The sequence below is a fragment of the Ixodes scapularis genome, unplaced genomic scaffold (assembly GCF_016920785.2).
Source record: "Ixodes scapularis isolate PalLabHiFi unplaced genomic scaffold, ASM1692078v2 ptg000320l_1___fragment_2___debris__unscaffolded, whole genome shotgun sequence".
NCBI lineage: Eukaryota > Metazoa > Arthropoda > Arachnida > Ixodida > Ixodidae > Ixodes > Ixodes scapularis.
This window is the reverse complement of record NW_024609962.1, coordinates 47124-119212: the sequence shown is the minus strand read 5'-3', so window position 1 is coordinate 119212 and position 72089 is coordinate 47124. Positions and strand designations below refer to the sequence as shown.

Below are 72089 nucleotides of genomic sequence, written 5' to 3'. Positions count from 1 at the left end.
GAGGGGGGGGGGGGCGGCAGCGGCGCCTTTCACCAGTGAAGTTCAACACATATCCGAATGTGTCTGCGCGTGTAATATTGCACGGCTGGTACGTCATCAGCCGACGTGAACGTGACCTGCTGCTCTGGTGATCCGATACCCAGGAAGGAGGCCAGACGTGGCCTCGCTGTGCGGACCCAAAACTTCGTACACTTTCGACTCGTCTCGAGCGCGCTGTTTCTGGAAGAGCTCGCACCTGTGCCGGCCATCTCAGATCGCAATCCACGAGGTCTCCGTTTGAATGATGCTAGGCGAAACTTGAAGACTGCCATTCATGCGTTGGAGGCGGAGAGGCGGCAGGAAGGACCGTCACAACAGGGATGCCACCGTATCGATTTTTCAACCGAACAGAAGATAATACATGCGCTTCAGGATGCTTCAGGTGGTCCACTTTTCCCGAAAATTCCAAATGCAACTGCCTGCATGGTCTTCAACGAGGTCAGCTACAACGAAAGTATGTAGTGTCCTTTCATACAGCAGCGTGGGTAAAGTTTCATGTTCAAGGCAACACCTACAGATTGAAGAATACTATACTCCGCGACAACTTTTCTTGGCAATGCAGTGAAAGTACGTCCGCGTCCCCTCTCCCATTTCGAGTGTACGCAGGCTCTCATCCTCCCCCATTTCAGGGGGAGGAGGAGAGCCTGCGTACACTCAAAATGCGAGAGGGGACGCGGGACGTACCTTCCACTGCATTGCCAAGCAAAGTTGTCGCGGAGTATAGTTCATCCCACCGTGACTTCATGTGATCAGTGCTGACAGGGGCGCCCTTATTGGACAGGGAAGTGGTCATGTTTTGATGAAATTTATTTTAGAGGTCGAAGTTTTTTCGCATCACTGGTCAGTCAGACAGGATGCCAGGGAAGGGACCGCGGTCAATCTTTGATGGAACGTTTTCTAAACCCCTTTAGGACTCTTCGTTCGGAACCACCACCTTCAAGGCGAAGTGCCAAGCCTGCGGAAAAGTAATTTCGGGACAAAAAAAACAAAAAACTCCCACTTCAAATTTAAAGCCTCATCTCAGTTGGCGTCTCAAAGAAATTTGAAAAATGTATTGTATTATCAGTATTTATATTTCTGCCCTCCCTAAAATGTATTCTTGTATTTGTATTTGCAAAGACTTTTTGACTATTTTTAAAATGTATTTTCGATACGTATTACGATACATTTTTATGGATATATTTGAGACTTGAGTATCAGTATCTTAGCAACTATTTTCATCTATCCCAGTATTTGTATTTCCAAATACATTTCTGAATATTTCTGCCCAACCCTGCAACGTAATGCAGCTGTCAAGTGACACTTTTAACGTTTAGGAATTAGAGGACTGGAATGGAGCGACTCAGCCATTCCAGAAGTGGGAATGGGCCCAGTGTCTCCATTCTTAGGAGTTGAAAGGAATGGAATTATCGCAAACTCTAATTCCCCGGAATGGAATTGGAATTGAATGGGGGTGCCCATTCCGCAACACTGGTCAGAGTTGTGACATTAAGCAATACAAGCGTGACGTTGTGCATTGCTTAATGTCACAACTCAGACTACGTTTTTTGATCTAACATATGTTTTGGCTTCGCCATTGGCTGAGCTGCCTCCGTAAGTTGCGTTGACTGGCTCTCCGACTGCAATGCGGGGAAGTAGACGCACTGGCGTTTTTCAGAGTACATTTCCTAATTTATAAAAACTATCATTTCTGTTCATTATCAAATAGAATTAGATTATAGGCTTATGCCCTTGTGCCCGATTGAAATATTTCTTCCCTTGACGACTGTATAGGCGTGTAACAAGATCTTGAAGCATTAACTTGGTGTCAATCATGGCGCTTGACCACCAATCAGGATGAATTCAAAGTAATGTGATTCAACAATGTTAGGTTTTCATATTCTATTTTATCTGGTGACATTGAGTGACTGAACACATCTAAATGTTTAGGAGTGTACCTCTCCGAGGATTGATCATGGAAAAGTCACGTCAACTGCAACTTTTCTTAATCTAACAAAACATTCGGATTTTTAGAAGGCATATTTTTCCTGCGAATTCCTTGGTTAAACATTTTAGCTTATTTTACTCTAGTCAGAACTAAGCTGGAGTATACAGAACCCATTCTTTTAAAACCAACAGATTTCAATGCTCACTCCTCCCATTATGCATATTAGATGGTAATAGCCTGCCCTCAAGCTTGGTAACTGGCAGTATTTACAAATTTTTTTCACGCAATGTTTCTAAAATGTTCGAATAATGTTTACATAATGTTTCTATACGTTTTTTTTTTTCGTTTTGTTTTTATTATTGTTATTGTAGAATATCAAATTTCACGCCCTCTATTGTAATGCCTTTCTCAAAAAAAATTAAGGCGATAAAATTCAATGAAATGAAACGAAATAAAGTTGGGTACGTTACTGCTAACAACTTTCAAGACACTTTTGAAAGATGCACTTAAGGCCAACAAGATCTCTGCTCTTGGCATAAGTAGATGCTCGCCTTGAGCATGAAAAAGGTGACAACGGATTCAATCTTTGAAGCCATTAAGATTGACCTCAAGGCATCTTAAGCAACCGGCAACAAAGAACATGTCGGTGAGCAGGTGAAATTTTTGAAAATTTCTCGGCTGTCCAGAGAGTGGCGGACCGACTCCAACTATACACCTTTTTTGGTGGACCATTGCGATATTTTTTGCCGCATTCTCTCACTTTCAGCAGTTCGGTTCAATTAGGTGACCTTTGTTATAATTTTTTAGTTTCCAGCGTGAGGCTTAAATTTCCCCCGAATCTTGAACACGAAAAAGCGTTTGGGAACAAGCCGGTGCGGCCGAAAAACCTCGTAAGGCCTTCAAAAAACTTCTTTACGCGAAGCAGATCAGCCATGCTGGTTGCTGTAGACAGATCATACTTGTGGCGTCTGCGGCCTTAGCTCCGTGCTTACCACGCAGTGGCGGGGCCGATCTCTTGGGACTTGATTCCCCTGAGAGCACCGAAGAGGTGCAGGTGCTCCTGAAGGGTGAGGTTGTTCCAGAGGGCGTCGTGTTGGGGACAATAGCCCAGCATCTTGAACGCCTGGCACATGTTGGACGTGATCTCGAAACCGCCCACGGCCACCTGGGATACAAAGGGGATCAAGAAAATGGTAGTAATTTGCCAGAATAACGTGAGAATTCTAGGAATAAATGTAACCCCTGGAGCATTATCTGGTCATCAGACATTATAATGTGCCATACTGCTCATAGGTAAAGACCTCCACACCGCCGAAGAAGTCTTTTGTAGACTCTGTGTATTGTTGAGACTTGCCGTTGTGAACACGTGGAAAATTTTACGAAAGCGCAGTGTCGCAGGAAAAGGCGCAACTCGTCGAAAGCAAGGGTCTGGCGGCGTGTTTAAAGCTTCCTTGGCACGCCGAAGTGCCGTGTCTCTGTGCCTTCGCACGCTTGGATACCGACCAAGAATCGACGCCGTGTGGATGTGTTTTGCGAGTGCAATGTGCGTGAAGCCGTATCAAAAGGTACAACTCGTCGAAAACAAGTGTCGCCGGTGTCGCGGCGTGATCAAAGCTTCCTTGGCACGCCGAGTGATGCATCTTTGTGCCTTCGCACGCTTGGATACCGGTCAAGAATTGACGCCGCGCCAAAGTTCTGAACGTGTGTCGCGCGTAGAAGCCTTTAGATCATTTATATATATCGGCCACGGAGTTCTGGATCGTCCAGCTGTTCCGGTGAGTTGCTATCAATAAAAGGGGGAGATCTGTACGTGTTCTTATGTACTATATTAACCATGGCTATGTCCCAAATCTACTCTAATAGATTCCGTGGGAGCACGAATAGGGCAACGTTGTGGAGCCAGGGGGGTTTTCGAAAGCAAAAGTACAAGACGGCGAGAATGAAAATCTTTGAAGCGCGGCCGATATGGTCGTGTGCAATCTGTTGACCAATTACAATTAGGCGAGCCGCGCTCAAACGTCAAGTGCAATTAAGTAGGTTGATAATAAGCCAGCAATGATCAGTGATGAGGAGCTGTTGTGCACGGTATTGTGTAAATCGTCTAAGGACGAAAAAAAGACGTACCTTCCCCCCATCTTCCGTCGCTAGTAAACGCTGGATTAAGCTCGTTCCTAAACCGCGAGGGGAAAAGACGCTGATCCAGAGGCACGAACAGCTTCACGCACATTGCACTCGCTAAACACATACACACGGCGTCGGTTCTTGGTCGGTATCCAAGCGTACGAAGGCACAGAGACACGGCACTTCGGCGTGCCAAGGAAGCTTTGAACACGCCGCCAGCCCTTCCTTTCGACGCGTTGTGCCTTTTTCCTGCGACACTGCACTTTCGTAAAATTTTCCACGTGTTCACAACGGCAAGTCTGAACAATACACAGAGTCTACAAAAAACTTCTTCGGGGAATGACGACGAACGAGTAGAAAACGTGTCTACAGCACGCTGGAAAACCGCAGCAAAGGCTAGCAAAAACGGCAAATCGTATCCCAAGCGAGTGAAGTCCGGTGGCTTCACTTGCGCTGCAGCGAACAAGCGGGGAAGCGCGATCCAGCAATTGTCATAGAGATCAGTGGAAAGCTCTCTGCCTCTTTACTGCGATGTATATCCGCGGAACCGCAGCACGTCAGCTGAATCCACGTCGCCTATTCAGTGGCGGCTCCAAGGGGGGGTGGTGGGGGCGATCGGCCCCCCCCCCCCCCAAATGTCTCGCCAGGCAAGCCCCCCCCTCCCCCCCGGGGTTCTTAGTCAGCTCGAAGAAAAACCGTAAGCAATCGAAGCGAGGGCAAAAGATTAAAACAGCGGTGGGTGGACGCGCCTGCTGGGCGCTTCCAAAGTGGGGTTTATCTCCGTCAAGGCCACGGTACGTCTTCCCGACAGGGACGGCGCCAGGAGTTTCGAAGTGGAGATACAGTGGGGAGGCGCACCAAATATCAGGGTCCTCGACTGCAGGCACACTTCCAAACAAGGCCAGCACGTCGAGCACGGGGGGAAAATACCTTCAATATATCTAGTCTCCTTTCTCTCTCTCTCTCGCTCTGTATCCCTCTCTCTCTTTGGAGGTTGTCTGCAAAAAAATTGTGCCCTGAAAGCTCCCAAACGCAGACGCCAAGCAGCCTTCCTCAAGGGTACGATCCTATACACAGCGGATTATCCTTCCTCTCTAGCGGCTGCCTTTTCATCACTTTTCGTTTGATGGTTTCTTCGTGGTTCTGGGCTTGTCTTTTGGCATGTCTTTTTTGGCTTGCTTTGAGATGCTGTCGCCCACGGGCTCACTAAAGGTATCTTATTCGCACGGTGTGCTCATTGCCAAGGGAAGTGTGGAGGGGACGTACCAGGAGGAGGCGTTCCAGGGGGGGGGGGGGGGGGGGATACAGCTTGTACAACCAGGTGACAAATTGCTTTTCTTCGCAACTGAGAGAGGAAGCAAATGCTCTGGGTACAGTGTAGTCTGGGTCTGAGTTTCTCCTGAAGACGCTCCAGACTTCTTCACGACCTTGCTTAATCCTCGCCTCCATCCCTCACTGAGGATCAGTGCCGCAGCGCGGAATACAGAAAGAAGCCGACGAGCGCCAGAAGGGGGAGATGTTTCCTCTAATAGGCTTCATACTGCCTGCGGTACGACTTCTCGAGGCGGGAAGCTAATAAAAGAAAGATAAACGGTATGAGCACTCTAAAGTCTGGAGGCTGCTTACACGGGGTCCTCAAGCTGACGCCGTAGGCATTTATTTGTATACAATGCCGTTTCAACTTAGGGTGACGGGACATATTTTAAAAAAGGCACCCGCTACCCCTTGTCTCTCCTTGGCGCCGTCTTTACTTTTCGGGTTAAACGTGGCTTCTGTGGATTGACGGCAGAGCTTTCGCGTGGCTTTGCAGGAGTGAATATGTGTGTGTCGAACGGAACAGAGGGCAGGGCTTGCTGGTTTGCAACTGCGGCTTCGGATTCCCTACCTAGGGACTTGAGGAAAATGAGCAAACAAAATAGACAGTGCCTGTGCCAGTTCGAGTGAACACCGACTCCCAAACATCCACGGTGCAGTCATGATCGGCCTTTAGCCCAGTTGAGATTCGCCGACCGGACAACCACTCTGCCCCATCATATCTCTGCACCTGTCCTCTCGACCCTGACGAATGAGCTAACTATCCAGAAACAAGTAAGTGTTCCTTTCATACAGAAAATATCCAGACGAAGTGCAATTGAATATAATTTGGAAGGATCCATTGCTGGTTTAAGGTTTTGTCTAAGTTTAAAAGTTATAGTTGCCGAACTGCGACATGCTTTCAAAAATATTCAACAAATATTCGCTTTCGTTCTCTCGAGTATATCCAGAACACGTGAAAACACGAGTTTGGGTTGGCAATGCCGTATGTGCTGCGCTCTGGACATTCCCAATATACGGCGAACAACCGACGAACTTGCCTGGCAGCGTTCGTTTCGCTCGCTGCGTCAACAGTGTTTGACACCGCGAGCAGCGTCGAAGCCGCCGGGCTATTTTTGTCGCTTGTTTGCAACGTACTCGCTCCATTGAAGCAACCGGTGGCAATGAAAAGTATGTTTTAAAACCACGTTCTGCATTTTGGCACTGAATATAAAGTTCTAACTACTATGGCAAGCTTAATCTCAAAGAACAGCCGAGTTTTTAATTAAAACGGTTTTCGCACTGTCATTAGCTGCATGAGCTTCCTCCGTGTAGTTGGAAAAGTTTGGTTTTGCGTACATACTCTGCGGGTGTAACGAGAATATATAAATATTCAAGCAAAAGGAGCCCAAAAGTTGTAGCCCCGCCGGGGATATCTGAGCCATCAAGTTACAATGTCTGCAATTGTCACAGCCGCTATAGCACCAAACATTCATCCCCAGTAGTTAAACTTATTTTTCTATTTCTAGCGCGCTGCCACGCGAATGGAGTAATCCCGTTTCCTATGAACTACAAAATTCCTTGCGTTATGGTGTTCAGAAAGGATAGTGCCACCATAATTTTCTAGATACTTACCTCTAGCGTGGTCACCCGAAAGGTTTTAATTAAAAGAGTTCATCCCCGACAGGTAAACCGATACAAAAGCTATCAAGATCTATATTATGTTATCAGAGTTTAGTAAAAACGATAACTCCACAAAAAATATAAACACTCCCCCCCCCTCCCCCCGCCGTTTTACACCGAGGAACCGCCCCCCCCTTCCTAAAATGGAGGTCTGGATCCGCCCCTGCGCCTATTAGATAAGAGCCTACTTCAGCAGCACCGTGATCATAAACAATAAATATCCGGCGAATGTTTCCTAAAAGTTTTGTTAAACAATATTCAGATCCACATTTTGTAACATAATTAGAGATGTGACGAAGATTGCCGAATTTGATAAATGGATGGATGGATGGATGGATGAATCCGGCTGAGCCCTTTGGATCGGACGGTAGCTTACGCCGCCTAGCCATTTTGTGCTGAGAGCCAAGCGCCATCTATCATGTGGTAAACGAAGCAAGAGAAAGACCCTACTGCGCCTGCGCAGTAAACCGACGAGCGTCGTCTGCTGAGCGGGTTTGCTCCTGGCCGCGCTTTCTTCGCAGGGAAGACTTTCGTTTTCTGACTGTTCGAGTAGTGTTTACATTGTTTGTGATCGATCTCTCGTTGGCTAGCAGAAAGGCTGCAGTGTATTGAAGTGCCCGAATTATAGTTTCTGCAGTCCGGTGGTTAAAAAGAAACAGTTGCAGTTTTACCACTTGCCACTCGATGAACCACGTCGAAGCACTTGGTGCAGGCTCATCGGTTTGAGGGACCCCGGGTCTACGGTCATTCGTGTATGCTCGGAACATTTTAACGCCGAGCGTGATTACAGCCACATTCATAGTGTTCTCTGCGAATGCGGGCAGGTTCCAAAAGCCCTCCGCCTGAAACCTGATACGATTTCGGAGCTTCGGCTACCGTCGCCCCCCGAACAGGAGAGACTCGCCAAGCGTCAAAGGACCACGGTGAGTCACATCGCGAGCATCAAACAAATTTCACCATGTGGTGAATAACGAGTGCTTTAAGTGTAGACAACTCCACTGTTAACGAACAGTGCAATATGCATCCGCTAAATTACTGTCGAGTCATTCGGACCCGCAACCCCGGAACAGGCATACCGGCGTATGGGACTAGTCCCATGCTGTCGCCGTAGCGCAACATATCTAATTGAATTTCGCTCAGCTGCGATGTTTCCATAGCTATCACGGCGATGAGAGGCGCCAATTCCGAAATTACGTCGGTGACATCAGCGCCATCAGCGTAGTCAAAGCTACCGGCGCACCCCCAACTCGCCGCCGTTAACGCTCCCATTCTCCTACTGCCAGGGGCGGATCCAGACCTCCATTTTAGGGGGGGCGGTTCCTCGGTGTAAAACGGCGGGGGGGGGGGGGGGGGGGAGTGTTTATATTTTTTTGTGGAGTTATCGTTTTTACTAAACTCGGATAACATAATATAGATCTTGAGAGCTTTTGTATCGGTTTACCTGTCGGGGATGAACCCTTTGAATTAAAACCTTTTGGGTGACCACGCTAGAGGTAAGTATCTCGAAAATTGTGGTGACACTATCCTTTCTGAAACATGGGTTTCAGACCGACACTACGTGAGCAGTCGATTTAGGGCAGCTTAAAGACATTGCCTTGGCAGACATTCTGGTTGGAGCTAGTGCTCAACTGCTGCGGCAACGGGAAGAGCGGCTTAAATCAGCGGAGCGAGTACGTTGCAAACAAGCGACAAAAATGGCCCGGGTGTATCTCGAAACAACTCATTCTTATTTGAACCCTTCTCGTTTGAACCAATTTGCAAAACGCCCTTCTCGTTTTAACCTTTCGCGTTTCGACCCTTTCTTGTTTATACCCGTCTCATTTGAACCCATTCTCATTTGAACCCTTCTCGTCTGAACCCATTCGCAAAACACCCTTCGCGTTTTAACCTTTCGCGTTTCGACCCTTTCTCATTTGAACCCGTTGTCATTTGAACACCGTAGTGAGGTATAGAAAAAAGGAAAAACAGTTGAGGATGAAGGTTGAAGATGAAGCGAAGCGGCACCATCTCTTGCATAGCACATGAAACAATTTTCCCTATGCCTGCGCGCCACCCCGAGTTTGTTGACGTAGCTACGCGGTCACATGGTGACGTGGTTTCAAAAGTGCTAGCGCAGATTCAGTGCTTCATTTCTCTTCTGTCGCTGTATGTCATTAAGATGTCGTCGTTTGGAGCGGATGGATCATTGTGCTAGTCGTGTGTTGTTGCTTGTAATGGCCAATTCGGATGGTCATTTTCCCTGAAAAAAAGTTTTCCCACATCTTCGGCAAGGGCATTCGCGTGGTCAAAGGGTGGCGAGTGCAAGCTTTTCGGGTTGCGCTTCTCAGGCGTGTACCGGCAATTTACAAGCAGAAGGTTTCCCGAGCTCCAAGAAATCGGGCAGCTTGTCTGCCAGACTGTATCCGGTATCGTCACATCCGAATCGGGATGGGGAACCAAACGAAACAATGTTCGCTGAGGCGGCAAATAGCGAGTTCGAGTGGCAAACGAAGCCATCGAGAGAGGCACCCTTTTGTGCTCCGAGACAAGATAGCAAAAACAACGAAGAGAAAGATAATTTATGTTTCAAAGATAGTCAACATTTTTGCAAAAATTTATCCAGCCTGAGCAAGGTATGTTTGCTCTGAGACACGGGCTGCATCATACATCACTTTATTTTACAACTCTGTAATAACAAGGTATTACACCGCTGAAGAAAAAAAAGTATGCATAGTGGTGCAGTTTGAAACTTGAACACGCATTACAATTTCAAGGAGGGTGGGTGCAATGAGAAGACTGAGGATTATAAAAAGGTTATAGAAAGTTTTAGTAGATCGTTCCGATACCCCCGATAGCCCCGATAACGATACTATGCCTGCGCAAGGGAGGCGGTGGCGGAGTGTCGGGTATCGTTATCGGAGTCATGGGAACGATCTACAAAAATTCTCTACTAACAGTAAACAGAATATGGAAAGCGACGCTGGCAAGCCTGCGTGGCAACAGTTAATCAAAAATCCAAACGAAGTTTATTGAAATTTGACGCGCGTGCGGGCAGCACTACACTGATTTATACATCTGCCCTTTCATTGATTTTACATTTTAATATTCTGTCAGCTGTACGGACTGTGGTAATGCCAATATTTTGAAAAGTTTTGTGAAGCCGCTTCTGTTTACACACAGTCGTAATTTATGTTGTTGGCGTATGCAGCGTGCTCATGGTACCATAGAATGATCGAAGAAGTTAACAGAGCTCACTCGCCACCGAGTCAAATAAAAACGCCAGTTCATTGTGCTTTGCATTCGAGTGGAGACGTGATACGCCGCTGGCGCGTTTTTGGTCGCCGGTGCCACAGGCAAGGGCTCGAAGGCAATTAATTACCCGAATTCGCCATAAATACCGCAGAAAGATTGCGAGATCATGATGTTGGATTAATTTGGGTTCGAAATGAGAGAGGTTAAAATGAGAAAAGTCCTTCTAACAATGGTCAAAACCAGAAAGTATGTTTTGAGAAAATTGGAAATGAGAAAGGTTAAAATGAGAAAAGTCGTTTTGAGAAGGGTCAAAACCCGAAAGTTTGTTTTGAGAACGGTTTAAATGAGAAAGGGAGAAACGCGAAAGTTGTTTTGCGCTGGGTTGAAATGAGAAGGTAAAAACGAGAAGGTAGAAATGCGAACGGGTTCAAATGAGAACCACCCGCCCTGCAAGTTCGTTGGATGTTCGTCGTATATTTGGGATGTCCAAAGCGCAGCACATGCTGCATTGCCAACCCAAACTCGTGTTTTCACGTGTTCTGGATGCAACTTGAGAGAACGAAAGCATATAATTGTTGAATATTTTTGAAAGCATGTTGCAGTTCGGCAACTATAACTTTTGAACTTAGACAAGACCTTAAACCAGCAATGAATCCTTCCAAATTATATTCAATTGCACTTCGTCTGGATATTTTCTGTATCAAAGGAACACTTACTTGTTTCTGGGTAGTTAGCTCATTCGTCAATGTCGAGAGGACAGGTGCAGAGATATGATAGGGCAGAGCGGTTGTAAGGTCGGCGAATCTCAACTGGGCTAAAGGCCGATCACGACTGCAGCATGGATGTTTGGGAGTCGGTGTTCACTCGAACTGGCACAGGCACTGTCTATTTAATTTATGTATACTCGCATGTTTGAAATGGCTCGTTTTCCCCAAGTCCGTTCGACACACAGATATTCGCTCCTGCAAAGCCGCGCGAAAGCTCTGCCGTCAATCCACAGGAGCCGCGTTTAACTGGAAAAGACGGCGCCAAGGGGAGACAAGGGGTAGCGGGCGCCTTTCCTAAAATATGTCCCGCCACCCTAAGTTGAAGCGGCATTGTATACAAATAAATGCGTACGGCGTCGGCTTGAGGACTCCGTGTAAGCAGCCTCCAGCCTTTAGAGTGCTCGTACCGTTTATCTTTCTTTTATTAGCTTCCCGCCACGAGAAGTCGTACCGCAGGCATTATGAAGCCCATTACAGGAAACATCTCCCCCTTCTGGCACTCGTCGGTTTCTTTCTGTATTCCGCGCTGCGGCACTGATCCTCAGTGAGGGATGGAGGCGAGGATTAAGCAAGGTCGTGAAGAAGTCTGGAGCGTCTTCAGGAGAAGCCCAGACCCAGACTACACTGTACCCAGAGCATTTGCTTCCTCTCTCAGTTGAGAAGAAAAGCGATTGGTCACCTGGTTGTACAAGCTGCATCCCCCCCGCCCCCCCCCTTCCTGGAACGTCTCCTCCTGGTACGTCCCCTCCGCACTTCCCTTAGAAATGAGCACACAGTGCCAATAAGATACCTTTAGTGAGCCCGTGGGCGACAGCATCTCAAAGCAAGCCAAAAAAGACATGCCAAAAGACAAGCCCAGAACCACGAAGAAACCATCAAACGAAAAGGGATGAAAAGGCGGCCCCTGGAGAGGAAGGATAATCCGCTACCCTTGAGGAAGGCTGCTTGGCGTCTGCCTTTGGGAGCTTTCAGGGCACAAATTTTTCGCAGACAACCCCTAAAGAGAGAGAGAGGGAGACAAAGAGAGAGAGAGGGAAAGGTATTTTCCCCCCGTGCTCGACGTGCTGGCCTTGTTTGGAAGTGTGCCTGCAGTCGAGGACCCTGATATTTGGTGCGCCTCCCCACTGTCTCTCCGCTTCGAAACTCCTAGCGCCGTCCCTGTCGGGAAGACGTACCGTGACCTTGACGGAGATAAACCCCACTTTGGAAGCGCCCAGCAGGTAAGCCCACCCACCGCTGTTTTAATCTTTTGTTTCTCGCGTCGATTGCCTACGTTTTTTCTTCGAGCTGACGAAGAACCCCGGAGAAGGGGGGGGGGGGGGGGGGGGGTTGCCTGGCGAGGCGTTTGGGGAAGGGGGCGATCGCTCCCACCGCCCCCCCCCCCCCCCCTTGGATCCGCCACTGCCAACTGCCGAAACAACTTCCGGTTCCTGTGCCAGAGTACCGTCACAACCGTCAAAATTACGCCGCAGCTTGTTTTGCGGTCAGTTGGAGAGAAAGAAAAAGTCGATATTTCATTAAGTTTTTTGCGTAGAAGTTAATGAACCGAGACGAAAACGGATGCCTGTTCGGCATTCAGTGAACATTGAAGGTTTAATGTAAAAGTTATCTGGGCAAAAGTAGAAAGGTCATTTCATGGTCCCAGCTGTGGCGTAGCTCCGTGGTAACGCGCCCGCTTCACGTGCGACGGACCCAGGATCCAATCCTGAAAACACCGCGGCGGGCCATTTTTTTTGAGCATTTGGCGATATAGACGACGGACACCCTACGCCCTACTATGGCAACTACAAGGTGTCACAAAAGGAAATTTACACGGTCTTCTTTACCGCAAAAATAAACTAGGCATCGCCGAACGCTCATTCTCCGCCCAAAGGTAGAGCTAGAGGTTACAATCAGATGCCAAAGTTTCAGCCTGATCCGATAACTCAGTCAAAAGTTATGTGATTTTCTGAAAATTTTAATGGGAAAATGGCGGCCAAATGAGTTTTCAAACACATGGGGCTCTATGGCACCAGAAACCGAAAACGAGCAAAAATGGGCTCCATTTTCTCATTGAAATTTTCAGAAAATGACTTATAACTTTTGATTAAGTTATCGGATCGGGCTGAAACTTTTGCATCTGGTTGTGACCTCCAGCTCTACCTTTGGGCGGAGAATGCGCGTTCGGCGATGCCTAGTTCATTTTTGCGGTAAAAAAGACAGTGTATTTTTTTTTTTTTTGTGACACCCTGTGTTTGAGCTACAACGACAACGGACGTCATTTCGAGTGGTTTGAAGACCCGAGAGTAACTATCGCTGTAATACAGTATGCATTAAAGATATGATTGGCACGACGAAGTGAAAGTCATGCCCATTAGACCTGCACAGTTCGCGTTTTTTGTGGCACTTTTTTTTTAGTGCCTGTCATTCTTTTTATCCTCTGTAGATTGCAGTGATTGGCCCTCTGCTCGCTTTGAAAAGAGGGAGAGTTTGTTTTAACGGGAACTGTTTACTGATTCAAAGGTTATTATTAAAACTAAGTGACTTCACAATAAGGGTCAATATTACCTCTAAATACTTAATATGTAATTATAAAAACACGGAGTACTTTCACAGACAACCACACTATCATTTAACAATGACGAATGTTTATTTCCGGACGTTAAAAATTTGCGCGTTGACCAGAACGGGCGACGGCTGAATGAAAGGAGGTTACGAACGGGAGCGCTAATAAGGATTCAGTCACCGTATCGTGAGTGGCCATGTTTATGATTTTTCTGGCTCTGGCCTAAAAAATTCTCTAGCACGTCTTTTCAGGGCTAACGATGCATATGAGACGTTCTGTTTTGCTTTTTCGATGACGAATGTTTCAATGATTTCCCATCCGAATCACTGAGGATGTGTTTGTTCCCAGGACCTTGGTACAGTCAAGGTTTGGTTCTTCGCATGAGCAGCGATGAAATCTGTACGATGGTCGGCTTTTGATGTTGCCTCGTTTTGATGCGCTCATAGACGATCTTTTATGCAACAACCAGTTTGGCCAATGCATTCAGCTCCGTACTTGAGGAGCATCGAGAACACCTTCTCAGTCGCACATTCACTGAAGTGGGTGTGGTGTTTGTTATCGAAGGGCGGCTTGGCCTCCTTCGAGTTGGCTAAATGAAAGAGTGTGGTTGTCTGTGAAAGTCGTCCGTGTTTTATTCTTTCTAAATTAAGTATTCATGATCGCAACACGCTCGCCTTAACCAGTCCGCCTCTAAAGACCGCAAGCACGTCCGATCACGGCTGTTTCTGATGCACATCTGTTATTAACTTATCCAATTGATCAAGCACTTCAGCTGGAAATTTGCTGTACGCCATCGGAAGCCACTGATCCACTTGAACATAAGCCTTCGATGACCGCAAGCTTTGGAGCTCATTTTTAATTTCCGCAAATTGTAATAAAAACGCCTAAATTTAGAAACTACACGGCATGCAATTTTAGGGTGTACCTGTATATAAAATAACAAGGATAGAACTAAAAGGTATTCGCAACTTTCACGATCTATAGAGGGCGCGCTGAACCCTATAAAAATGCTGGTGTCATCTGGGTGACCGACGTTGGACAGCTGTACGCTGTTAGGTTAATGACGTGTTAGTAATTCTGCTTTGACTTTATACGAGTGATTGTAGAACATACATTATTTGTGTAAGTCAGAAAACCAAGAAACTAGACAGCGATATTGTCACACCGTAGAAACATCGTAAGTTGCGAATGGAAGTGCTTGTCCTCGCCATTTACGGAAGTCCAGTAGGTACGTAATCTTTCGGCTTGCAGTATCAGCAGTGTATTACAACGGACATCAGTGTCGTAAGAGTAAGTAGTACAGGGTCAACATGCACCGTCTCACCCTCCCGCAGGAAGGGCTCTCCTCCCCGACGATGACCTTCATGGTGGTCGTCTTGCCGGCCCCGTTGGGCCCCAGCAGGCCGAAGATGTCTCCCGTGTCGATAGCCAGGGACAGGTTGTGGATGGCGACTTTCACGCTGTGCCGGGGCCGGCACTGGCTCCCTCCTTCGTACACCTTGCGCAGCTCGTGCACGTACACCACGGGAGGCTGCGTTCATCGTTCATAAGCGTTCGCAGACTCTTCCAGCGATAGCCACTGAGGAACAACCTCTCCCGTACTCGGCACGCCAGATTAAGGCCCGCCGGACATCGTAATTCAATGTAACCAATGGATAAATAAGTTCACTTTACTTTGGAAATGCCAATCTTCCAAGAGAAGCACCTATACAAAAAGACAAAAAAAAAAAAAGTAACGCCAGATAGTTTTTTCCTCGTGATAGGATACATCGCACGTATCCTATCACGCGAGTCGAACGATAACGCCCCAAAACATTCATTGAAAACCCATATCATTGTAAAAATCTTTATTAAATCTGTATTGCTGACCTGAAACATGAATATATGATTTAACACTCGTCGGTACGCCTCAAAAATAAAAGAATCTTTTTTTGTACACCTGCTGGTAAGAAGAACGTATTTCACTTCCAACCGATTCACCCAGGCATGTAAGTGCCAACATGGTAGAGCTTTGATTGGGCAGAAGACGTCAGGAGCTCTGTGGTTAGTCAACCTCCTGGGCCCGTTTGCTCGAAGCGCTAACCGCGGCTAAAGTTAGCCGCAGTACCCAGGAGAGATATTGCGAAATCACTTGACTGGTTCGGTAGGGATGCGGGGAAACATGGCGGTACCCCGGTGAGTGAGCGCCGCTCGCTTTAGAACTAATATGTCGTTGTAGCTGCAATATCGGGCGCGTTAGTCAGCAACGAAAAGTGCATGAGGCTTTCGCTTTGCCTTATTTCACTTAAATCACAAAGCATAAGGAATGACCTCGCCGCATTTTTTAGATAGTCTTTCGATTCTGGACATTGCTAAGCCTAAATGAACGCGATAATTGTCGGCATGCATCGTCTGTGGAAAATGGATTGCCTTGACTCAATCGACCGGGTAGTTACACACGTTGCACGTGCTAGCGTCTGCAGTAGTAATTGTTCTAAAGCAAAAAGTCTAAAACAAAGTTTGCCTTGCACGCTCGTTCGTCAGAGCCTTATTATGATTATTTACTTCGACTCTTTTATAAGAGAAAGACCAGCGCGAGCGGACCATAGAATTACACCTCCACCGTTCTCCTCGATGCTTGGGTTTTGTGTGCTATCAATTCGTTCGCGCTAACGAACGAATTGTAGCTCGAGGAATAGCAAAGGTAAGACGTAAGGTGCGCGAAGTAACAGGGTACCGGTTGTCTCAGTTTAACATCGCAGTGCCGACGATGAGAAGACTGAATGACTGCTTTCGAAACGCAAGTTTCTTTACCTGAGGGGGGAAACCGACTTCGGAAATAAACACAGTTTGCGGAAAGCTCGTGTTACGCTTTTATTTGCTGCTGCTCTCGCCGCGTACAATAGACGTAGCGTCCTCGTTAAGCCTTACTGAGCTCGATTTGCTCAATTCGGGGCCGCCATAGTGAGAAGCAGGCGACGGAGGAACTTTGCTCCCCTGCTTTCAGGACGAAAGTCTCCTTTTCTGAAGGAACATGTATGTATCAAGAGCGTTCCTCTCTTTTGGGGAGGACTATAGTGACCTTTTTTTCTAAAAGTGCATTTTCCATAAGCTCGAAACTTTGCGAAATACTGTCTGCGGAGGATAATGTTATATTTGCTTTTGCGTGCACTTGCTTTGGCCATTCCCTTTGCAACTCTGTCCTTTATCAGTCATGCGCTCTAACATTTTGTTAGGCTGCCGCATATCATTGCGAGACTGTTTTATATATGCATACTACACATCGTTACAACTTGGATATCTACTTTTGCTTGAGTTGGGAACATCGCATTTCACCAGGAAACTTAACTGTTTACATGTTTTGCACGTGACGTCATCGCACTCTATACTGGTGGTCATTGCGATTTGTTCTTGCGGAGGAATAAAACCTGGTAATGCAAAATGCACGCTGGAGAAGGCATGCGTTCAGCAGCAAGGCCGCCGCAGTAGCAGCTAATGTAAGGTCAGTGCACGTCATGTATTTGAGATACACAAATTATTATTGCTTAGTGCAGCATCGTGAGGAACGGGACGAGCGTCTGCCACCACAAAACGCGCTTTCTGGCAAGAATGTTTTTGAAAACTAAGCAGTTTTGGAGGCCACGTTCTCCTGTCTTCGTGGTAAACGTGGGGCCGAGGAACCTCTACAACACTTCTGTTCTTGAAACTACCCCCTTCTCCTTTTCTTTTTTCGTTGCTCTGTCAGATAACACTTCTTATTCTTTATGGACTATTGACCCTCCTCCGTTTAGGGTATTGATTCGACAATTACATTTGTGTTACCTGTTGTCAGTGGTCCTTCATTGCCCTTGTTTTGCACCCAAAAACTGTGAAGTTTAAACGAAGTACCGAGATCGTGGAAGTTTGAGGACGAACGTGTTGACGACACTCTTGTGAGACGTCAGAGCGGCTGTCAACGTTCGGGTGTCCCTCTGAGCTAAAAAAGAAAAAACGCAGACAGAGTTGTGACAATAAGCAATGCAAGCGTGACGTTTTGCATTGCTTAATCTCCCAACTCAGACTGCGTTTTTTGATCTAAACATATGTTTCGGCATCGTCATTAGCTGAGCTGCCTCAATAAATTGCGCTGATTGGCTCTCCGAGTGTTGTGCGTGAAAGTAGATGCACAAACTTTTTTTTAGAGTGTATGACGATTTGATCAACACATAAAAATTAAACTGCCAATTTTTAATTCTCAAATGTTTAGCTTGTGATATTATTAAAAAATAGTTACCGTGAACCGTTTTGTATCGGTTAGCGGTATACTTTCTTCCGGTTTAGTTCCGGTTCCGTTCCAAGATGGCGGCGAAGATTTCGGTTCGGTTGAGTTCTGGTTCACCAAAGAATAATGTTTCGATTCCGGTTTTTGGTTCGGTTCAGTTGCGATTCGACACTCCGATTGCATGTGTCTTAAAAGGATGGTGTTTTCCCTTCAAGCTTTAAAAATCCTGCAACATAGATGGAACTGTCAACACCTAGGAACGTGTATTTCTATAAAAATATACATCAGGGTGAAATACTTACGATATATAAATTATTACATAGTTGAAGAACGACCAAGAAGGATGTTGGATGAAGAAGAGGAAAAGGAGGACTAGACCTACGAAGCTCGGAGGAACAACTCGGTTCTATTTCAACCATCTCGACTCGTCTATAAATAGCGCACCTTTTCATCGTGACTATATTACAGGTCTTTCAGCTCGGTTTTTTGTCGTTTTCACCCGCTACATTGCAGCTTTGTTTGAAAATCTACCAGAACAGGGCGCGATTGTGAAAGTTACCCAATGCCCGCTCACCTTGGGCATGAGGCTGACGTCCATGTCAGCGACACGGCGCCGCTCGTTTCTCACATCGTCGTCCTCCTTCTCGGGGAGGTCGGAGTTGGGCGTGATGTCGATGATGCGCCTCGTGATCCAGAAGGCGTCCGCGACCCGACCCCCGGCCTTGGCGATGTCGGCGATGCGCAGCAGGAAGTAGTGCAACGCGATGTGTAGCAGACACTGCACGAAGCGGTGAACAAGCGCAATTTAGGGAAGGCAACCACTTCACTCCCACCCCCTGGGGCCCAAGTTCAAACGCCGCAACTACTTTACTGCATGACTTGAAAAGCGTTAACCCAAGAGCTGACCTTCGTTACCGACCGGGCGGCATTTGCCCACATCGCATGGTGCCATTAAACATTACTCTTCCCGCTCGGATCCTGTGCTTGCGACTCAAGAAAAAAGCTACGGAGCTACATGGGCTCCAGTTTAGACAAACGCCTTTATTTAGACGCGCGCAAAAAAAAAAAAAAAAAAAAAAAAGCAAGACAAGTTGATCGCAAAACGCCCTGCAATCGTGTTGCTACGTGAACCGTTCTTCGTTTAGCGGTACTAACCTCCAGGCATTCCTTCTCGAACTAAGCCTCCAGTTGTCCAATTGACTTTCCCCGTCTGGACGGCCTGCGTCCACAGAGTGTGGGAAATGACGGGCTGCAGCCTGTCAGGTGTCAATTTTTCCCGCTAAATTTAGCGGGCAAACAAAATAATGTGTAGGTCACGTGACGTAAATTTTCCCGCTAAATATAGCGGGGAAACTTAATTTGAGTATAGGTCACGTATCATCATCACGACGTCCATTTTCCCGCTAAATCTAGTGGGTAAACTCAATTTGTGTACAGGTCATATGAAACGTAGTCATGTCACCTAATGTTTCCAACTAAATTTAGCGGGAAAAGTGAATTCGGGTTGAGGCCACGTGACGTTAATTTGCCGCCAAATTTAGCGGGTAAATTGAATTTCTGTGCAGGTCACGTGGTGTCAATTTACTCGCTAAATCTGGCGGCAAAACTGAATTTGAGTTTAGGTGGCGAGATTTCATGTCATGTGACGTCAATATTTCCGCTAAATTTAGCGGGGAAACTGAATTTGTGTATAGGTCGCGTGACATGAAGTCGTAAGACATCATTTTTCTCGCCAATTTGTTTTCGGTGGTGGAGGGGAGGGGTTGAACTGAAGTGGGGTTGAGGTCACGTAACGTCAGTTTTCCCGCTAAATCTAGCGGGGTAACTGAGGTCGTGGGGCGTGACGCCCTTCGATCTCAGTTTCCCCGCTAGATTTCCCCACTAGTTTCCCCACGGCTTCACAAAATCCGGAGCAACCAGGCAAATAACGTATCAGACTAAAAAAAAACTATCGCACATTACATTTGAAATTAAAGCCATCAATGTCCTCCTCAGCTGCAGATAATCATATTTTTTGTCTTGAGACATATGCCAGCACAGGGTAAGTTTCACGAAGAATGAGGAATCAAAATGCATTCGCATGCGCTTCTTATTGGCTATGCTCTTAGGAAAGGCGGACGTCATAAGCTCTGCAAATCTTGTGGAAAGAAAATGCGGCTCGCGTTTATAAATGGGTGAACCTACTCGCATATTTGATCAAACACGTCGCATTATGCTCGAGTATGACCTCCGAGAAACCTCAGATGGACAGCAGACGTATCAGTAACAGACATATACTTAGGGAAATGTTTTTTGGTTAAACTTCGGCTTCACCTGTACAGTTCGCAAAAAGTTTTATTTTTTTTAATGTTAGTAATAGTTTCAACTTCTTCCGTGATACGTCTCACTATTAATGTGATATAAATTTCAATCCGGCAATATTGAATAACATGGAAAGGACCGAGGGTCATACTGAGGTGGGAAATAACCAGCATTTGACTTCGTGCATCCAGCTTTCAAAAAATAACCGATCTTTTTTAATGGTCTTTTCCAAGCACAATAACTCGATTGATTCCCTGAGCGCGGCATCACGTGCTGCGTGTGCCCGATTTTAACTTTGGTACGCTCGCAACTCCACGTGCTGCACACACGACCGACATTCCCTTAGTAGCAAAAAGTCCTCTGTTTACATCCCGGCCGGTAACAGCCCGTGGTTATTACTCTTCTTGCGTTTGAAATACTTCTTACAGGTCAATAGTTGTCGGATTACAGTTGCCGAGGCAAAACTGTTCCACAAGAACTTTCCGACACAATCTAAGAACCCCTTCAGGACCCCTTTGACTTATGCAGCGGCCGTCTAGGACGGGGCCCCAATCCTCGTTCTGGCCGCTGGATCAGATTGCTAAGACAAGGCGACTGTCACAAACCATTAAACAAACGCGGAGCGCAAGTTCGTCTCCTTCTTGCACTGCGGTTGCGATGATGTCAAAATCCCCGAGCTCTTATTGGCTGATTCAAAAATATAGCGGGTAGACCTCGAGGCATCCAGCATTGAGGTCTACCCAGCATCCTTCCAATCAAAGCCAATCAGAACTTGGCATCGTTCTGACGTCATTGCAACCCCCGTGCAAGAAGCAGACGACTTGCTCTCCGAAATATTTCAGACGTGTCCAGCAGATACGCGCGAGACGGTATAAAGCGCGAAACACATGTACGACGAAACCGTCCGATCCGACGTCCGACCGCGCAATACGACGGTCGGAGGCGAGGGTTTTCAACGCTCTCCGATGCTACGAAAGCCCTCTCCCCCCAAGGTCATTCCGGCAGTCCGCACGTCGGATCGGACGGTTTCGTCGTACATGTGTTTCGCGCTTTACACGCACATGCGATAACGACTACTGCACACCTACCGCGATGTATGTGATGAGGATGTTGCTCTCCCACTCGAAGTACATCCAGCGGTTCGTCGGATATCCGTTGGACGCTTTCGTGTCGATGATGACCGACGTCTTGTTGCATGCAACAAGAAGTGAGATAAGTCAAACTCGACACATTCCTAACATTTAACCGAAGGCTTAAGGCCCGTTCACACTCTTGCAACCGAGTGCGACCGAGAGAGACCAAACCGGTTTTTAAGCCTCTTGCGATATCTTAGGACCAGCTCCGCTCAGTGCATCCGGTCCCAAGAAGTCTTTCTCGGTCGTACTCGGTTGCAAGAGTGTGAACGCGCCTTTACTTTAAACAATTATAGGAATATTTACGAAAGGCACACCGTAGTCACTGACGGCTTAAGAAACGCGGGGCGTTGCTCATCATGATCGCGCTTTCTGATTGGTTCTTTGGCTTTATCAATTTATGCCGCAATCCCATTTGCTGCGGAGCAATAATAGGATGGTAGGGACACGCCACGCTCTGCATTCGCGGTCAGTTACAGGGTGTCCCAAACAGACCATCCGCTGCAAAACAAGTCGGAAAATTCAGCGCCTACACATAGAAGGTTAGAACTTTCGCTCAATGTGCACTAAGCAGGTCAGTTTTACTGCGTGAATATTAAAAACGCAATTTTCTTTCGGAAAAAAGATGAGAACTAAAACTTTGTTAAGGTCAAGGGTGAGCGCGTTCACAGACGACCGAACTTGCAACGCTATTTACGTGTGGCACCATCTTCCGATGGGCACAGCGAGCAGACGACGCACTCCGTTGTCGGTGTTAGCTTTCTTTTGGCTCAGTAGAGTCTGATTAGTTTATCAGAAACGAGACAAACACCAAATATGCAAGTAGTGAATCTGAACGAAGAGAGGCGTGAATGCAACCTTGATTATATAGTAAAGGCCTCCGTGTGGGATGTAGAAGGGAACCAGTAAACAGAGTGCGGTGTGAAGGGCGGTGGCGCTCCGAGACGAACCCGTCCTGTCCAGGATGGTGACAGGGACGGCCGGGAACATGGAGCACTAGAAGAGAAACGGAACCGCAATGGGTGTGCTCATCTCGTGCGAAACGAGAAAACAACTCTAAACTCGAACTCGGTCCGCGGTCAGAGTAGCAAATTACTTTAGTGCGAGCTTGACACGTGGGAAAGCAAGTACAGGATGTGTCATCAACGACCGAATATATATTCGAACAAACCTAAACTATTGAGAAAACAAAAAATTTTTCTTTAGAATCGACTCGAGGCGACCGAATGCCTTCTTGCAAAATCATACTATGTAACACCGCGTCAAGCCGCGTGTCACTGACTAGCTCCAAGTCACGTTCACAATGGTCGGTCTTGAAAAGGGCACGGAAGTGGATTGCGTTTTTCACCTACGCAGAGTAGGCGCCCTAAACATCTAAAATTACGATCATCCGTAACTTTTTCTTTGCTAAAAAGCGACCACATCGCGACGCGCTTCTTTTCTGAGATGTGTCCCAGAAAAGGGGCTCCAGCCCCTTTTCCTGGGACAGCCTGGCTATAATCCAGAAAAAGGCACTACCGTATTTACTCGAGTAATAGCCGGACTGCTTATGAAGAAAACCTGAGGGTTCGCTTTTCCGCGGAGCACGAGGATTGCCAATCACCGCGATCGGCAGCATGATTCCAGCGGTTTACATGACAGAGATAACGTCTTGGCGCGGTGATACTGTCTGTCGAGATTGCATTTGATTGAAGAATCGTCTTCTCGATCTGGTTATTCGCTATGTTATTTATGCGAAACACAATGATTGGCTGTATAAGTGTTCTGCGGGAAAGTAGACGCAAGGGCATTGTTCATAAATAGTGCGGCTATTACTCGAGTAAATACGGTACAGTCAAACCATGCGAGATTTCAATTTGGAGTTTTCTATAATGCTTAGGGTGCTCAAGTTGAGTTTCCACCATAAACAAAACGATCTCAGAAGCCGCTTTTGCGCCCCTTCCGAGAGTCGCCAGATCGGTTACGGCATATCACAAATGATTTCCCTCCATCAATCGCCCGAGGATTGAGCATCTCTTCACTGATTCGTCGCGTATTTCTGTTTTTCTAATGATTCTCCGGTAACGTTTTCGTTTGCAGCCCTCAGTCGGCAGAATCGGCGTTTCAACAAACGACACGTTCAACTCCGACTCCATCGTGCAAACGAACACATAGCGACCGGCTGTGCTCGAATGAAAACAGTCAGTCCACCACTAACATCGGACGCTGTTTTCCTTTATCGAAATTTCCCTACGCTGTACGAATAGAAACAGCGGGAGAGGAGGAGAGCGCGCGGGACGCCAGAGTGCTGTCCCCGTGCGCTTTTGTCTCACGATCTCCCTCTGTCCGTATCTGTATTAGGCAGGAGATCAAACTACAGAGGGCGCTTTATAGAGATTGTTGTCCACACAGCCCGGTGTTTACTAACACAGGAAAACAAAGAAATTGAACATCGCCTAGCACGGTCTGGCCACGAGCGCTTCGCTTTGACCAGTGCTTCGGACGCCTTCGAATCGTTATCTTCGATTTCTCTGATCTACACTCTCAGAAAAAAAGGAGCCAAATGAGCAAAAAAGGGTTCTTTTCGCTAAACAAGAACCGATTTCGGGGAAGATCCTTTAGAAGCGTGCTTTCTCAACCAAAAGCACCCCTCGCAAAGTAAAAAAAGAAATGCAGAGCTAGTTTCCGGCCTGGAGAGAGCGAAAAGGGTTCTTGTTGCAGCCAGGAAAGAGATAAAGCGATCTTTGGAAAAAGGAGGTCACTTAAGTCTTCTACCGGATAGAGGGACACAATGACCAGGCTCGAAAGGCTTTGCACGCGAGAAATTGGGTGCGCCATTCTGTGGAAACAAAGCTGCCCGTGCGAGCTGTCAAGTCCTTGAAAGCTTAGAGAGGTGGAATGTCGTAGTTATTTACCAAGTCGCGTTGTGTTGTTTACCACACCGAGATAATCTTCGCCTCGGACCACAGATGAAACAGGCTTCGATGCCTTTGACTCCCGGGCCACCTGCTTCAGCGGTTTGAACACTGGCGTTCGTTTGCAAGCGTAACTGCTCGCCGTGTTTTATTTAGTAAGAAATGTTAGTATAAAGCTACTCTTAGGTACTCATTTGTATAAACCAAACGGGTCATTGAATTAAAGTTTATTTGAAGAAATCTGTACCTCCGGAAATCGATTGTGTAGTTTATTTCCCCCAACCCCCAAAAAATGCATACAAATTTTCAAAGGTGCAAAACTTCGATGAATGAGCAACACACACAAAAAAGTGCATGTTGCGATGAATGAGTGATACGGTGATTAAGCGGCGTCGTGTTTTTTTTGTAACAAAAGCTATTTTTTAACTTGCTTTCGTGTTTAAACAATATACGTATAACTGCGCGTGTGAATGAAAAAAAAAATAGAACAGAGGAACGTTTTTTGGTTTTTTTGTTTTAGTATAGAATGCAGTTGTCCTAGCTTGTGGTCATGAGTCATGACACCACCCGTCTCCCAATACGCGCCTCTGATTGTTTCGCGGCACGCGTCGAGCCGCAAAAATAGAGTTGGGACCCATCCGCGAGGGGCATCAAAAATCCTGCTGCGCGGAAGGTTCAAGTGATGTGTTGCAGTCATCTTTATCTTCAAAAATAAATCAGTCTGTAAATGGTGGTTTTTCGATTTCAAGGAGCAGTTATGTCTAGAAGGATACCCCGAAATAATCCCATAGGCATATTCTATAAGTGCGTTTTGAGTGAAGCAAAACTAAACTTCGATATGCTGTGCGTTCAAATTTATGTGCAGTGTAAGAAATGAGTGCTCCGTCCGCCGTTGAACCCCGCTCGCTACTTTGAGGTCGCCCACCAAGAGTTAGGAGAATGGGATGGCATGAGGAAAAAACAACAACACAGAAACGTGGTCGTTGCTGTTCTCGTAGTTTTCGCGAGCAATATGGCATGATAGGATGCAGAACAAATGGCCTCGGACGAAATGGTTCTGGACGAAACGGCCCCGGACAAAATGGTCCCAAGTGCAATCCCGGAGAGAATGGTCCCAAGTGATTTTTAGACACTCATCTTTTAATAAGGTGCTTCTCTGAAGTTCTGTTAAGTACATTCAATGCTCTTATAATGCAACTTTTGTAGAGACTATAAAAAAAAAGAAGCTCAATATAGACGCGACAATGTTGGAGAAACACACACACAGGGCAGGCACCTGTCTCGTGCGTGTTTTTCTTCGACTTTGTACCGTTTATTTTGCATTCTGTTTCATTATGCCGATCAACCAACTAGCCCAACAATCTATTTTACTGTTTGATACAACTCTTTCCGATCTCCCGCTCGAAGCTTTAAATTGATGCCGTACAGTTACATTTTGTGAACTTGATGTTTTACTTTAAAGGAGTTCCCTCTTCTAGCTCTGTTGAAAAGAGCTACAAGAAGACGTTTTGAGTGAAGCCAAACGTAGCACATATTTACAACTAGTTTCTTTGTGTAATGAAATGTTTATTTCACAAAAAAATGTATTGCATTATGCGATTATTTATCTTTTTATATGTTGGGATTGTACTAATTAAAGCTAATAAAAATAAGGAGCGAGAAAAAATACGAAAAAAATTTATTTGAACCATTTTGTCCGAGTTTTCTATTCGAAAAATTTTGTCCGGGGCCATTTTTCCGGTTTTTGGGCTGGTTCTATGTTTTCGATTCGCATTTCTAGTGTAAAAGGGATAAGCGCCGCCTTCACGCCCAGCATTTCCGTGACGTGGCGCTTAACTGAGCGAATATTTGTTCAGAAATGGCAATCGACGGTTCGGAGGTGGCTCCGATTGGAAGAAAAATTCTTTGTCAGCGACATCAATTCGCTCTCTCTGATTGATTTATTATCACTTCTCCTTCGAGTTCCAAAATAGGCTCGATTATCATTCAATCTTGTTTCCAAGCCCTCTATTTTGATAAATTCCTATAAAAAACACGTCACTGACCGGACACTGAATCATCGAATCTAGGTGCGTTGTCGTACTGCCGGCACAAAAGTCGCTCAGCCACCAAATAGGCCAACACGCGTTGCTCAACACAGTGTGTTGATTGTTTCCGTTGCCGGAAGGTGTCACGCCGAATCGAGAATTTCGCTCTTGTTTATTTTGTGTTTATTTTTGGCAAGAGAGTGAACTGCCAACAATTTTACCGGCGGCTGACGGACATGCTTGGTGACGTGATCGCCGTGTTTCCTGGCAGACAAGGACGGAAAAGCGATGACATCTGCATATTATCTTCGCCAGCGAACCATGGTTCAGGCAGCTCAACGGCACCCCAGAAGATAAGCCGTAATCTGTTCAAAAGCGACGTTTCGGGGGCTAATCTGCTCACCACTAGGCTGACAGTTCGTTGGGAACGTCATGCTCGTTTGACCAGTGAACCTTCTGCCTTGCACCATGTGATCACAACCGCAGAGAAAGGTGTCAGGTGATAAAAACCAGGCGACTAATTGGTCCGGCAAGCACGTAGCTTCCACCGCGCTGTCAGCTTAGCGGTGAACAGGAATGGGTCGCTGAAGGTCACTGGAGCCAACAGGATCTAGTTGTTGTTGTTTTGTCCGTTTTTTTTTATTTTTCCGTGTCTCCGGTTTACGATGGAAGTTCTTCACCAGCTCGCCTGTGCTTTTACCCTTTCTTCGGTAGGATCTAGTTTCGTTGCTCGAGGGAGTGCCACACTCGCTGGTACGAGTGGCGGATCGGAACAATGTTTGACCTCCTCTCCCTTTGGGTTTGAAGCTCTAGAAGGAAGTACCTTCCTCCCTTTCCTCTTAGCCATCACTTGCAACATGTCAGCGGACGTGAGCACATGGACGATTGGAGACGTCTGCTGGTGGCTTTTTGAAAACGAACTGCAATCGGCCTGTTCATCATTTCAAGGTAAAACTTCTTCTAATCAGGCAATATTTATAATTTATCTTGAAAATTGCTATAAGTACAGTAGTGCTCAAAATGGCCGGAAATTGTTTGATGCATAGGCAGAATAAGTAGGACAGGGGGCGGCTTCTTATTAATTAAGCTACTTGTCGTTTGAAATTTGTTTTTATGCTATTTTAACTTGGAGTTGTCCAAACAAGCACGTTGCAAAAAAAAAAAAACATTATTTTACAGTCTTGTATGTTGAACTACACAAGAAAAAAACTTGCTCCGAAGCGAACACTGATTTCATTACTACAATACTGACTATATATAATATGACAAAATGCTGAGTTCAAGCTTTCCGCCAGAAAGATCTCAAGAACAGAACTTCGAATTTACAGCGCGAATGAAATGAGCAATGATATCTCTTCGTAAATGTAACAACGTTTGTTACCGGGCTTTAATTAGCTAATGTATCCGTATTTATGGCCCCAATAAACGTGAGCGAATAGGTGCTGTAAACGTTTTTGTTTTTTGACCGGCCAGGGACTTGGCACTCTGAGAGCCAATCACTGCAATTTACGGCACCGGTCAACTAATGAGGATGCCGAACATTTGGTTAGACCCAAAGATGCTGTCTGCGACATCAGGGAATGCAAAACGTCCCGCTTGCTTTGCTTAATGTAACAGCGCAGATTGCATTTCTTGGTCTAAACGTATGTTCCGCGTCGTCATTCGCTGAGAGGACTTCGCAGGTTGCAACGATTGGCTCTCGGAGTGTTGTGCGGAAATCGACAGGCGCGAACTTTTTGTGCATTTTGTGTTTGCACAAATGTGGATGTATGTTTGATAAAAATAACTGTTATATTTGGTCCTATATTCAGTGCTGCAACTATTATGTAAATAGCTTACATGCGTAAACGGCGCATCAACGTAACAAATTGTTTTTGTTTTAGGGATTCGTTGATACTCACAAATGTGAAGACGCCGTGAGTGCTCGCCGTCATGTTTTGCTCATGAACGAAGAGATAACTAAAGCGCCACTGAACGTCGACTTGATACAAGACCGCATGATGCGGACGTTTCAGTCTTGCCAAGAATGGATCCTCAGCGATGCTGGAGCCCTCACAGTCCTTGAGGAATTTCCGGCAATGACGATAACCGGAATGGTAACTCAATATTATCTTCTTTATATTTAGTCTTAAAGTTTCGAGATTTTTACAGATCATCAGGACTTCAAAAGTTTCTTACTACCCGTTTTATCACCTGTGAATGAGATAAGGGCTTTTGATACGTGCTAAATTAAATAATTTTACCTCGTAATAAGGCTAGGCAATCAATTAGTTAACATTCCGATTAATTAACTATTGTTTTACTCTGAATCAAGTGAGTTTAACAGGCATATTGGTTGGATTTAGAGTTACGAAAAGTCTTATAAACAAAAAAGTAAAAAGAATATTCATTTAATTCTTTTTTTGTGTTTATAACACAATTGTCTCTCATGGCTACTTAAGTGTTTTATATGATTATTATCTAGAGTGGTTCTGAAGTTTAAATAATAACGTACAAATGTTTTATTTTAAATGTTTTCCATGCTTTTCTTGTGTATGAGCACAACGGCAAGTTGATATTTGAACTTGTTATTGTACAAATATGTACATATATTTTATTTTAAATGTTAGCCATGCCTTACTTCTGTATGAGGCACAATGACAAGTTGTTATGTACTAAGCCTTATAAGACGTAGTAAAAACTTGTCAAAGAAAAAATCGGTTGTTCTAGGCCTTTTCTGGACACAATATCTTTCCTCGAGATCAGCGCGACCTATAAATTGATTAACTAGTCAATATAAAAGAAAACGTAAATCGAAATTATTTTAATTGACGCCAAGCCCTACTCCACTATAGTGACAGTAAGTGGTCATTTAGTTAATATATATATATATATATATGTGTGTGTGTGTGTGTGTGTGTGTGTGTGTGTGTGTGTGTGTGTGTGTGTGTGTGTGTAAACAATCATTGTGTACAAATTCATAGCGCATAAATGTACTTTTGTAAACCAGCAACACTGTCCATTCGTTGTTTATTTTTCAGTTACTACAAGACGTTAAACTGCCGTTCGGCAAAGACATCCGGAGGACATGGGAGCCAAGATTGAGGCATTTACAGCTTCTACACAGGTGCTCCTCAAAGGAAAAGAACGTCACTCTGAACCTCGAAGAGCTGCTTGAAGGTATACTTTAGTTGGTGTTTTTGTAATCTAGCACAAGTTTCAGACTGCGACGACGCAGAGGTTTACCTTCGTCCACCATAAATATGCTGGGTTAACTTACTACATCATTACGAACTGATGACCGCTTATCGGGGCCATTCGTTTAAGACAGGGTTAACTTATACTCAGAAACAACTTCTGTGGCGTTTCTGAAGTGAAGAGTGCGTGTGCATAGCCTTGATTGCTTAAGATGCGCGGGCGTTTTTAACTTCGACTACACATTGCCAAAAAAGTTGCCCAAGTCACCCCCGAGTATAGTGCATTGTCACAGATGGTAATGCAAACTTGTCAGGGTTATATCTTCAATATACGAGCTAGTAATATAAAACATATCCTTGCTTTATTTTCTAAAAATAATATAGAGGAAATATAAGCGACTAAAGTCAATGACAGGTTAAGAAAAATCTAAAAGAAGAAAGCCGATGGACGCTTGAAATGGAGAGAAGGTTTCTCCTCTCCCCTACAAGCTTCTGTCCGCTTCCTCCTCTCCAGCTCGTAGATTTTTTCTTAACCTGTTACTGACTGTAGGGCAAGAAGGATTAAATATGGGTAGAACCAACGTTTCTAGAAACATGCTTAAAATTCCTGTGCATCTACTTCCCGCAGAACACTCGAGAAGCCAATCACACCAATCCACGAAGAGAGCTCGGCGAATAAAAAGGCCAAAGCATGTTTAGACATATGAATGAAGCGAGAGATGTCACTGAGCATGGCGGTTCACGTACTGACTTCATGCTCAGTGTCACGTTACAGACTTCATTTTTAAGTCAAACATATTTTCAGCTTCTCCATTGGCCGAGTTTTCTTCGTAGATTGCATTGATCGACCCCTCGAGTGGACGCACGGGCATTTTTAAAAGCAGAGAAAATTCGGTGGCACGTTGGGCATTGTTTTACGTGTGTACTGCACATATATTGTAATTCATTGACTTCCGATCTTCTTCCTTTACTACTTCTTGGATGGAAAGGGAACGCTTGATGCTGCGTACCATTTTTCGCTTTTACACATTGTTGTAGCGAAGGGGGCTTCGAAGAGGACGCTTCGTCATCCGCTGGTCGCGCTCTCTAGATCGCACTGATTGACCCACTAAATGTTTTGAAGGAAATGATATCTGCGGGTATGTTTTAGAGCGTAAGGCTAAACGAGAAATAAAATGATTAGTGAAACCTATACAATTATAATTGATCTGAAAGCGCGGCGAATGAGCAACTCGCAGCATAATAATACAGAGGAAAATACATGTGTTCATATTCTTGCTTTCTTGTTGTAGGAAGTCCGGACACTGATGCCACTCATCCATCTCCAGGAAAATGAATTTGACAACTTTTTGGACGGTGTCCTGACAGTGAGCGACATCAGAACGACAGTAGAAGCTGTGTGCACATTGCTGGCAGTGATACCCGTCTCGTCTTGAAACTGTTTCGAATTTTGTTAGCTTTTTTACTGCGAACAGAAGAATCAATTTTTGCTACTCCAATAAAGTATATGATTGGACATGATGTTTACTGTTCTGTCTGTCACCTAGTTAATTACGTACAGGAATGAAGTGTGTTGACTCTGGCCAGACTGATGTTTGTCAACCTGTCGAAAAGGCCCAGTGCTAGCGATTAATGAACAATCTAAAGACGCTTTGGTTGGTAGAAAAAAAATGCACCTTGTAAAGCAAGAAATACGAAATACGATTTACTAAAAACTAACTAGGAATGTAAAAAAAACTCATTTGTCATAAAAGAGGGTTAGAAGTACAAAATATGGTTTACTAAAATAACGCCAACATAATCTAAAGAACTCGGGATTTATTAAAAGAACCAAGGAGGGTTCCAAATAAAACATGAAATAGGGTTCATAAAGAAAAACCAAAGAAGGAACCGTAAAGAACCTCGAAATAAGGTTCATTAAGAGCACGAAAAAGGGTTCTGGAAAGAACCCAAATGGGGTTCAATAAGAAGAACCAATAAAGGATACGAAAAGAACCCTGAAATAGGGTTTATTTAGAGCACCAGAAACGGTTCTGGAAAGAACCTGAAATAGGGTTCATTAAGAGCACCAGAAACGGTTCTAGAAAGAACCCGAAATGGGGTTCATCAAGAGCACCAAAAAGGGTTCGGGAAAGAACCCGAAATAGGGTTGATTAGGAAGAACCAAAAAAAGATCCTAGAAGAACCCCTAAATAGGGTTCGTTAAATAGAACCCAGAAGCGTTCTGAAAAGAACCAAAAATAGGGTTCATTAAGAAGAACCAATAAACGATCCGAAAAGAACCCCGAAATAGGGTTCATTAGAAAGAACCCCTTTTGTGGGTTCTTTTCTGCACCTTTAAGGGTGCCGCCCATTGGACAAGCGAAAGAACCCTAAAAGGTGCTAGTTGGCACGCTTTTTTCTTAGAGTGTACAACAAAAAGAAAATTCGGTTTGTTGCCCACACGGCTGAGGCATGCTGCTAGAGGCGTGACTGTTCGATCTCCTCCCCAAGAGGGTCATCGTTTGGTGATGCGCGCTTTCCGAGGCCACATGTTCGTTTCCGTCCGCAATGCTCGAAGTCACCAAGACCGACAGATTGCCAGGGCCCTGGGTCCCCATACCAGCAAGCTGAGGAAGGGCAGCACTCCCTCGGCGGTCTCGTGCTTGTTGAAGAGGTGGGTGAGGACGTAGCAGACGAGCAGAGACGCCGGCACGTAGAGCAGGAACAGGATTACGATGGCCAGGACGGCCACGGGCTCGGTGAGGAAGCGCACGCCCATGACCACCAGGGCCACCACCGTGAGTATCATGGACAGCAGGTAGAGGATGGCGTGACTCAGCAGAACCGTGAACCAGTAGCCCGAGAAGAGCAGCCCGGACACGCGCAACTGGTTCTTCACCTTGTTCTAAGAGATCGAAGAGAACCGACAAACTATTTCACGTAGACCATTGTAACGTTTACGGCCAGATGCTGTTTTTTGAGGCGGTTTCGTGAATATTCCGGCCGGTTTTTGAGCTACCGATTCCGATCCAAGCTCCGTCGGTGTCATGTATCGATTATAAAAGAGTAAAGGCGCAGGAGAGTTGGCGTAGATAGATAATTTCCTTAAAACAGCTGAGACTAGATAAAGAAACTTGAACCAACCAAAGTAGAAGAAAGAATGTCATCCTTTACCTGTTTTTTCTAATTTGGTTGCTTCAAGTTTCTCCACCTACCTAGTCCCAGATGAATCTTCTCTTAGAAGCCAGTGCTATTCGCAGCATTCTACGTCACAATAAATAAATGTACGAAGTCGAGTTTTGAATTTTAGGCACTGTAATTCACAACAAAGGAGCGGTTAAAACCTCCACAAAGCTTACAAATTAAAGACACAAATTTGCGATGAGGTACGATAAGCAGTTAAACTTCCTTTTTATGTCAGAGTAAAAAGAAAAATTGTTGTTAGCCCCTGGGACGTTATATATTAACTGAACCAATGAACTTGGCAAATTATTCTGACTCTGCTCCTGTTGTGTGTTGTGCCAAATCAGGTTCCCTAAAGGTATCGATCGATAAGACATACACGGCGAGCAAGTGAGTACCCTCCTTCTGCTGCGGTAAAATGATGTCATGGAGCCGAGCTCTAAAAAAGTGAGCAGGCTGACCTTTTGTTCTTTAAAGATCTCAGACACGGTTGCTACAATGCATCTTGAAGGTTGTCGTGTAATGGCAACACACGATATCATTGGAGGGCGGACGTGTTATGTTGTCAGATGCAGCAATCGTGGCGGTTAGTCGCAGACCTTTCGGTAAAAACTATGAGCGAACGCAAGTGTCGCTGTCCTCGCGGCATCACAACTCCTGGTTACTGAAGTACACGTGGACTGTCAAGATGTGACAATTCTGCAGCAGAACAGGCGTCTGCCACAAACAGAATCTCTGCTGTGCCTCCACCAGGATCGCGGCAGGTCATAACATGACACAAGTGAGACATCGTCGGGAAGAAACTGAGGGACCACAAACGAGAAAGCTTTAAACAGACCAGGCGGAGTCGCGCTCCAGGCACTATAGGGAGGTTTCACGTGAAGTACATTCGAATCAGAATCACGTCGGACGACATATTGATGAACCTCCGTCCTATGTTTCAGTATGCGTTGAGGCAGTGTTTCACACCTTGCTCGAGTTCTGTTTTGTCATGATCGACGGCGCCTGCTAGAGCAGTAGGGGACATGAAACAGCGTCGGCTAGTACTCGAGTTTAGTAGATACCAGTATCTATGTCAATCCATCGGCGACCAAAGAGTTCCAGTAGATGCTGCCGAGGCGACATATGAAATGGGCATTTAAAAAAATCGAAGTGTGGATTTATGCGGGCCAAATACGTTCCCATCCGGGCCTACTGAGTTCTATCGTTCAGGGAGCGACTCCCCATGCTCGTGAATTTTAACGAGAGCAAAAGCGACGCCAATGACTATGCAAAAAAACACTCGAGAAAGGGGCGGACTCCGTTCGTCAACATAACGGAAGGCGGCTTAGCGGAAGTGAAAGAGCATTTGTGAAACCACTCTATACAATCTTAACCTTGTTCCCCAGAGGCTCCAGTTAAATTAAAAGTCCGCATATCTTTTCTGGGACAAGTAAAATGTTTATGTGAAGTGGAGATTGTAAGATGAACAGCAGTGCCCTTCGCTTCATTTTTTTTTTCTTTATCTCAAACACGTAGGTCCTCCTCGGGTTGTCGTTCCACTTAAATGCCATTCAACTTACCCGGCTGTACTTACTCGCCAATTTTCTCCATTTAAAAAGTCCAGAAAGTGCGTTCTTACATTTATTCCTTTGTATAAATAATTATCTGAAACTCTGTTCTGTATACGTAAACTAGGAAATATGAGGCCCACATTTTCTTCTAGTTCATCGAAACTTGTTTCGCAAAACAGTTCCAGATATAACCGGATCTAGGTGGAACGGTATTAACCCTTTGATGCACGGTGCATTTTATAATAACATTTCAACTTACAACTTTGCGCGTAACTCTTTTTAAATCGCGAAAATAAACTTTAAACATTTTTCAGTCAATTGATGACCTTTTTATGTTTAAATATGGTGGTACAATTGCGAAACCACTGTACCGCACCGGATAAAGGCTAGTTGCAAAAAATTTACATTTAAAAACTTACTTTTTTGTAGCGAAATAATTTACAAATGTCATATAATAACGTGATCTGACAGCACAAGTATATTTAAAGATTTAAAACAGAGCGGACTGCTGTCGATCGTGCGGAGCGAAATTTTCGTCGAAGTTTTCTGAGCTCTCCGATATTGAAAGTTCCGCACCACCTGCTTCTGTATATTTTTCTCATTACTGCTTGATTGCCCAGCCTCCTTGTCTCGGGGTATTTTTTCAACTACGATGTCAGAGGTTTTATGTAGCAAAAGAAGACTTTGATTGCATTTTCATCATATAGGCACAACTATCAAAGCTATGACAGCCACACAGTTTTGGTACAAAAAACTAGGTTTACCTTATGGGCAAGACATACAGGTGAGTCACCCGATTTTACGTGTTTATAGGTACTTTTTAAAATTATTCCGAATTTTGAAATTTATAGGCGCGATACAGTGGTTTCAATAATGCGCCACCCCAATTTTTCGCCAATCGACAGCTTATGAATGAAGATGGCCATAAATAAAAGTGCTTCACTTCCTCTTCGGAGCTTTTAGACAAATGTGCACATACATTTTTCTTTTTTATTTAGGAAACATGTTTTATAACGGCAAAGCGCTTATCATAACATGTTGAAAGCGCATGCTCAAAAGCCTACTTCCAGCGAACTAGAGTGTATCATTGGGGCAAAAACTTAATTATTCTGATTTTCGTCCAAGAGAGGGCGTTATCAATCTGCAAAGTGCGCTGGTTTCAGATTGATACCACAGTCCGTTGCACTCCTAGACCACATTGTTTTGGTGGTAACATTTTGACACAACCATACACCAAAGGGCTAAGAGTGTAGTTTTCCGAAGAGAAAGGCAGAAACTCGAAGAGACTGGCCTGCCTGTCCTCGACCACTTCGACGGTGATGAGGGACGGCATGTAGGCGATCACCACACTCATCATCATCGTCCAGGTGTAGAGTTGCGGGTCGAAAACCGTATCGACTCCCCTCTGGGGCCACGGGTAGGACGACAGCTGCACGCGGCGACGGCTCAGCGCGTCCGCCGACTTCTCGGAGACCGCGAACAGCGTGTTGAAGGTGAGCGACTGCAGGATGGGCAGCGTGTGCACGTACGAGTCGTTGATGAGCATCACCAGCGGGTTCAGGTACTGTGCACCGCCCACGCGGTCCGGAAAAAAAAAAGAAAACACAACACAGATGGTAAGTTGAATTTTCGTTGTGCTTCCTGGCATTATGATCACAATCGCGAGCCTGTAACTTTTTTTTTTTTTGACAGACTGTCATGAAAGGAGATAGCTGGAGCAACTAAGTACGCTGCGGTTAAGACCCAGTTCAGTAGCGCCACTCATGTTGCTGCGTAGAGCAGCGTTGCACCAGTTAACCACCGCAAGAAATTGGTCGCGGACAATCAATTACTCTTGTAATAGATTGTCCATACTACGGTTATCTATATACCTACAACTTGCCTTCATTTGTGTAGGATCTACAGTCATCCTAAGTTACCTTCCCATACGATGTCCCTAGCAGGCTGCTACATGGTCAGTGCACCTAGGACGCCGATAGAATGTGCGCGGCCAATTGCCTACACGGGGCTTCTATAGGACGAATGTTAGGAAGGCTATGCTCCTTCTTCACGCATGTTACCATAAAACGTAGCTAGAACTTAAATAGTTTCTTTTATTTTAAGGAATCACTGACTTTTCTCTTTTGCTGACCTGCCTAATAAGATCGTTTGGTCTCCTGCCTGTTAAGCCATCTTGCACCAGAGCAAAACATTGCCGCCTGAGGCGTCTGACAACACCTATACTGTAAACGACCCGATTCAAGTGGCACGTAAATGAGCGTCACGTGATGAAGACAGGCAAATTACAGACGTAAAACAAGCAGACAATGAGAAGAAAAATGGCGCTACTTTTCGTTTTCCAGTAAATCTAAAGACAACCAAATCCGCAAATGAGTGCTATCTCGCGGAGTTCTCGACTGATCCTGATGATTCTGCCAACGTTCGCAAGGTCATCAAATGAGTCTTAGCAGTAATTAAACGCGGCTTATGTTTCCGACCTTAGTTTCCAACATACGTTTCACCTTATGAAAAGAAAACGTTGAACTTCGGAACACCGTTCACTTTTTTTTTTTTTTAAGTCACAAACATGTTTGGTTCGCGGAAATGTGCAAGGTATGAGTAAAAGAATCAGTTGTTGTTTTTTATGACTGACACCGCTGCTGACTTATATTTTCTAATGAGTAATAGGCCCTTTTCAAAAGTCCATCAAGCAACATTGGCGGTTGCTATTTCTTAAGAACGAAGCGTCTGATTGGTTTCGAGTTTCGCCGAAAGTGAAGATGTTCTTTCTTGGAGATTGCGCCGGGACCCGACGACGGAGGCAGCTGATGGTCGCTGACGGAATAGTAAACCAGACAGGACTCCGCGGATAGAGAAAAAAAAGAACACGTCTATTTACAAGCAGAGTGTCGAACCGATATTTTTATCGGTTCGGTTCGGGTTCGGGTTCACGGCTTTCGGTTCAGTTCCGGTTCAGTTCCGGGGCGCAAAAAATAACGGTTCAAACCGGTTCGAACCGGTTCGAAACGGTTCGCACCGGTTTGAACCGCTAAATTGATCATATATTTTCCGCTTTGTTCGGTCATATGCACTATTTAGGCCGTGAAACTAACTGCTGTAAACGATCTGATTTTTGCAAGGACTTATTTTTGAGAATTTCGCGAATCGCCTACAATCCGCGAAAAATGGGTCCCGCGAAAAATTTCGGTAAAATGTAAACAGATTGAAATTTATATTGAGATTCCACCGCGTCAAGAAAATTACAACCCGCGAATTATTCCGAAACTTCAGCTTTGACCTAAATCGCGAAATATTGAGCCCACGAAAAAGAAGTCGTTTACAGTATATAGATTTCTTCTTTTTTTATCGTTTGTTTAATCCAGTTTTGTTTTCAGGTACAAAAATTATAAAATTCTATTATTTATACCTACACAACAAGAAAGGAAAATCTACATTAACATACAAAACGTCGTGTATATACGACTCAACATTCCTTCGTTTGCCAGAGTCACATACATTGTACCTGAATCGAAATGTTTTCGGAAGTGAAGTAGGTTGCCTGAAATACCCGTGATTGGTACAACTTTGTATCGCAGTATTAGATGTTGATTCGTGGTTTCGCCCTTGAACTAAGGAATTCATTACAGTGAATAAAATCATGAAATGGGCAGTTCGTCGCCATATACACCATAAAATGTGTTTTATGGAATACGTTTCACAATATATATATGATGACGAGACGACTGAACTCAAGGCAATATAATTTTCAAGATGTCACGAAAGTCACGGGACAAGTCCTTCCAGTCTATATTTTACAGAAACACTAAGCGACAATCGCAATGCTTGTTTTTCTAACTAGCATTGTTTGCTCTCAGCAGCATGATGCGGGCGACGAATCATGCGAAAAGGAGTGGCTGAAATTGTTCACTCTAACCTATGAGCACCTTCGTACTGAGATCGAATCTGGCCTAAAACAGTGCTTACCCATGTGAACATTTTCGTATATTGGATAAACTGACATAGCCTGGTTCTTGAGGTTTGCTCTTGACAAAATGCCGGTCAATTTAATTTGCAAATAAGCATCACCCTCGCTAATTGATGATTTTTGTTAAATACAACAAAGTGGAATTTCATGCTCTACTCAATTCGGAAGCTACTTAATTGGACACTTTCTGAGAGTTTAAGTGTGCAATCGTCATAGTTCCACCATTCGTTCCAGTAAAAAAAGGCGATAATAAAAACACATAAAAAACGCAATAATAAACTTCTATATATTTGAGAAGTTATATATGCGTGAGGAACACATATAGTTATTTAAATTAGCTTCGAAATAAAAAAAAAAAAACATTATTTAAAGCTTTTCTAAATCACCTATAACGTGTCCATTGAGGATAAAAGCGCCGGAAAAGATTTGCAGAACATCTTTCAGATAATTTAAAGGTTCATTTACTTATATATCTTTGAGGTGACGATCTTCTATTTATGATGCCAAATCTTCAGACAGGAATTAAGTATATTTTTATTATCATCGATAAATTGGACTTTATGAATTTCACATAACCGCCTGAGGCCGACACGGAAGGACGATACTCGAAAATACACCAGCTGTTGAGTCTTCGGAAACGTGCTTTTGTTAGCTGTTTTGCAGTGTAAAATTCTGGGTTGCAGGGTATGCAAAAAACACAGTGGTCACATGATATATCTGAAGGCAAATACACGAAATGTGCAGAAATAAGGAGATGACACGCAATTTTTTCTAAATAATCCCTTACACAACGCTTTACTGCAAAAATAGATGCATAGAAATGCATAAAATGATATTCCTAATTAAACATAGATTCCGCGCAGGGCAAACGAAGATTTTTAGAATCCTAATATAAATCACTTTTGGGCATCAGCTTGCCTCAGCTCGAAACGTCGCGAGATACTACCTCGGGAGGCTAATGTTATCTTAGGTTTTACGTACACTTGTTTTGGGACCTTACTTCACAACTCTGTTCTTTATCAGTCATGTGCTGCAACATTTCATTAGGCTGCCGTATATCATCGTTTGGGAGCTTTAATGGTGTGCATACATGTAAAATGGGTCGTGCAGCATTTTTTTTTACCTTAAGTTCAATAAATACCGCTAAGTTGTAATCCCTGAAGTTTATAACTTGAAAAAGCATCCATTAGTTTGCCCCTCCGCGAAATGGCAGACGCAGTCAAAAGAAAGAAATGAAACAGCTTTCCCTCCTCAACTCGCAATTAGAACTATCAGCCACGTGATCTGATCCTAATATATGCACCGTCAATGTTTATCATAGTCCTACGCAGGGTTGGCAAAGCAGAGAGCATGGGCTAATCTTCAGGTATAGTTTTAGTTCGGCTATAACGGGGCCCGAGCCCCACTAAAGCGACAAACAGAAACAAACGACAGCGGCTAGCCTTAAACCAGAGAATTTCGCGATTTCACAGGCTTTGTAGAATAAAGAAGGCTATGCCAAAACACGAGTATCCTTCGCACGATGGCACCATTTGCAGGCTTGTAAACACTCGTGCACACTTCGCGAGCACCGAACAACTTAAAGCCGTATAAAGGTACCATCGCGAACATGCTGCATGTGTCTACGGCTTGTCGCTTTCGTTTGTTTCTGTTTCTAGCTCTTGTGGGACTCGGGCCCATCATAATTTTTGAGTTGAACACGAGCCGTTACCCGAATGTTTGGCGATGCTGGTTGTCATGAACCAGGGCATTCGACTCGGGATCATGACAATCGAGTACATCATGGTGTCACGTGACTCTCAGTGCGAAGTTGTGATGTCATGTGACGTCACGGTATCAACAACGTTAATAGATCTAGTGACGTTCTCAATTTGAATCGACTTAACGCGGTGAGTCACGTGACGTCACGGGGTCATGTGATATGACATTACTTGACAGCATGTCTTAACATCATGACGTCACGTGACGATGTGACACATGGCTAGTCATAGTGCCAATAATAAAGCGCCGCAAAAAACCAGGATTTATTATACATGGCAATTCTGTATATGACGATTTGATCAATACGTAGAGGAATACACGAGCCAATTTTTTATTCTCAAATAATAAATTTGTAATACTAACAAAAAAAAAATACCGTGAACCGTTTTGAACCGGTTACCGTTGTATTTTTTTCCGGTTCAGTTCCGGTTCAGTTCCAAGATGGCGGCGAAGATTTCGGTTCGGTTCAGTTCCGGTTCGGCTAAAAATAACGGTTCTGTTCCGGTTTTCGGTTCGGTTCGGTTCCGGTTCGACACCCTGTTTACAAGCGAAGCTCATTTTCGAATGTCCCAAAAAGGTTACCGCACGTGCTGTCCTTGTCTTCTTCTCCTCTCAAAGCGTCCCCTGCCCCAGCTCGCACGAGCGTCGCCAGTTCACCCACACACAGGGGCGCACGTGCAAACGCCAACACGCAATGGAAAGAAAAAGAAGCTCGGTCCTGTTCCCGCGTCCACCCACGGTGATGGCGGGGCCGATTCTCACACCTCCCGACTAAGTATATTTTTTAGACCCGAAATGTCAAAAATAATATATATAACATCTAAACTCAAACGGGAACGCATATCAGTCACACCTTGCACAGAGTTTGTGACTCGACCCGCAAGAATCCAAACTATAAGAGAAATTTCCCCCAATATGCAAATCATATGCTAGTAAAGTGATTCTTACTGTGCCCGCCAAGGCTCCAAAGCAGCGACAAATCTCGCGCCGAGACTAGCGCAGCATCTAGCCTCCTAGCCTAGGCCTCTTTGCCGACAGGTTATTCAAGCCACCCAGATTTCGGCGGGGCTTGAATCGGACGGTGTGTAGCTGTTTCCGGAATTTCTCCGCGCAAGAGCGACGACAGTTTATACTCTGTCTTGATTTACGAATCAGGAAAGGGCCTCGCAGGTGGTCGCCGTTGTCGACGCCTTCTACACTCCCAGCTCTCTCATACGTGGCCGGCTGGCAGGTGGTCGAGTCTTCATCGGCGTCCTTAGCTATAATCTGGGACATCTTCATCTCGAAGACGGTGTCCTCGTCACTGTCCCCGCTTTCCCTGACACCTTCACCGGCCGGTGGTGACGTCAGCCACCCTAACAAGATGTCCGACTTCTTGTCGACACCCACTTCCTTGCCGTGGTCGTCATCAGCTTGCCAGAACGTCTGCCAACAAAGCAAAATATCCGGTTCTTTTTCGTCGTCCACGTTCACGTTCTCGTCATGGTCATCCTGCCGCCCAGGCGATAAGTTCGGTCCTTCGTCGTCCACGTTCTCGCCGTCGTCGTCCTCGGCTTGCCGGAACGCCTGCCGCCCAGACGATAAGTTCGGTCCTTCGTCGCCGTCCACGTTTTCGCCGTCGTCATCTTTGACTTGCCGGCATTTCCGCCTCCCAGAAGATACCCCCGGTTCTTCTTTGTAACCGGCGCCCACGTTCTCAACGTCGTCGTTATTGGCTTGTAGGAACTTGTGCAACCCAGGTAAGATGTCGGGACCGGCCAAGACGTTGTCGAAGTTCACACATGGGTCGTCCTCAGATCGCCGGGACGCCTGCCGCCCAGGCCAAGTGCACGGCCTTTCGTCGTCGACGTTCACCTGCTCGTCGTGGTCATCCTCGGCTCGCTGTGACGTCCTCCAGGCACGCGAGACGTTCAGCTCATTTCTGTCGTCAACGTCCGCCTGCACAGACACGCAGCAGCGATTGTTCTTCGACGACCGTTTCGTGTCGTCGGCTTGTAACAGAATCTGAGGCACCTCGCGGACCGATGGGTCCCACCTCTTCTGATCTTGGTTGTCCAAGTTGGTACCGTCGGTCTTGCCCACCTCGGTCGTCACCTTGTCGGGCTCACGACTGGAATCTTCCTCCACGGTGACATTCTTGGCGTCTACTCTTTTCTTGTGAAACAGAAGTTCTTCTGGTGTCTTCGTCCGGGGACATTCGCGGGAATAGTGCCCCAATTCCTTGCATTTAAAACACTTCACCCGATAATTTTCCGGTACGATGCCCTGCCTTGGGCTCTCGCGTTTTTCCTTGAGAGAAGTGGTGGTTTCAATAAAGGGCCTCCAGACCTCAGCTCGAGACAGTCCGAGCTCTAACAAGACCCGTTCTTTGACCGCACCATACCCACTTCTTTCACCCATGTTCAGCCTATTCACTAGTGCACGCATGCTCTCCGTGAAATAAGGTCGCACAAGATATCCTCTGAGCCGCTCAGGGACTTCATATCTCTCGAAGACGTTTTCTACGCCATCAAACCAGCTCGGCACTAATATGTCGGACGACGGCATGGGAGTCAGCACTCCCTTCATCAATCTCGAAAAGCGAAAAACTTCATCTCGGAGGTTGAACTCCATGCCGCCTCCACTGGCTCGCCTTCGGTTTTCTGAGCGTAGATGTTCTAGCTCTAGCTCGAGACGTAACAGCCGTTCTTTCTCCCTTATAAGTTCTATCTCCTTTTCAATTGAGCTGTATGATCGGACTCCTCCGTTCCCATCCCCTTGTGTCTGCGAGTTTGCCACTAATCCACTCAAAGGTGACAATTCACCTGGCCCGTCAACATCCCTATTCTGACCCCTATTCTGCTCTGGCGTTAGAACCGGCATCCGCCGCTCTGCGCTGTCTGTATCCATGGCGGGCACACGTCAAAGAATCACCTTACCGTAAGGTCAACGACTGCCGCTGGATCACAGACGCAGCCCGCTGCTCAGAATAGTCAGGCACGAAATGGTGTCCGAGCTGTAGACTCAAGCGTTCCTCGCTGGAGTGGGACGGCATCCGGCCAGAGGTAGCTCTGCCACCACGAAGTAGCTCGGTGGTCCAATCTTCAAGGAGCTCGGTGGTCCAGTCTTCTCTGTAGAAGGCTCCACCAGTGCCGCGTCAAGTCGCTGTCCGCCGATTCCGTTGTGAAGATCACGCCGCCGGGGTCCGCTGACGCAATCCTGTCGACTGCGCCAGTGAAGATGTTCTTTCTTGGAGATTGCGCCGGGACCCGACGACGGAGGCAGCTGATGGTCGCTGACGGAATAGTAAACCAGACAGGACTCCGCGGATAGAAAAAAAAAAAAGAACACGTCTATTTACAAGCGAAGCTCATTTTCGAATGTCCCAAAAAGGTTACCGCACGTGCTGTCCTTGTCTTCTTCTCCTCTCAAAGCGTCCCCTGCCCCAGCTCGCACGAGCGTCGCCAGTTCACCCACACACAGGGGCGCACGTGCAAACGCCAACACGCAATGGAAAGAAAAAGAAGCTCGGTCCTGTTCCCGCGTCCACCCACGGTGATGGCGGGGCCGATTCTCACACCGAACGCTTACGTAGTACTCGTTTTCGACACCAGCTGAGCCGACTTCACACCGAACATTGACGGTGCCCTCGTTTCCAATAGATGCTCAGAGCATAGAGTTATTATAATGTACGCTAGAGGTTCAAGTAGCACTAGTGTCTATGCGACTTCCGGGAGGCAAATTGAAGCAGACAGCAACCAGTCTACTTTTGTGGTGCTCCCGTGCATTCCTTTGGGGAAACGCGCGTGCCTTTTGTCTCTTCAACGGACATTAACTCAAATAACTGTCGTTATTTGGGTCGTACCGAATAGTATGTACCTTTATGAAGATTGGAAAGGTGTAATGGTTTAAGTAACTACACGTTTCTTTACCACTGGACGATGTCAAACTGCGCTATATTTCAGGTCCAAACCTCTGTTCCATGGCTGGTATGTAAAAACTAGCAGCGAGTCTAAGCAAAATAAAAATCGAAAGGAATGTGGCGTGTGTTCAAGATTCGCTAGCATTCCAGTGGTACTTATTTATTGTTAGTATGCCCGTCCTGACACTATATGAAAATGACTCCATCCTGCATCTTTACGAGCGGGACAAAAATACATTCGAAACGTAAAGAATGAAGTACGTGGGCCATGAAAGGTGTGCCTTTTTATTATTTCCTATGTCAGGTAGCTCTTATCAGGCACCTGTTTTCTGGCGTCTCCCTATTTTCAAAGATTTTGTGCCTGCGAGTGATGTTTTGGACGCGGAACAAGCAACTTCGCACATATTCATGAGCAGAAAGTATAAAGCAGAACTTATGTTTTTTTTTTGTTTTTTTTTTTTTATTTTGACCGTCTGCATGCACAAGGAGTTACTTATCCAGTTTTACTGCGTAGCTCTTGCCGTCTCTCTTGGTTTTCCACATGTCGTTCGTTCGTTTGGCACGTATAGACGCTTTGCAGCAGCTGTGCATGGGCGCCGCCATAACCGACCTTCAGTTTTTGTTTCCATTTATTTTGACCGATTCTCTCCATCATTACCATAGCAGGACAGGCTATTGTCATCTTAGATCCAACTGTGTCCTTCTCCCCAGAATTGGCCTTTCCGGAGGCTCGGCAAAGTCCGCTTCAGTGGCTTGGTTTCTCGGTATGAGAGGAGAAGGTCAGTAATGGCGGCTGTGATCTGGCGCGTGTGCAAAGCGTCTATATTCTCCATGCTGGAAAGCGCCGGCGCTGTGTTCGCGCTAACAGTGTCCCACTGTGCACATAAATGCATGTACGAAGCCGTTTTAGCATCATTTTTATGCCACAAATTTAAAGTAAAAATGCCATAATTGAATGATTGTTTCTTCTCCGAGACTGAGCAATGTTCAATGGACGTACGAATTATTCGTGATATTTGCTCTTCTAATTGAGAGCAAGGATAAAATGCACAAAATGTAAGGGCGCAAACGAGCTGGTGTACGTTGCACATGGTTGAAAAAACGCCGAGACTGCGGGTAAACGACACAACACTAAAAAGTCTCTTTTTAGTGTTGTGTCGTTTATCCGCAGTCTCGGGGTTTTTTCAACCATATAAAATGCACTCGCTTTTTTCCATAGAAATACATTACCGGAAGTAAATTTCCGACTGGTTTCTGTCTGCTTCGATTTGCCACAGCACACTAGCGCCAGATGAACCTCTAGCGTGCATTATAATAACTCTACGGCTCAGAGTATGTGACCAAAACAGTGGCGGACGGGCAATGGTGCGCAATTGTGTAAAGGTCTATTATGTAGATGAAACTAACCCCCCGTTCGCTCCCAATCTTTCAGAGAATCTAGAGGCATTGATTGCTGTCGGACCAAGCGTGTCCAAGAAATATCCAGACGCTACGAGATTGTCTACCTTGTTTTCGGCCACAAGGTTGTCTGGAATCTGCGCGTAGTAACTTCCAGGAGGAATATTTTCGAGAAGAGGGCTGCCATTGTTCCACCGTACGGTCATGTTGAGCGTTTCCATGGCCTTCTCATAGATTTCGATTAGACTATCTGGAAAGAAGAAGAAAACCCATCAGAGCTAATCAATCGATTTGTATGGCTTGTAGTGTCTCCGTATGCCACAAGCTTTGCTACGCAAGATAAGCTTGCATCGCTTCTGGCTTTGCCTTGGAGGAGGAGGGATACCATATTGATTTAAGATAACTATAACACAGCAATTTGTTTTTCAATTAAAGCTTCCTTCTTGAAGATGAGAAAAATATATTAAATCCTTACTATGTCTTTGTTATTTAAATTCCTAAAAATGCATCTCTAAAAAGCAGTGTTGGGAAGTACTTCAAGTTTGTTGTACTCGATGTACTACTTCCAGTAAGTTTAGAAAACTTGTCCTTTACTGGAAGAAGTACATTCTCTAAGCCCGTACTTGTACTTAAATCATTTTTTGTACGACTGCAGCAGTCGTACGAAAGTACGACTGCTGACTTTAAACGACATTTTCCAAGTTTGGTCATGCTACATTTGTATCACAATGATGCTTTCTCAACAATTATAAATGCCTTATAAGTTGATTGTAGTAAATAGTTCGTCGGCAAGAGTAAAACAACTACATTGTGGCCAGTTGACTTTATTCAATATTCAGCGCCATTTCAGAAGATAACTTACGCAACCCGATTACGCCAGGGATAATGCATACTAGATTTTAAAAAAAGAACACTGTATAGGGGAATGAAAGGTCATCATGAAATATTATGATAGAAAGTGATTGTAATTTACTTGGAATGTACATTGTATTCATAGTGCATTACTTGAAGTATATTGCGCCCTGTCTACTTACTATTTACTTGAAGTGCATAACCACTCATTTACTTTGTACTTCAAGTACTTTTATAAGTACTTTACCAAAAATTGCTAAAAAGTGATTCGTCTAAGACGTAAACGTTGTAGCCCACGTTACGTGTTGAAGCCCCAAATCAGCAACAGAAAAACTTTAGTGGTAGAATAGCAACAGTGAGAAGAAGTTTAGTCTGCACGGCACCAACATTATCTTTAGGAGAGAGGTCACTCAACAACTCAGTATTTACGAGGTCTAATCAAAAATTCCGAGACTGATTTTCTAGCGTAAAAAGAACAGGCAGCACAGTGAGGCGCGCGCAGCAGCCGACGGTAGGGACGCTCCTACGTCACTATGCCAAAGCGCGTCGCTCTGTGAAAATTCGGAATTGCGCTAGACGAGTTTATTTGACCACGTGCGCGAGCATAATGGTGATCTGTTCATAGACTGCAAACCAAAGTGAGAATTACGCCAAACTTGGCAAATTTAAAACAGAGACCATTTAAATGATTTAGAATGCCTATGTCAAAACGAAGTGAGGTGTGCGGGGCGTTTGGAGTGGCACTCGCGCACCAAAACTGGCAAAACGTCACTGAAGTCAAGGAGAGGTCGGATAAGGTTGCCCTACCGCGACCTTATCCGAGGCGCGGGTGCAACTTCAAACACGTCGCAAAATTCACTGCTTTTTGACCCAAGCCTGCTGAATCATTTCAAAGGTTTGTTTTATATTTGCCAAGTTTGATTCAGAATCGATGTTCACCCTCGCTCTGGCTTGCAGTCTATGGCAAATCGCCATTGTGTCCCTGCATGTGGTCAGAAAAACTCGCGTAACGCAGCTCCAAATGTTCACACAGCGACGCGCTTTGGTACAACGAGACACGAAGGCTCCTTCCTTCGACTGCTACGGCGGATAATTTTGCAGCCCCCTCTTTTTACGCTACAAAATCAGTCTCGGAACTTTTTGATCATACATGGTACATATTCCTTAGGCCCAAAGTAGCTCGTGTACACCTCGCGAGACAAATAGCGCGAATCTGATGTCGTAGTTTCTTCGCATTTCTTCGCGACAGGCATCAAAATGTACCTTGGGTTATCGCTCCGAATAAGCATTTTACTCCATCGCAGTAGCTATTAAAAAAGCTTTTTACATCTCAAAAAAAAAAGAAAAAAACGACGATTGCTTGTTTGCGTTAATATTGTCCCGCCATGTACTATCTTTCTTCACTAGGCAGCGTTGTCGGAGGTTTTGATTAAAGCGTTCTGAAAGGTTACTACCTTCCGAGCTCGGTACCCGATAGGCTTCGATAATTTTGCCGTCCGGATAGAATTCTGGGGTGAGCAGGCCAAGCTTGTTGACGGGAACTTCGCTCTTGGAGAGCAAGGAGTAGCTCAGTACCACCATGAAGACGGGCAGCACCACCAGGGGCACCACGTGCATCGGGGCGCGGAGGAAGAGCAGCATCCGAACCTGCACTCGCACACCCCGAAATGGGAAATAAAAAGTTTACAAATAGAAAACTCTCTGTTGTGTTACGATTTATCAGGCAACTTTAGTGCCTCGAGGATCTTCTCAAATGTGTAACTGACGTACAGAAGGTGACAGAACACGAGGCTAAAATTCTTCACAGCGTTTCTCCTGCGGGCAACAAAAAATGCCTTATTCGCTACACATGATTCTAACCGAAGACGACGGACGACAAAGGGGACAAGGGACAAACACACACGTCTCAGTTCGCTATTCACTCAAGAACTTCTTTTTGGCTAAACGGTGCGCTGCAAATCTAACCAAATTGCTTAAAGTAAAACACGTCTTAGTGTACTTTTGTTTCTTTATTTCGTCAATAACTATATCACTTTATTTTAGATCACTTTATTGTTCCATTTCAATTTTACAGCAACCAGTGTGCATCTAATTTGTCCTTCAGACTTCCTAGAGCTTCGCACTCTTTGTTCAGGATTAAGGATTAAAGTTAGACTGTTTTCTTTTAAATAAATAACGATTTATATTAACACTTTCATATTTTGACATTTTGAGATCGGCCTACTGAACTGAGTTCATTTGTGTCTTTACAAGACATGACATAAAAACATCCGTGAAATTTGCATTCGAAATTTAGATATCGCCAACGTACATATAGTACCAGTGTAATTGTTAGCTTTTGGCGTCTGGTCAGGACATCATGTAAACCTGTACGTGTTGTGCGCGTAAACACCTTACAAAAAAAAAATTTTTTTTTTTTTTTGGGAGATTTGTTAATTAGAGTAGATCAGCTCCATTACCAATTTCAATCTGGATGAGCATTATGCAGCCGTGTGGTCATGCGGGTAATGATTCCAGGCTAGCAGTCTCACGGCAATGGCCAATTAATTGGGGTTGTGTGGATATTTATACAGCGTGTAGTTGGTTAGCCATTTCAAAGTTGCGACGAGTCACTCGCTGTAGAGGAGCAATTTAGCCAGTGCAGTACAACCGCTAGCCTGGGGTCTTTAACATGCACCACGCAGTAGTGATACACGACCGCACGGGCCGATACGATGCTCATCCAGATCGAAACGGGCAGGGGTGGGGATTGAACCCAGGGTTCCTGGGTTCTACACCGCGAGCTTTCGCTCCACGTGCTCCGAGCTGGTGTGCGCTAGACCACTCGGCCACCGATCTTTCTACGGCAATGCCCAAGTTGGCTATCTACAACGGAGACACGATCTAGCCTCCCACGGTCTACACATGTATGCACAAAATTTTACGTTATTGGTCTTCGCTCGTATACTAATTTTCGACAATAGGATCGTTCGATTATCTTGCTCCTCTTGCACCGCCGCAAAAAAGTGTAGGGCAGTGTACTTCCGGCCTGTGCATTGAGACACAACCGGAAGTAGACCGCCCTACCATTTACTGCGCTGGTGCAGGAAGTTTAGGAAAATCGAACGAGCCTAATGTATACAATATACTATTCCTTACAAAGCTCTGCAATTGTCGACACTCTATGCTCGAAAAAAGAATTTCCTTCTAAATACATTGAAAATAGTATCGATCAGGAAGACCGATCCATAGAAGTCACTATTGTCACGCTATGCGGAAAGAACATCGTCTGATTCTTGCGCAGGTGTGGCGGTGACGTCAGAACAACGCCGAGCTCTGATCGGCTTTGATTGAGAGGACAGTGTGTAGACCTCAATGCTAGATGCCTCGAGGTCTACCCACTATTTTTTTTTTGATCAACCAATGAGAGGTCGGCGTTCTGACATCATCGCAACTCCTGTGAAAGAAGCAGACGACGTTCTTTCTGCATTGTCACTGACAGCTTACGAGACAAAGGGCGTGGCAAGCCCGAACTTATTATCGCTCATCAGCCAAAAGGATGGCAGCGTTAGCCGATAGGAAGACCAAAGAACGAATCACGAAGCAAGATGCGCGAGCCCACTATGTCACGCCCTGCGTTTTTTTACGTTCTTAGTGACTACCGAACCCAAACTTCTGACAATGAGGAAAAAGCGACTCGCTGCGAGTGCCCCCAAATACGTGCCTTGAAGAAGGCGACGAATGACTGGAACGCATTGGGAACCACGGTCGTGATTGGCATGGCTTCGCCGGTGGTCTTAAGGAGTTCCATCTCTTCGATCTCTTTCTGGTAATGTTGCTGCGAGCCAAAGAATAATAAAGGGAACTTCATCATTCGGCCGCCAACGGTCACGTTGCACAGCTCAGTCAGCATGCTATGCTGTAAACATTCGAATGGTCAACATGGTTGCTAATAAAAATGTCTTTAAAATCATGCTCTTGTGTGCATAAGTATAAGTACATACTGAAGCCGTTGATAGATATAGAAAAGGACAGTATTTATATCGAGGTCTTAGTGAAGCTGGCCTCCTGGCGCTAGGTTGTTCAAGCATCCAATCTTCAGTCTGCCCCACTCTTCAGTGCTCTACCTACATTGAGGTATATAACAATTTATACCCGAAACCCATACACGTTTCTGGGTTGTAATGTTACTGAAACAAGAGCTTCGGATCTTTCTAGACAAAAATCTCCTTTGCATAATCAGTGGTGAAAGCATCATCGCCATTACGCTTAACCTCTAAAACATTAGCGTATTTTGTCCAACCTGCGATATATTTCCTGGACCTCTGGGAATTGCGTTATTTTCTAACCTCGCTTACAAAAACCTTTAGAATAAAAACAATTTGTATGCAACTACTAGAACATACCTGAATCTTTATATATGCCTTCAAATAACAAAACACCTAGGTCTTGTATGTGCAAATTAAATTTCAGGGTAATGGACTGCCTACCAGAATGTGCTGTAATCATTTGCGTGACGTCAACTCCACCAAATGCAAAACCAAGTGGATGATCGTTTCCCCATTTCACAAAAACTCCATTTCACAAAAATCTACGACTAAGAAAATATAATTCTATAAGGAAGTAAGACAGAGCGGCTTTTTTTTATATTAGGGCCGTCACCCTCAGTCCCTTTTCGAAGCGCCTTTCTCAAAGAAAAAAACAAAACAAAAAACGTTAAGCATAACTCTGCGTTTTATGCACGATATGCAATGCTTTACAAATAGCCCCATATTTGGTTCAAGCGTATTATTCCAACTTTTCTGAAGTTATAAACCATAAAAAAGCGCAAAAACAATTTCTACCAGTGTTTTCTTTTTACAGTTGAATTATTATTGAATAAGAAGTTAGTACTTATTATTGAATAAGAGGTTAGTGCACGAACGACGTTCTCTAAATTGAACATAACTAAGGAAAAAATCATGTCTAGGATAAAATAAGAGACAGAACAAACACGAGCTCGTGTTTATCCTGTTTATTTTAACCTATAGTCCCGAGTTTTTTGTAATATAGTCCGTCGCAACTCAAGAAGGCAGGGCGAGGGAAATGAATGCCGGGGAGGAAGAAGCAGAGGGAACGCTAAAGAGAGGAGGAGGTTTCCCCCTCTCCTCTCCAGCGTTCCGTCTGCTTGCTCCTCCCCAACCTTCCTTTCCCTCGCTCTACCCTCTTGAGCTGTAACTTACTATATATAGTGCAGTACTGTTGTTGTTGTTTATCTCTACGTCGTCACTCACATGAATGTCGCGGAGATGCAGATCCTCCGGCTTCTCCACCTCCCCCATCTTGAGGAAAACCTCCTCAAGCGTGGTCATCGAGATCCCGTAGCTCTTGATGCCCATGGCCTCGTCGCTGACGGCAGATTCGATGGCGCCGAAGAGGTTGGCGAAGTTGTACGTACTGTCCATAGGAAGGATGAAGGCGATCTCGGTGCTCGTCGTCCGATACACGCTAATATTCGGCACGAACTGCTGTATCAGCTGGGTGATGGCGGCCTTGTCCGAGCCATTTTCGATCACCATTCTGGAAAGGCAGCACGGCGATCGTGTGACACAAGCAACGCTTTCAAGAGACAGCTATAGGTTTCGTCGGAAAAAGGGGAGGAAGGGGGGGGGGGGGGGGGGGGCAACCAGCTTCACATTGTGCAGACTTCCTTAGAACACCGTCCAAGCCACTAAAGACTATATTATAGTAAACAATTCAAAACAGGAAAGAACAATGGAAGAACAAGGAACAACAAATAGAAAGAAAAGAACCCAAACAAAACACGAGTTTAATTAAATAACAGCCACTGATTTTCGGGCCCGCTCCTTCGGCTAACTTCCACCAGGATTTCTTGTTTACAAGTTGGTTTTTGTATGCAACTTTTTTATTGGTTTTTACCCTGTTCGTTAATTTTTAATTGTGTTAAGTCTGAAATGCTAACCCTGGAGCAGGCTGGGGTACTTGATTTTTATTCCTTTACGTGCCTTAGCTCAATTACAGAGGTTTTGTCAAATTCATGTTGAAGGATATATCCTGAATACGAAAGCACTTCTTGATACCAATGATGCAATGGAGGAGAAGACTGTGTGCAGTGTCCTCCTTTTTCTGTTTTCCTCAGTCTCGAGGTTTTTCAAAAATGAATTGTCTCCAGCTCGCTTGTTTTGAGCATTTTAACCGTGTCTGTATTCTTTAATAGTATTACACGAAAGAGGTATGGTCTCAAATGTGTCCCATACATTTCACCGTGCTATACATATTTTTCACGTAAGGTCCCTTCCCCTATTTCAGCCCGCCGGCCGCCATTACAGGGTATTGAGAAGCAGACGTGGACGTCGCCGCCGCTCGTGCGCTGCTCGACTACCACATCGCTGCGGCGTGTGTATGTTACAGCATCCACATGCATGACTATAACACGAAGTTTTCGTCCGAAATGCAGGCTCACTGAACTGAACATTTTAACTCGAAAGATTCATAAAATACATTATACAAACCGGCAAGGCGCGTTAAGGGCGCAGGTTCGCCGCATTCTTAGCCCAGACGTTGGGTGGGCACCCAGTCGGGGTTCTTATCGTCCACGAGAATCGAAGGTTCGCCTTCACGTTCAAAGACGTGTCTGTACTTGAGGCATTAAAAGTCTAAGCATCTGATCTGTACAAACTCGCGCCGCTGCCGGAACACGATCGGCACAAGTGGGTTACCAACACCACAGATATAAGGAAGCTCAGCGACAAATGTAAAAGCAAAGAGACCAGCCGCTGCTGTCCGTAATCTAGAAGGAGGTGTGTCACTCTCTGCAGCGTCACAGTACCAGACACTGTAAAGCTACCTTCGCCGTTGTGGCAAAGCGCACAGGGTATGATGGTTAGGTATGAGTAATCCATGTATTACGGATGACACATGTATTTCTTACCGGTAATGATGGAACGACCACAAACACGGCCGCTGTCGAGGTTTTTCAAATCCTACCGGCGTAGGCGAGCAAAAGCTCCGGTGTTTTGGGGTCAGAAGTTTTGTGCTCTCAAGCGGTCGGTTTATCACTTTAGGCAAGCAATGCAGCCCTATATTTGGCACTGCGCTATTCTCCTTTGCGGAGGGCTTGCTTCTGCTGCGGCAACCGAGCATCGCGCACATCGGCATTACGGTACCATTTTGATCGCAAGAGCACATAACACGAAAACACGAAAGAAAGAAACGCGCACCGAAAACGATGAAGTTGCACCGGCCAGCGTCGCCGGCGGCGGCCTGAAACCGAAACTATGTCAGTACCTGGTGATGGCGGCGACATATCGCTTAAGACCCGGCAGTGACGTCCGAGAGAACGGTGTATACATTGCAGCGGATTAAACGCGTCACCGTCGGAAGCGTTTGGGAGACAGAGGGGCGGAAAAGGGGGGGGGGGGCGTGGTTGGGGGACAGAATACCAAGAGGGTTGAACCCCTTTTTCACCAATTATTTGCTGGAAGTCTCACATTTATTTAAAACAGCAGAACCTCTCAATAACAAGGGCCAACATAATGAAAATGCCATAGTCATGCGAACTTATAATACGCCTATAATCCTGTGTACTCATATCACGTACTGATCTTTGAATTCAAATACTGATGTTGTTAAGATTAATTAATGCACTAAAGACGAAACTGTTTATCCGAATTTCTTGTATCTAGTCATATCTTTTAGCAGAAACATAATTTTCATCAAATGTTGCCAGCCATTTGTGGTACATGATAAAAGTACCGAATTATTAAGTTTGCGTATAAGGTGTACAGAGAGCAAGCGGTGGTATAAAAACGAAGCTCACGTCAGATGGTATCCAATTCCAAAGCGATTCTTGAGAAAGAGCGACGTGCCCGCACAGCGTAGTTTCCCTTTGCAGATGATGGCTTTCCAGTCTGTCGAGAGGAGCAGCATAGAACCGTAGTCACAGAACAACACGCTCGAACGAGATGTTCGAACCAACCTGCGAGAATATCCGCTTCGTCCATGAAGTGTGTGGTGAGAACGATGACTTTGCCTTCTTTGCGTTTCTGGAGTTGACTCCAAAGATGACGCCTGGAGTAAGGATCCATGCCGCTGCTGGGTTCGTCGAGAAACACTATCTGTCGAGGAAGCAAGATTGCTGCGGGTATTCGCCGACCTCAAGGCGGAATGAAATGTGGGGTCGTCATTCGATTCTTTCACGAGTCCCTTTTAGAGCGCGGCTCTTAGGCGCTCGTTCCCGTGTTCCGCGGCGTCGGAGTCGCCGTCGCCGTCGGCGTAACCGCCGGAGGAGAAGTGGGTACGCAAGAGAAGGAGGGGAGGGTACAGAGGAGGAGGAGGGGAGGGTATGGAGAATAAGAAACGGAGGGTGCGCAGGAGGATGGGAGGGTATGGAGGAGGAGGAGGGTACAGAGAAGGAGGAGGGGGATAGGGAGGAGGAAGATACGAAGGAGGAGAAGGACACGGAAGAGGAGGAGGAGGGGAGGGTACGGAAGAGGAGCAGGGGAGGATACGGACGGGGAGGGTACAAAAGAGGAGGGTGAGATGGAAGAGGAGGAGGGTGCAGAAGTCAAAATACCTCAAGAGCTGCACTCTAATTTCGCATTACACAGGTTTGTAAAAGTTTTTAATTTTGTTACTAAAATCCCCATGCGTATTTATATAACCTATAGGCCAATATACCACATGAAAAACCCATACGAAGAAATATTTGAAAATTAAGGAGTTTTCTCAGTAAACTTTTCAATTTTAAGCAGTTCCAGACAATATCTCGTGCCTTAGATACGTATATAGCCCATAGAACACAAAATATTGTCGGCTGCCGTGCGCTACATTTATTTAGCTGGGATATTGCTTTTGGCCAAATTATTAAAGACCAGGGAAAAAAAAAAGATTGCCATGTATGAGCCAGTTGAGGCACCGTAGAAAACTATGGCCAAACATTGACATGACCTGTGTTTTCTTTATTGAGACTATGGCGTATAACATGTCCTACAATTTATTCATATGGCATTGTGGCATATGGGATCATATCAGTCATTCAGTCTTTATTTCAATGGGGTTGTTACTGCTATTTTTTTATACTCGTCCCTTATGCTCATCTGAGACTTCATGAGGGGTACTAACAATGTCGACCCGAAACATACATCCGGTTCATTTCATAATATATGTATTCATGCTTGCACCAGATTCATATAACAATCAGTTAAACATCACATCACACAGCAATGCTAAATAATTACACCAACGTCGCACAATTGAATGGAAAAGACAATAAAAAAGTCAATTGTCAAATACAGAAGAAAAAAAAATGATGCGATCAGAAAACGAACCGGTTCATATGGTTCTGTTCCTATATTTAGTTTATGTCTCTTCTTACCTTAGGATCGCCTATCAGCGCAATTCCCACAGAAAGCTTTCGTTTCTGTCCTCCGCTGAGTTTAACCGCCGGCACGTCCGCTTTGTCCGTAAGATCCAGTTCTCTGAGAATGTTCTCCACCTGCAATGATTCATTCCATTGAAGTGAGATTACCGAATTGATATCAATGGTTTCGTTACCGAATTCTACCAGGTCCGTAAGAGAAAATTAAACCCAGTTTTTGGGACTGAATAAATGAGGTATCGCAGAATGTGAGACCTTCATGCAAATTCGGTGCTAGCGGTAGTGATTAAATGCGAAAGAACCAAAACATGACCATACCTAAATTTTTTTTTTATGAGCCGACGTTTAAATATGTTTAATATTCGTCAAACCAAGAAAAGACAGTGTGGGCGCGTGCGATTTTTTTTTTTCAAAGGAAAAAAATATTAGAATGAAAAGTAATATTGCTTTTTTACTTGCTAACAATTTTTTTGCGTTTTTTTTTTTAAATTGAGGTTTGGCTTTTAGAACGTAGCAGGTTTTGCTAAGGTGCCTGGAATGCGTTTCCGACTGCTGTCTTTAGCGTCCTACACCGCCCATATATCGAATGTGATCTCGAAGTTTCCGTAAATAACGTCACAAAGAACGGAGTGTCATTCTGCCGTACGTCGCGATCCTGGCGGTGGTGCGTACAGGTTTTGGAAGCAAGGACGAGGGGACGCGAGCGTCGCTGTCGTCGTCGCGGCGTCCCAGCTCCTGTCTGCCGAAGCTTCAGAGGCTTGTCAAGCTGGAGAGCGATCTGAAGAAGAACAGGCGTCAGCCACATCTACCACCGCTGCTGGGACACCGCCAGAATCGCGGCCGGCGACAATGTGACACTTCTGTGACGTCATCAGGCGGAATCCGAGGGACCACGGTTTAGGACGCGGTCAACACGCCAGTAGTAGACGCGTTTCAAACACCAAAGTTTTGCAAAAAGGCCGTCCCACCTCTTCGTCGATGCAGCTCTTGGGGATGCCCTTCATCCTGGCGAAGAACGTGAGGTGCTGCCTGGCCGTGAGCGCGTCGAAGAGGATGTCTTCCTGGAGGCAGACGCCCAGCATGGAGCGGATCTGGGCCACGTTCTCGGCGTCCACGGTGCTCAGGCCGTAGATGCGCGCCGTGCCCTGGGACGGGCTCAGCGTGCCCACCAGCATGTTGAGCAGCGTGCTCTTGCCGGCGCCGTTGTGGCCCAACAGCGCCGCGATCTGTCCCTCGTGCATGCACAGGCTGATGCCGTCCACGGCCACCACGGGCTCTTGGCGCCACGAGTGGAACACCTTGCGCAGATCCTGTATTCTGCCGCGTTCGTGGACGTCAACCGCGGGAATGATAGAGGACCGAAAAGATGATTGTCTGCTTTATTTCGTGTACTATGCACAATGAAATAACACCACCTTCTGCGCACTTCCACCTTTGTCCACTGTGCTGTGAAACGTGTAGAGAGCATGCGCAGTAACTTTCTCACGTGAAATATTAGACGCCGTGCAATTCTCCACGGCCATGTGACTCGGCATTTTTCGTCTGGTTGTAAACGCTTGAGAGATGTATGTATACTGCCTGGTGGGTAAGATGAACCGATGCATAATGGGCACAAAAAACTAAACCTGAGAAAAACGCCCAGGAGAGCTGGTTGTGAAAGCTTACGGATATTGCGAAGCTATAAATGGTATTCCATGCAGACTCCGAGCCAGTGTCATTGTACCAAAGCTCCTTCGTGTGGTTCTTTTGAATGTCACATTGTCGCGAAATTGCGGATCATGCCAACGTTTGTGTTCATTGAACTCAGCATACCATCGTTCCCACGTCAAACGAAGGAACCTATAGCTTTTAGGAAGTTCTTAGCTAACCACGATTCTAACAAGCGTATGACCGCTCTGTGGCAAATGGAATGTAAACAAAGCAGACTGGTTTACGAGAAGCTCGATACACGTTCCAGTCACGGTGGAGTCCGCGAGACCTCAGAGCCCGGGAATCGAGTATACACTCGTGGTACTCCTGGTACAGCAGGTATCGGGTACAGTTTTGGTGTACAGAGTGCTCGAGATCCGCTAGACGAACGATATAGCAACTCGGGCAGTAAACATCTCTAGAGTAGATAAATTTTGGATCGGCACTGCGGTCGAGTTACGTAAAGTGCCCACTGAAAGTAAATGGACCAGCAGACTCCAGCGATGCCTACAGTAATTAAACAGTGGAGCCATATGGTTACTAGGCTACACAAAAGTAACTGCATATTCTCGTCAAGCAGAGCAAGTACAGTAAGTTACTCTAGCGAGGCCAAGCGCTCCACTGGTCTATTTCGTTTTGAGACACGGCCTCTCTATATGATTCCCGCCCTCTTGAGAACGGTCTGCCGAACGGCTCTTTTTTGCCGGAGGAAACAAAAGTGCTTACGGTGGCCGCAGTGAGTGATATTAAGCCTAATGGCTCCGTGTAGCGGCCTTGTGACTGCTGTTTCACGCCTCACGCGGCGAGATTAGGAAACTCAGCTGGACCGCTGTTTCTATATATTTCCTGGTGCAGCGGTAGGCCGTAGTGAAGCGGAAGTGATCAAGTGGCCGTGCCTGCAGAGCACTGTACGTGGCCGTCTAAGGATAGTGTTTAGCCTTCCGCAGTAAACAGCGAGACAACGAGATGACACACCTGATGGCTTCTCGCCCGAGAAGTTCAGCAGGGCGGTCTTCCACATCGGCGTTCGGAGCAATCTCGGACTTGGCGGATTTGTCGTGAACTTCCTTCGCCTTCCAAGGAACAAAACACCTGAAGATGAACCAGGGGCTGCGACTCTGGCCGAACTCCCCTGCAGAAGGGGAGATGCAAGTTGAGGTCAAGCTTCCACAGTGAACATTACAAGCAGATGTATTTCTATCTGTCAATCGAACCGCCATAGGCATTTATCATATAGACCGCTGAACAATATAGGCGAAACATAAAACTAATAAATTCTTTAAAATTAAGAACAGCTTAAGGATGTGGGGTCCCGTTAGCCCTGATCTAGTTGACAACCGAACGCCGGCACCTGGAGACTGGTCATCGGTCGCCTCCGTAGCGAAGACGGTTCCTATGGTGCCTGAGGAACCGGATGGAGGACGGTTCCTATGGCGCCTCAGGAACCGGATGGAGGACATTGGCGTCGGCGGCGGTATACATCTGCGGACTAGCATCGCAGGAACGATCGGCATCCAGCATACACTGAAAGCGCACCTCTCCCAGACTTTCCTGATGACCTTTTTTGATCCCCGAAACTCCCCAGCAGAACGTAAGTGGAATAAGCCCTTTCTGCCGAGAGCTATGCGTTGACGTGTCACGTTTATTCGAAAACTAGGGACCAAGGAATCGGAAGATAACACTACAGATCACTGGCACCCTTTTTTTCGTTTCTTTTTTCGCTTGTTTGTTTGTTGCAGTATTTATACTCGATGTTAGCACATATAAACTTCAGTGTAAGTCAGCGCTGTTGTTCGTGTAAGCTTTTCTTTCTGAACCTTGTCTGCGCTATTTGAAAATTTTAACCATAAAATGACAACTGGCGCGAACGTCAACGTTAGTAATAAATGAACGAGGACATCATTGTCTTCGTCAATTTCTTATTTTTGTGTTCCGTCTAGGTGTCCTTTTAAACAAAAGCATTGAACCAACTACAGCAGATTTCCATTTTATGAGACACGCAGCTGAAGCTCAAGTTCAATATCCGTTTTCCAGGCACAGGCTATCTTTTAAGTGTGGCTCCTCATTCTTTCTTGCCTTTTTTGCCTTGCGAGGACACCGAGAATTCACCAAGTTTGGCGAATGAGCATCGTGTGGCGTGACTCAAAACGTGTCTGCAGTGTGGTGCGTGCGATGGCGCCCAGTTCGTTTACGGCACAGGTGCATGGCAAACGGCCAACTCTCCTTGCTTAGACTGCGCCACACTGCGCCACACGTCGACGCGACGTACGCGAAATCTGAGTTGGCTTCCGCAACAGTGCAATTCAGCATTGACGCAGTTGACTGTAATGTAAATATCCAAGCTTCAACGGTGGACATTCCAGTTACAAGCGCCTGTAATGCGGCGTTTACAATGGGTATTAGAATTGCAACTGCTTGAGTAGTAATTCATACCAAGTCTCTGCGGCGGGTGCTGCCACGGTGGCCATTGCCAATACGATTGTCTGTAATGCATCCCAAGGCTTTGATGATGAACATTAAGATACGACTGCGCGTAATACAAGAAACTTGCATTGCATTGCATTTGCGAGCGAATACAATTCCTTGCAACAAATTACATTTTGTGCAATGGCTTTATGATTCAGTTTATTTTTTCGTCAATATGACATACTTATTGTGTACTTGTCAAACTTCCATCTTATTTTGGTGTACCATTACCACAGAATATCGTTCCATTACGTTAGATATCTTCAACAAAAAAGGCCGCAGTTTTCAATTTAATATTTCAAAAAGTTGCAGCCGAGTTTGTATTCCAAGTTTGAGACGCCTTCTTTAACAATTCTTTATGACCACAAGGCATTGCTCCAACATGCCAGAAAACATCATATGGTAGCATTGCTGGCACATGCGAATATTTCTAACTATTTCCCTTGCAATCATAAAAGAAAAAAATCCACACCTAGGATTTACTGTTAGAGAACAGCCGTTATATCCAAAACACCCCAGAGATGTCCTTTGTGTTTTAATTTTTTATTTCTTTATCGTGTATGAAAAATAATTACGAACATTGAACTATAGGGGGCGCTCCGACCCGTTTGTTGTCCCCACACCTCGGTGTTTACCCAACACAAGGCCAGTGCACATGCCCACAGGCCTTGTGGGCATGTGTATGTTACCTTCAAAAGAGCGCGGGGCACAGTGTAATGTAAAAATACCGACAATAAACGAAGTGACGCTAAGCGCCGGATTTCTCCCGAAAACAGTCGTCAAAGAATGCAAGCTTTACCCACTTCCGCTTTTGTGCTGAGTTCCGCACCGCGCATGCTGCATTGTTCCTGCAGGCCGGAGTGGTAACAAAAGAGCCCCTCCTCCCCCCAACCAATGAACCCGAACTCCAGCCGAACGCTGACGCCGCGTTCGGTTAAGTCAGCCGAGCGCTGAGTCATTGCACTTGTTGTCCCCATCCGTGCAGTTCTAAAGTTAACCGCTTTGGGCGCCACGTTCTGATCTCCTCCCCAATAGCTTTAAGAATTTTGCGACATCTGAAATCATAGAGCAAGTGAAAAATTTACCTGGGATGATAGCGTCGAAATAGTAGGCGAGAAAGCCGTAGAGAAAAATGTCAAAGAGCAGCATCAGCATAGAGCTCCCCACGGAGAAGCCGTCTTCAAAGACATTCCGAAGTCGCATAGAACCCATCACGTCCATCTGGCAGATCTGCAAGCGAAGAAAGAAAAACGGCGGTATTTTCGAAAACTAGCCTGTCAGTAAGAAAATGTCAAGCTAATACAGGTGCAAAAATACATTCTAGAAATGTGTGCTCCAATCAGTGTTCACTATAAGGCCTGTTCACACATGCAGCAGAGCGCTACAAGCATAGCGCTAACCCCGCGCTTAGCGCGTGCTGACGGCAGCGTTCAGCAGCTTTGTATCGCACCGTCAAAACTGTTGCTCATGGCAGACGATAAGTAGCTAACGACACGTGAGGAGCGCTACATCAGCGCTTCGCTGCATGTGAGAACCAGCCTTTAAAAGGAACACAAATCAACGTCCTTCCTTCGTTGAAAGTCTTTTTATCAGTTTGGAGAATAAAAAATGAAAGCCGTTTACAACTCCCTGTAACGCCGAATTGGAGCGCAGCTCTTGGGGCGGAGGAGGGAAGGTACTGAGGGGAGGGTATATTCCTCCTCCCTCCTCCTCCTTGTGATGCTGCCTGCTACTCCTGAACTATAGGGCTCCGGTTCGAAGCCGGCCGAGGGACAAGAGATAAAAGTTTTTTAAAATCATTTTTTGGAGTAATGAAAATTCGGATTCGTCCCCGGTGCCCATCCTCCCTGCTCCCCTCCTTTCTCCTCCTCCCCTCACAGGGGTCACGTGATCTCGGGAAGAGGGGAGGGGGTCACGTGACCCCCGGACTTGGGGGGCCACGTGACCTGGGGGTGTCGTGTGACCTGGAGGGTCACGTGACCTGGGGGATTACGTGATCTGGAGGGGTCACGTGACCTCCTGGTTACGCCGACGGCGACGGCGACGCCGCTCAAGGCGGAAACGGGCGCCTAAGAACTGCGCTCTAAAAGGGTGAGTGTCATCGAGCGCTACAGCGGTCAGGTAATTCTAGAGTTCAAAATCCGTTCCCCCTTTTCGCCATGACAGCACGGCCCGGAATATGATATCGATCGGCCTGGTTGGTTGAACTTTCCTATAGAGACATCGGTCATCCGTTTGCACGGTGTCAAAAGACAAGAGCCGACAGGGCAAACAAGAGCCATCTATAGACAGATACAAGTTAAGCACGCGCCAAATCAACACCACTACCATCCATACCAGATAAGGCATCGGATCGCTCCGCAGTCCGACCAGAAGTAGTAGCCACGAAAGTTTACGAGACCTTCGCGCGGCGCGAGCCTCGGCAGCGGATTATCGGCGCATCGCGGGGAAGCAGTGGGTGACTGCAGAGAGGGTGTGGGAAGAGCCTCCGACGTATTCTTAACTTGCATCTCACTGAAGTCCAGGCAACGCGATGCCACGTTGAGTAGGTAGGACTAATAGCAATCCATCATTGTACTCCTAGGCATACGAAGCTGTATACTCCTTAACCGCGCGCAAATAAATCGCAGGACTGGCGTCGCTTTGGCCGAGTTTAAACAGCCAATGGCGAGCTCACCCGCTCAATGCCAAGGGTGAATGCTGCCGGCGAGAGCAGGGCGATCACGTAGAAGACCCAGGTGGAGACCCTGCCTCTGAGGAACACCGACAGCATGTAGAAGAGGCTGAAGAGCAGCATCATCAGTCCCACCACTGAGCCGGCAACCTGCGTGTCAGCGTGCAAGAGGCCAGGGAACGAGGCAGGAACAATAAGAGGAGCAACTACACTCATTAAGGAGCGCATAGCCTGGCGCTTCCTGAGTGCCTCGTTTTCCCTCCTCAGCCAATCAGATTGCTGCATTAGTTGAAAAGAACGCCAAAGATCCAATCAACAAGCGTGAACATGACATGCGACGCGTTTCTCACTCGTTTCTGTCGTTCTCCACCTGTGACTACGCACGGAAGGACCCGAATGATTGAAAGAGCGAGTCTTAGAGCACTGCCGTATAAGATACAAATCCTATCACGCAAATTCCAACTGGCGGAAACATATACCCTGTGGGCCGCCCGTTCTCGGAATAATAGGAGTGTGCACGTGAAGTCCCTGTGCGTTGAATTCAATTCAGTTCGGTTTATTGGCGTCCCTTCTGCATACAGGCGCAATTTTCAAAAATGAAAAGCCAAACATAGCTTCGCGAAGTTCAGTCCCTACATTTCGTCACGGGCTAACCAATAAAGGCAAAAAAAAAATACTTACGAGGAATATAAATGAAACAACGGAGGACTAAGACGCAAATAGAAGCTTTTATTCAGAAAAATAATCGAAGCGAGGAAAGAAATAAAGAAAAAATTGATGATGGAGGCATATTTGTAGAAAATATAAAGGGGTGATTATCTATGAATGCGATAGAATTTATCGTTGCACAGACGGGCTGGTGTTCGGTTCTCCGGTAAATTTAGCGGGGAACCTGCATTTGTGCATAGGTCACGTAAAGTCAATATTTCGCTAAATTTAGCGGGGAACCCGATTCCGCTCAATTTAGCTGGGAATCTGAATCGGCACACGGGCCACGTGAAGTCAAATTTCCGCTAAATGTAGCGGGGAACCTGATTTGGCTAAACTCTAGCGGGGAACCTGAATTGGTGCATAGGTCAGGTAAAGTTTATTTTCCGCTAAATTTAGCGGAACATTTACTACATGGAGGCGACAAACATGAGCAGAAATCTGCGATGAGTAGCTTCACAATGTTATCGCATTAAAAGAAAGGTAGTCGCCAGTGTTGCCGATTCGGGAGGGGGTTTGGGAATGGGTTCGGCAGTAGGGAGCTTTAGTAGACCGCTCCGATAACTCCGACAACGATACCGGATACACCGCCGGCGCTTTTGCGCATGCATCCTGCCGCCATCAGGTGCCGTTACCAAGGTCATCGTAACTATCTACTAAAGCACCATTCTATCTACCAAAAACCGAACGGCGCACATTGCCGTTCGCTGGCCACAAGCACTCACCTTGGACTTGCTGAAAAAAGGCGTCGCCATAAAGCTGAACATGACGACTGTGAAGCCGTAGAGGAGCGATATGACGAACACGAGGACAATGTCCGTGTTTGGAAGAATGTGAAGCACGTACATCATCCCCGTCATGATCAAGCAGACGTTCACTACCACCACGGCCTCGACCAGGAACCACGCGGTCCTGCAAGGATACCGGCCACCAGGGCACATGGTACAATAAAGGCTAATATCGATCAAATAGTATTTACTCACGAAATAAGCAAATGCACTACTCAGTAAAGGATTTAACATAGCTCGTTATACTCAAATAATGAGAACTCCCAACTTCAATTAGAAGGACGCGACGCTCCTCACAATAGGCAATCTCATTAGCTACATAGCGATAATGAGATGCGTTCCGTTGCTTCAGCTATCGGTGACTGTAAAAAGAGCGGCGGCATCCTGAGAAGCAAACGTTTATCCAGAATTCGGAAGCAGGGAAGTGTCCGTAACTCCAGTGGGGATCCTGGGGCGTGCCTGTGCCTTGGGTTTGTATATTTTTCGGAAAAAGTTAGGGGGGGGGGGGGGGGGGGCAAACTTAACCGAGGGAATGTTTGGGAAGTATTTGAGGCAATCTACAGACGTGGTCAGGTTACGTACCAGTAGGCTGAGGGCATCATGCCCATCATGAGCATGCCCTCCTTGATCTTGCGCTCCTTCTCGAGTACGATGTTGACGCAGAGCACGGACACGAAGGGCGAGAAGGCCAGCGTATGGTAGAGGGGCACCAGAGACCTCCACGTGGTGCCCGGGTCCACGTACGGAGGCTTGGGCAAGAGCCGCACCACTAGCTCCGGCAGCCGCGCGTCTGCCTTGGTCCAGAGCTGCGGGCCGACGCAGCGATAGAGAACTCAATGCGAACTTTTATTTTAAAGTATGAAATGCATTTTTTTTTAAATACTCCGGAGTATTTATTTTATGGATTCCGATTCGATTAATAATTACTGTAAACGACTTACATTTCGCGGGCTCAATATTTAGGGATTTAGGTAAAAGCTGAAGTTTTAGAATATTGCGCGGGTTCTAATTTTCGCGACGCGGTGGGATCTCAATATAGAATTCAATGTGTTTACATTATAGGCGATTCGCGAAATTCGCGAAATTTTGGTCATCGCGAAAATTAAATCGTTTACAATATCTAAACACGTCAACATATATCGATGAACTTAGAAACCGAAGTATCAAGCCAAACTGTTGTTGTTTTTGGCGGGGTCGTTAAATTGGAATTTTTAATTTTGGTACTCATTTTTTTTTTAACTCAGCCTTTGTCGACAACAATAAAAGAAAGTGACGCCAGCAACAGACAGGGGTTTCCTTTTTAGGGCTAGGCTATAGAATTTGTTACCAAATGATAACAGTAGGTTTGATGATGTCAGGTCAGTACTTTGAAAGCTCGCTCCAGCACTCGCGCACGGAGCGAGTGTGCGGCCTTTACTCTGTTCTCTAGACTGCCTGCTCGACCTGCAAGCCTGCCTGCCTGCCAGGTATGTCATGGGCACTGAGAAGCGTGGGTAAATTCGAATGTTCGTTTTTGCATCGACTTCACTGGCCGGTTTCACAACAACGATTTGAAATTCAGTAATAATAAAAATAGCGTGCCGGAGAGGATTACGGCAGGGTACGCAGAAAAGATTTTGTGTTCGGGTAGTTAAAAAAATCGCCGGAGTACCCCCATAGCGAAACCCCCTGCTCCCATAGATCTGTCCGCCTGCCCGTCCGTCCATTCATTCATTCATTAATGACGTGCAGGCATACGCCCCAAAACAGACGTGCGTTCGTGGGGCGCGGCGCAAACCTTGATGAAGCAGAAGTCGATCGCAGCTTGGAGGGCGCTGAAGCCGCTGGAATAATAGGAGGCTGCCGGGCACATCACGGAGTCGTACGAAAAGATGAAGTGCTTCACTCTGCACATCTCTGTGGGAAGAAAGCGGAGGTCTCGGATACGCGGCATGCTAATCTCAAGCGCATTTCTAGTGTTTGCTGCGCTTATTTAGATGAAACACACGTCTATTCGAGTGTTTCGGTGAATTTCCAAAATCGGAAGCAAGAAATACAATGCTTAAAATTAACGTATCTTTCAATTGCAATATTTACCTTTTCTGAGTGTTTTCACACGAGCGATCTGGTTTCCTTTTAGTTTTCTCTTTCTTTCCTTTCATTTAGATGGATTTGAAGCACCTACATTTCTCTCACAATTAAGGAGCAAAAGCTTATAGGCTGTTAAACTACTTTGTTAGCCGCACATGATATGAAGCCTGTCTTGGCGTGACGAATAAGGGTGCAGTTCCCGAAATACCTCATTCATTTATGACTATAAATAATATATACAAGCTTATGAAATGTGGAGGTACAAAAAGTGAATACAATTTTATATCATAAATGAAAAAAGTAATGACTGAACGATTTAAATAAGCAGAAGCTTAAAGGGATGCTGAACCGATATTTGAAATCTCATAATTATTGCCCGAGAGGGCTTCACGGGATGGTACTGTACCTAAAAACGATATTGAATCAGACGGATGGGGCCCGAATATTTGTGTTTCTTTGAATTAAGAGCGAATCCTCGTCCGGAAGCCGCCGGTGCGAGCGAGTCCTTCTGAGAGCAGGCGTAGCGGAACCGACGTGCGCATTCTCGGCGCCCCCAGCGCCCCTGGTGCCTCCGCGCATTCTCCTCGTTCGTTGGCCTTGATTCTTCGCTCGGCGGCTGTTCTCAAAGCGGCTGGTACTAACAATAACAAACGCCACCCGGCTTAGCGCCTGGCTTGGCTTGGCTCCGTCTGTCTTTTGAGGCCAATGAGAATGCGCACGTCACGAGGCGAGCTTTCCACGACGCTCACCAGGGGTCGCGTAAAATTGTATTTTTCGTGTTTATTAAATTTTATACGCCTTCTCGCTCAAAACAACGTCATTTAGAAGTAAAGGACATGCTATGTATGCCATTGCGGCCAAGAATTTCCACCCAAAATTTCGGTTCAGCATCCCTTTAAGGAAGGTCTTCATGGAAAGAATTAATGAAATAAACGAGGATGAAAGGAACTGACACGAAATTGTTATAACATCAAGTTCTCGTACCATAAAAAAGCGATTATTCTCTACACACTTTTGAAGCGCCCCAAAAGCAAATTTTCTAAATAAAATAGCGGGGATTAGTTCCATTATGGGTAAACTACGTTACCTATTCCAACTCGCTTCACGTCAGGCGAAGGCACATGCCGCAGGGGAAAACGGATTTGGTAGGAACCAGACTTCTCGAGGTCATCCGAAAAGACGATGCCAACTGCCGAGTGCGTAACATTAAACCGGTACGCCTGCGAGAAAGAAACAACAACAAATGAACAAACATAAACACATATTATATCCACAGGATAGGCCTTGAACTCCTGATCACAAACGATCCAAATGACCAGAGTTTCGAAGGGGATTCACTTCCCACGCCCCATCGCATCAGGTCAGCCAGGCACTCTTCAGCCTCGGGAAATGTTTCGGGACTTAAGCACTATGTACGATGCGACCCCACAGACATCGCCAGCGCGGCTAGCGCTACTGCTGCCACCATGTGTTGCCAACTTTCTAACGGCGGACATCAGTCGAGCGTTTGCTGACACCTCTGCAGCCTCCGCAAGAAAGTTCTCTCGATGTACAGTCATGCCGCGTTTATATAAACCTCGCTAATAGACACAATTCTTTTTAAACGAATTATAGTATATTTTTGTCCGTTTCGGCGAAAAAATGCATGTATACTTATAAGTATACATGCATTTTTCTCTCGTTATTACGAACAACTCACAATTCGATCATATTCTGGGGGAAACGGATGTTTCCTATATTGACGAAACACCGAGAGTACCTTCCTAAACAAGCACAGGGCAACCTACGTTGGGCAGTCATTGGGTTTCTTCACTGCCGAGATGCCTGAAGCTGAAAATAAAGTATTGTCAGCTTACAGGTGAACCGGGTGCACCGTCACTCTTTATCTTAAATACATTATTTTATTTTTACAAGGACTACCAGGATACGGGCGTATCAGAAATGAAAAGTAGTGTTGAAGAATATTTTAAAAATATATCAAAATTGTTTCGCTTGTTTTCTGGATAAGTGTACGGAAAAAGAAATGGAAAAGTAAATTTTAACGTAACGAGTAAAGTAATACGTTACTTTTCATTCAAAGTAACTTGTAAACGTAATCCATTACATTTGAAGCTCGGTAATTTGTAATTGCAATCCATTACATTTTTCAAGTAACCAGCATACGTCTGGCTGAAACACTCCATCGGGCCCATTTCTGCGGTATGCGGTTCCGACAAGCTCTCCTATCTCTCCATACGTCAAATAGTCAGAAGCGTGAAACTTTCAACAACGCCTTCCACCTTAAATTCGGGTCTCAGCTCTCCAAACACTGGAGCAGGTAGGCCAAAGAAGCGAGAAAGTTCGGTTTGAACCCGTGTTGTCCGCAATGCGGCAAGCAAGTTCGTCTGCTTTTTTTTTTTTTTTTTTGCCAAGGTTGTGGTGACGTCACAACGCCAAGCTCTGATTGGCTCTGATTGAAGGACAGCGGGTAGACCTCAAGGCAGCTTGCGTTGAAATCTACCACTATCCTTCGATCAGAGCCAATCAAAGCTCGGCATCTCTCTGACGTCAACACAACTCCTGCGCAATGAGCAGACGACTTGCCCTCCGCTTAAGGAAGCGAGAGGAGAGCGTTGCTTGGCCGCACCTGCTCCATGTCGCTCGAGTTGTTGTAGAGGGAGAAGTTGAAGCCGCTGCTGTTCGTGTTGCTGTTGAGGAACTCGACGACCTGGCGCATGAAGGCGCCCACCTGCGCCGTGGCCGGAGCCGCCATCAGCTCGGTCGTGATCTGGGACAGGTGCGAGGGCGTCACGAGCAGCACGTGGCCCAGAGGTCCGCGGTGCGCGGGCTTGGAGCGCGGCTTGAGGCTGCTGCGGATGCTCATGAGCGAGGCCACCATCAGCAGCGGTATTATCACCTCCTGGGAAGGGCACCACGGCGGAACGCGTTAGGCGCAAAGAAGTGCGCGGCTCTTCGCCACAGTGACACCCATTGCCGTCGTTTGCGCGTAGTAACTAACACTTGTACGCATACCCACCCTTCATTCGCTCGATCACACACAATGCAGCCTTGTGACCGCTCAAATACACAATGCCCCCCCCCCCCCAAAAAAAAAAAAAAAAACACATGACTAGATTGTTTTTATTGCATGTATAACCTACGCATCGCCCGAACGCTCCTTCTCCGCTCAAATTTAGTGCCAACGGCCATGACTGTTCCAGAGCCAACTGTTATCTCATTTAAAAGTTAGAAGTGATTTTCTGAAAATAATAGTTAGAATATGGGGCCCGTTTTCGTCCGTTTTCAATAAGTGGCGGCCTTAAGGTACTCGAGAGCTCCGTGGGCGGCCATTTTCTCACTGAAAATTTAAAAAAAAAAAAGAAAAACATATAACTTTTGAGTAAGATAACGCTTAGTTCTGAAACTTTGGCATCTCGTTTGGACCACTAAGCTCTACATTTCAGCACAGAATCGCAGTTTGGAGAATTGTAGTCCATTTTTACACTAAATAAAAGCATATTGTCACGGGTGATGACCAATATAACAATAAATAAACAGGAAGAAATAAACGTTTAATGTGGCGAATTTGTGCCAAAACAAAAGGAATAGAAAATAATAACAAAGCGTCGCGAGCGTCGAAGTCGGCGAGACAGCAGAGTCGAGCGCTGGGGCGAAACTGACTCGACAAGGTCGCGAGCGGCGTCTTATCTAGAGTGAGTCACTATCTCGAAGATTCGGCGGAGAAGTTTCGGGCGTAGCGCGCTCGGGGCTAGAATGAACACGCACTTTCTAGAGCAACAAAAGCAGGGATAAACGATAGTTATGTCCGCAGCAAGAATAAACGAGAACTTTCTACAAGTCCGTGACCCCCTGCGCGCGGCGATATAAGATATTTTTTTTTTTGGAGGCGGGGGCATTTAGGAAAGGGAACACACCGGACATGTGAGGCAACGTCCCTGCCTGGGACGAAATCGGGGCAAGTACCGTTACGAGTGGTGGTTTGCTCGACAATTGATAATACACGCAAATCGAGTTAGGCGGTGAGCAATGTGCACTGGCGTTCAACCCGCCAACCGTGGAAGTGGAAGGCATTGCCGCCCGTGCAAGAGCCAAGTACGCGGGCTTTGCCAGGCGACACGGGGCGGTGCATAATAAAACTGAGTTTCCTGCCTGGCACAAAGCTGACGCCAGGTATGTAGCTGGGAGAACCCTATACGAATATCGTTGTACAAAAATGTTGCTATTCGAAGAATATTTTCTACTCCAACTATAACGGTACTTCAAAAAACAAGTTCGCTTCTCCGTAGCTCAGAGCAATGAGAGACAAACAAACACAGAAGAACTCTCTGACTCGTTTAGCCAGGGATAGCTCGCCCACAGAAAGGCCATGAACGCAATGACGTTGCACTTTTGGCACTACTTCCATGGCCCCGCTGTTACGCAACGTCGGATTCGCTCGGACTTACGCTGAAGGGGGGACTATACGGAGATCAAGACGCCTGCTTCACGCGAAGGAGTTACGTTGACGTCAGAAAGCTGCCGAGTTCTGATTGGTTCTGATTGAAGGATAGTGGGTGGACCTCAAAGCAAGCTGCCTTGAGGTCTACCCACTATCCTTCCATCAAAGCGAATCAGAGCTCGGCGTTGTGACGTCACCACAACCCCTGCAAAAGAAGCAGACGAACTTGCGCTCAGCATAGCTGGTGAGTCGTCATAATTAAAGAGAATCAGAGACTGGTTCACGAAGACAAGAAAACAATCGGAAACACTGTGTGCGTTTGTCTGTGGGGTCCCCTTCTGTGGGTTCCTCACCTTATGTATTAACACGATAGTCCTGGAGTTTTGCAAATTTTCGTATTTCGAGCCTTCGTGGGCTCTTCCAGAGGCCACACTAATCAAGGATGCTGCAGCGGCAGCTAGCGGCAGCGATCCAGCGCTTAAACGGCGCCGAGCTCACGGGACAGGCTCCAGCAAGGGACACGAGGTGCCTGGACCACGAGCTGCACGAACTCTGGGATTCGGCGCAGGACCCCTCGATGAACTACTCAAAAGGACAGTGTAAATGTTGTAAATAAATATGTAGAGTGTGATTTACCGAGCCTCCACTCCTACGTACTGGTGACCTTGGACCGAGCTACCCCCGACCACGCCCAGCTACGCTGCCCTGGAGCCCTGGTTCTTTGGGAGAGTCCAGTTTTGTGCCACCCTCATAAGCCTCGAAGACAATGGCGCCTCTCCCGGGGCCCCAACGACACTGGGGCGACGACTCTGAACATCAAGTTCCCGGAGTTCTGGTCGTCCGATTCCGAGCTGATGTTCCTGACCGCGGAATCAAATTTCCGTAAGAGCAGAATCATCTCATCATTGACCAAATTTGACTACGTTGTCGCGGCCCTCCCGCAGTCAACCGCATCCGTGGTTCGCGACATTCTCCGTTCTCCACCCGCAGATCGGCCCAACGAGACTCTACGGAAAGAACTGATTCGTCGCACTACAAAGTCCGAGCAAGGGCGTCTTCAGCAGCTATTGACTGCCGAGGATCTGGGCGACCGCAAACCTACAGAATTATTGCGACGCGTGGAGCACCTCCTTGGGGACAAAGCCATGACGATGGACACATCCATATTCAAAGAACTTTTTCTCCAACGCCTACCAAGCCAAGTTCGGAGGATTTTGAGCACATCTTCACATCGACTCAATCTCCACGCTTGCTTGTTGGCCGACCAAGTCACAGACGTAGGCTCCCTTGCCATCTCAGCCGTGCGTAAAAAGACCTCCTCATCGCCGTGCACTACTGTGACCGACATCGAATCTCAGCTTGCTCAACTCCTCAGCTTCAACGATCATATAGAGGCCAGGATGAGCGAGCTCAGTCGTAAGATTCGTAACCTCCAATCATGACCTTTCTGATCCTTCACCGTCAATCCACTAGCTAACGCTGCCCGGCGTCGCAGTAAATCAACAGCTGGGTCCCCCCTTCCAGGAGTATGTTTGTACCACCAGAGATACGGATCCCAAGCCAGAGCATGCCGCCCACGGTGTAACTACTCGGGAAACGACGTGGGCACCCGCTGAAGGCCGCCGGCGTCGAAAGCCCAACTTCAGGCCGGCTTTTCTACGTCACGAAACGCAACACAAAGGTTCGCTTCCTGGTAGATACTGGGGCTGAGGTAAGCGTGGTACCCCCTACGCTGGAGGACCGCCGGTGCCGCCAAAAGTCACCACCGCTTCAGGCTGTTAATGGACCCCCATCAAAGCGTACGGCGAAAGGTGCGTGACGTTAAACATCGGACTCCGTCGGACATTCCGCTGGATTTTTATCATCGCGGATGTTGGGCAGGCGATCATAGGATCAGACGTTCTGCGGCGATTCGCACTGACCGTGG

The 72089-nt window shown here is 46.0% G+C and overlaps 1 protein-coding gene across 1 annotated transcript; it reads right to left on the bottom strand.

Annotated features, from left to right (window-relative positions):
• Positions 1 to 12564: 12564 nt before the first annotated feature.
• Positions 12565 to 68553, bottom strand: LOC120836315 (cholesterol transporter ABCA5). The gene is made up of 23 exons (XM_042287794.1): positions 68351 to 68553; positions 66812 to 66944; positions 65432 to 65550; positions 64237 to 64460; positions 63592 to 63778; positions 62162 to 62308; positions 60570 to 60714; positions 57994 to 58150; positions 56298 to 56646; positions 55327 to 55446; positions 53929 to 54067; positions 53770 to 53860; positions 51224 to 51509; positions 49675 to 49788; positions 47426 to 47618; positions 45227 to 45369; positions 35387 to 35659; positions 31980 to 32264; positions 22139 to 22276; positions 21236 to 21334; positions 18421 to 18624; positions 14931 to 15137; positions 12565 to 12766 (listed from the first exon to the last, which is right to left on the bottom strand). The coding sequence occupies exons 1-23, from the start codon at positions 68474 to 68476 to the stop codon at positions 12695 to 12697; spliced, it is 3951 nt and encodes a 1316-aa protein (XP_042143728.1). The 5' UTR covers positions 68477 to 68553; the 3' UTR covers positions 12565 to 12694.
• Between the last annotated feature and the right edge of the window lie 3536 nt (positions 68554 to 72089).

What these genes read in the sequence shown, in the direction of transcription:
- LOC120836315 (XM_042287794.1), bottom strand. Translation starts at nt 68,476, where the DNA reads ATGGCGGCTCCGGCCACGGCGCAGGTGGGCGCCTTCATGCGCCAGGTC. An exon ending in CGTGAAGCGAGTTGGAATAG is followed by an intron (nt 65,551 to 66,811) that starts GTAACGTAGTTT and finishes TTCTTCCCACAG; the next exon opens with AGATGTGCAGAGTGAAGCAC. An exon ending in TTTCGACGCTATCATCCCAG is followed by an intron (nt 58,151 to 60,569) that starts GTAAATTTTTCA and finishes CCCCTTCTGCAG; the next exon opens with GGGAGTTCGGCCAGAGTCGC.